Below are 72089 nucleotides of genomic sequence, written 5' to 3'. Positions count from 1 at the left end.
TTGATTCTGATCAGCCAGTTGCCGCCATGCATCTAGCCATTATTGGCTCTTGATCGTTCTAGTAGATAGTGGTGATGTGGCATGATCAGACGATGGGTCATCGAAAGGTCCGATCGATAGTCGGTCTGGATGTCGCCATGTGTCAAAATTTGGAAGAATCTCAATTTGATTGAATTCATCTCGATCGTTGGGAGGTCCTATATATATATTGGGTTCTTTTTATCCTGCCAATTCCTTTTGGTGCTATTCTGAGAGTTTGAGAACTCTTGCAACTGAAAGCTTTCCTATGGGTGTCGAAGACTATAGGCACTTTTCTTCCCATTTTCGTGGTCCCTCAGGCATTCTTAGCTTCGAGGTTAGGCTTCCCCTTCTTCTCTTTTATTCCTTTGCCTTCCTTTGGATACCAGTGCCAATGGCTACTAGTAGTAGGAAAGGGAAGGGTAAGGTCAGAGTTAGGAAGGAAGGTGACTAACCCATAGATAGAGCCTCTGGTCCCTCTCAGGATAGTTGGTCGGTTGATCTGGCTAGCGACTCTATGTCGAATCCAGCAGTGAAAGTTTTCTCTCTGTCGGAGTCCACCATTGCTTGGCTTCGAGAGCAGTATCGCATCCCGAATCAGTTTCGGCTGTTTGCATTTGGTCCAGACAGTTGGGTGATATCCCCACCTCCAGATCAAGTTGCTTTCTATCTGGAGCACCTTTGAGCTGGGCTTCGATTTCTATCTGGAGCACCTTTGAGCTGGGCTTCGATTTTCAATTTCGAAGTTTGCTCGAAATATTTTAGACTACTATCGACTCTGTCTAACCCAGCTTGCATCGAATTTCATTCAATTTTTTATTACATTTGCCCTTCTCTGTCATATGATCCGACCATTCCTTGGGTATCTCTTTTTTGGCCCTTTTTCATCCTCCGACCCCACCCTAAGGCCGAGGGTTGGTGGTTCTTTTCTTCGAGGAAGAGTCTTTTTTCATCACCGGTCTTCTGTCTTCTATTCATGATTGAAAGACACAGTTCTTTTTCATTTTTTCTTCTGTGCCGTGGGGCTTCTCTTTTATCTGAAAAATTTTGAATGTTAGCCCGAATGGAAACAGCTGAGTCGATGTTGCTGATAGAGAAGACTTCCTTCATCTGAAGGACATGAAAGTTCCTCCATAGAAGGAACTATTGATGGAGCAGGCTCTCTATGACGCTGGATTTTGTTCGGCACCTGTCGTAGGTATAGCTTAGTCTGTCTTTCATTTTCATTTTTATCTGGCTTCAAACTTGTAACTAAGTTGCTTTGTCTTTTGTTTGTAGCTATGCGGCCAGTGGTGTGAGTTTCATCAGCTGACATCCGACAGCACACCATCAAAAAGAGAGCCACGATTGGTGCGGGGCCATCTTGAGCACCAAAGACAGTTGGTCTGATACATCATCAGCAGCAGTGACTCAGATTGACATTCCGTCTGTCACAGTTCTTGAGATTGTCACTAAGGTGGTCGTTGCATTATCGGCTCTAATGACCCTTCTGCTAGTCGAAGCTCCTCCGACAGTTGAGGAGCCAGGCGATCGTGGCAATATCATAGTCATCGAAGTGCCAACCGCCAATGTAGAGCCGATGGTGTGTTGGGCTTCTCCAATGCCTGAATTGTTAAGATTTGACGCCTCGAGATTCAGCCCACATTGAGCCTACAGCAAGGTTTGCGGTGAAAAATAGAGTCCAACGAGACCAAGATCACCTGAAATGGAGCTCGGATGGAGGAGATACGAGCTTTTGAAGTGGGCACGAGATTCGAGGCGACGGAGGACAGTCGGCGACCGGCGGCGGGCGGCAGCGGCACGGGGGACGCGTGACCTAGGCCCGTGCGGGACGCGCGACCCACGCGGGCGGGCGGCCCAGGAGGGCACGCGGCTCAGCCTGGTGCACGACCCAGGCGGGCGCGCGGCCCAGCTGGGTGCGCGGCCCAGGCGCGCGCAGGCCCGCGTGCGGGAGCGGGCCGGCCCAGCCGGCCCTGCTGGCCCTTTGCACCGGTCCACTGTGGATCGGGCGGTCCACGGCTGGGCCTGTGGACCGCATGGGCATTTCTCATGCGTTTCTCGTTGTCCACGGCACTATTTCATGTACCGGAACACGATCTGAGGGCATGGGTGGCTCCCGATCTTGATCCAACGGTCCATGGGTTATCTGGCTTTGTTTAGGACTCCTAATCCATCTCTAATTAGGTTTTAAACCTGCTTAAGCCTTTAAAAAGGGCCTGTGACAACAGAGAGGAAGAGGTGGTTGGATTTGCACCGTACGAAACCCGTACGGAACCCAAGAGAAGAGAGAGGCGGAAGCGCTGAGAGAGAAGGAGCAGGAGGCTCCTGGACAGCGGTCGCCAGGCACTTCAGGGGTTCAGGGGATCTTCCAAGAGAAAGAGAGCTTTTGGAGGGGAACTTCTAGTGAGAGAGAATTGGGTGTACAAGGGTTGAGGGTGAGGTCTCCTCTTGTAAAATTTTCTTTTTCATAATGAAGTTTGCATGCCCCGTGGAGGCAAGCCCTTTTGTGGCTGATCCACGTATTTTGATTGTTTTTCTTTTTTTTGTTTCTTCTTTCTTCCTGCTGCATCGCGTGGTACTGAAAAGATCTTGGGAGGTGATGTCCTGGCCAGACATCCACCCAACAAGTGGTATCAGAGCAAGGCGGTACAAGGACGCAGATTGCAGTGGTGGTGAGCAAGACTGAAAATGGAGAAGATAGGAACAATCAAGATAGAGATCAACAAGTTCGATGGTAAGAGCAATTTCTCCTTATGGCAGGCAAGGGTGAAGGACGTGCTCATCCAACAGGGGTTGATCGATGCTCTCTTGTGCGATGAGAAGCCGACCACTATGGAGGTGCGGGATTGAAAATGGCTACAGATGCAGGCGGTGAGTACCATCTGCATGTACCTGGCGGATAAGGTGGTGATCTATGTGCTGAGCGAGATTTTTTCGATGGTGCTGTGGTCAAAGCTCGAGGAGTTGTACATGACGAAGTCTCTCACCAACACACTTTTTCTCTGGAGGTAGTTTTACCAACTGCGGATGACTGAGGGACAGAGCGTGCAGGAGCATTTGAGCCACTTTCAGAAGATCCTCACCGACCTCCTCAGCATTGGTAAAAATGTTGAGGAGAAGACCAGGGCGCTGGTTTTGCTGGCGTCGCTTCCCCCTTCGTACGAGTCCTTGATGACTGCTCTTCTAGTGGGGAAGAGCACTATCAAGATAGACAAGGTCACCGTGGCGATACTCCAGAATGAGGTTCTCAGGAGGGAGAACCCAGCTTCGAGCTCAGGTGACGGTAGCTCAGCTTTGGTGGCTTCTGGAAAAGCAGGAGGCGGTAGACGGAGCGATAAGAGATCGCAATGAGGGCGGTCTAAGTCTGGAGGGACCTGAGCAAAATCAGGTGTTATCGGTGTGAGGAGTTGGGGCATCTAGCCAGAGATTGCCCTCAACTTAAAAATCGGACGGTGGCTGCTGTAGCGACGGCCGGCAGTGATTTAGATGGAGATGTCCTGGAGATATCTGGTGAGGTATCTACTTCTTCCCAGTAGTGGATATTAGATTCTGCATGCCCCTATCATGTATGTTGCAGAGAGGAGCAGTTTGACTCCCTGGAGAACAGTGAGGGCACTGTATATCTGCCGGATGGATCGAGCTGTGCGATCAGAGGTATTGGGACGGTCAGCTGGAGGACACATAACGGTGCAGTGAAGAGATTGGGGGAGGTCCGATACATACCCGATTTCAGGTAGAATCTTATCTCACTTAGCAGACTGGATTCGAGAGACTACAGGACGGTACCTGGTGGAGGAATCCTGAAGGTGCTACGCGGTGATAGGATTGTGCTGGAGGGGAAGAAGAAGAGCAGAGGACATTATTACCTGGCAGGGAGTCCAATGCGAGGTGGAGCTTTGGGAGCCAGGTGGAGCTCAGAGTGAGGTGGAGCTCCAGGAGGCGGATCGGGCATGAGACAGGAGACTCAGGAGGATGAGAGGCGACGTCACAAGGTGAGATTCCTATTGCCGCAGGACGATGCCCCGAGCAGGTCTCAGGTCAGGAGGAGCACAGCATACGACGGAGATGAGATCGAGCAGCCTGGCTCGACTCCTATGTTTGCCCATCCATGATCAGTAGGCGATTGCCCCAGGGCATGGGGGCGAGGAGATCCAGAAGCTCTCGGAGTTTGGAGGAGGTCGAATATCGAGTCGAGATGAAGATTGTTAGGATTTGACGCCTCGATATTCAGCCCACAGCAAGGTTCACGATGAAAAATGGAGTTCAACGAGATCAAGATCACTTGAAACGGAGCTCGGATGGAGGAGATACGAGCTTTTGAAGTTGGCACGAGATTCGAGGTGGCGGAGGACCACCGGTGACCGGCGGCGGGCGGTAGCGGCGCGGCCGCAGGCGGCGACGCGTGGGATGCACGACCCACGCGGGCGGGCGGCCCAGGCGAGCGTGCAGCCCAGCCTGGCGTGCGGCCCAAGCGGGCGCGCGGCCCAGGCGCGCGCGGGAGTGGGCCGACCCAGCCGGCCCTGCTGGCCCTTTGCACCGGTCCACCGTGGACCGGGCGGTCCACGGCTGGGCCTGTGGACCGCGTGGGCATTTCTCACATGTTTCTCACGGTCCACGGTACTATTTCGTGGATCGGAGCGCGATTTGAGGGCGTGGGTGGCTCTCGATCTTGATCTGACGGTCCAGGAGTTATCTGGCTTTGTTTAGGACTCCTAATCCATCTCTAATTAGGTTTTAAACCTGCTTAAGCCTTTAAAAAGGGCCTGTGACAACAGAGAGGAAGAGGTGGTTCGGATTTGCGCCGTACGAAGCCCGTACGGAACCCAAGAGAAGAGAGAGGCGGAAGCGCTGAGAGAGAAGGAGCAGGAGGCTCCTGGACAGCGGTCGCTAGGCACTTCAGGGGTTCAGTGGGTCTTCCAAGGGAAAGAGAGCTTTTGGAGGAGAACTTCTAGTGAGAGAGAATTGGGTGTACAAGGGTTGAGGGTGAGGTCTCCTCTTGTAAAATTTTTTTTTCATAGTGAAGTTTGCATACCCCGTGGAGGCGAGCCCTTTTGTGGCTGATCCACGTATTTTGATTGTTTTTCTTTTGTTTTGTTTCTTTTTTCTTCCTGCTGCATCGCGTGGTACTGAAAAGATCTTGGGAGGTGGTGTCCTGGCCAGACATCCACCCAACATGAATTACGGTCGGCCAACTGTATCTCGGACACCTCCCATGCCCGAATGGATGTCGGCTCTAGTTGAGCAACCATTGACCCAGAGATGAGGGAATGCACCCATGACCTCTACCAGTATTGAAGCTCTGATCGACTCCATGGAGCTTTTTGACATTCGTATTCTTGTTAGTGAGTTGGCCCTGGCAAACCCAAGGTTGGCCAAATGGCTCATCGAAGTCGTACTTCTTCCAACTGATAAAAAAATAGGAAGAGTCGACAGTGTCCGAGATATTTTCTTCCTTCTACCTGATGATCCTCAGCATAAGTCGGTCGATACACATATTTTAGTTTTTTTTTTTACCTATTTTCCTAACTTGTTTTCTTCTTCTTTTCAGCTGGCGCACGATATATTGGTGCTAGAGAAGGGATATCGATCGATCGTAGACTTCCATTAGGCTTGGGCCGACAAGGTTTCGACTGCAAATGCTGAGAAGGCCACTGCTCTTGAGCATCTCCAAGTGACGACCGAGCGAGAGAAAGCGATGGTAGAGTGGGAGAAAAAAATAAGAAGAAGAGATTTCCTGCATGAAGGCCAAGTTAGAGTCGGCTCACGTCGAATTAGAATCGGTGCAGTAGACCATCAACTCCCAGGAGTCTCGGATCAAAAAGAAAAAATATGAGGTCAATCGACTCCAGAAGAAAGAATGGAGGAAGCATCGGGCCACCGAAGCAAGATTGGTACTGATCGATGCTGAGCCGGTTTCCACCAAGGAGGAAGTGAAGTCGGCTCAGGATGCTCTCAGTCGGGTGTAGGAGCAGACCGTTGAAGATTATAAAAACTTAGAGGATTTCAAGAATGAGATCCTCGAGGGTCGCAGTGCATCGTATTGGGTCGGCTATGAGGACGGTAGGGATGCGGTCGGGAAGCTTTACCCGAATTTAGACCTGAGCCACATCACTGTCCCAGTTGGAGTGCTAGAAGAGGAGCCAGCCGATGATGCAACAGCCCCGACTGAACAAGAAGTCGTTGGAGGGGCTGCCCTGATTGAGGAAGCTGCACCGACTATGATAGAGTCTGCCCTAACTGCAAAAAAAATCATACTAGAGTCGATCAGAATAGAATCGACTGCTGTCGAAGGCCACGAAATCGGAGTTGTGGTGTCTACTGACATAGCTGAGGAGGGGGCCGATTGGTGATTGGTGTAGATTTTTTTTTTCTTTCTTATAATCGGACAATAGTCTAACTTACCTTTTGTAATCAGACTTGGGGTCCAATTTTGTAATCATTTGCTCGTGAATGAAAAGAAAAATTTTTGAAGTGTTGAAAATTTTTTAAGTATTGAACTTCTTGCATGTGTTGTTCATTATCATTGTTAGTGCAGTCGAATGTTAGTAGGACAATCGATCGTCAATAGGTAAGCTAACTTAGAATTGATAGTTGAAGTTGTAGAAGTTGTAGGATTCATCTATTAGTCAAAATATCAGCCAATTAAACTTTAGGCATAAATTTTTTTAAATATTTGATATATGGGGGCAAGTTGAATATCTTTTGACTGATCGAAGTCGAGTCGGCATATGTTCCGCTTGATCGAAGTCAAGTCGGCTTATTATTCCGCCCAGCCATGGTTGAGTCAGCATGTCGTTCTGCTCAATCGGAGCTGAGTCAGCATATTGTAGTTGTTCGACTTGAGTGGGCATATATAGTCATCCGATCAAAATTGAGCCGGTGTGCTTTGACCGATTAGTCGTCGGTCAGATATCATTTTGTATATAGTTGAATATCCAAAAAAAGTTAAAATCTGATCATTTCATTTCAGATATGTCGTATATATGGACAACTTCAGTGATAATACATTTTCAGATTATCAACATTTCATGTCCGAGGAATAGTCATTCTATCGAGAGTCTCTAGTTGGTATGCACCCAGCCAAAGGATTTTGGTCACCCTGTAGGATCTTTCCTAGTTTAGAGATAATTTTTTTTGATCTAAAGATTTTGAAATTTTTGCCTTCCTCAAGATCAAGTCTCCTAGTCGGAAGACCTTCGGTTTGACCTTTGCATTATAATGCTGGGCTACTCTCTATCGGTATGTTGTCATTCTTATTTATGCTTGTTGTCGAACCTTTAGGAGCAAGTCTAAGTCAGCTCTTCGACATTCGGAGCTATTTGGCTCTGCATACCGTTCGACCCTCGTTGATGGCAGTCCGATCTCCACTGGAATCACTGCTTCTATTTCATAGGCTAAGTTGAACGGCGGTTCTTTCATTGGAATGCGAAGAGTCATCCGATATGTCCACAAGATTGGATATAATTCTTTCATCCAGAGATCTTTGGCTTCATTCAGTCAGATCTTGAGACCATATAAAATTATCTAGTTTATCAGCTCTATCTCACCGTTAGACTGTGGATAGCCGACTGAAGTGAGTTTGTACGTAATATAAAGCTTCATACAAAATTTTTTAAAATTCTGATTGTCAAATTATCGATCATTATCGGTGATGATGGTTGGGGCAAATCGAATCTGCAAATGATAGACTTCTGAATGAAGTCTTCCATCTTGCCTTCAATGATGTATATCAGAGATTTAGCTTCTATCCATTTGGTGAAGAAGTCTATGACGACCATCAAAAATTTTTCTGATCAGATGTAGGAGGAAAGGGACCGAATATGTCGATTCTCCATCACATGAATGACCATGGTGCAACAATCAATGTCAATTGACTGGCCGGTTGGTACTGTATATTAGCATATTTCTGATATGGTTTGCATCTCCAAACTAGCTCGACAGCATCTTTTTTTATTGTGGGCTAGTAGTATCTCTATCGCAGGATTTTATAAGCTAATGACTTGCCCCCTAAGTGATTTTCATAAATCTTTTCATGAACTTCTTGGAGAGCATGGTCAGCATCAGTTGATCTCAAGCACTTAAGTAGCGGAAAGGAGAATGATCTTTTATAAAGTTGTCCGTTTATCAGGAGTATTATGAGGCTATCCACCTCAGTCGTTTGACTTACAAAAGATCTATAAGTAAAGTCCCATCGGTCAAGTATTGGATGATCAGATCCATCCAATTTAGTTTATCATTTATTTATAGCACTTCATCAACCTTGTCGATACTCGATTGTTCGAGATATTCAATGAATGTTCAGTCGAGTAAGTTGGATGAGTGGTTGTGAGTCGAGACAGTACGTCGACTCGAACGTTCTCTATTCTCGAAATATGCGAGATCTCAAAATCTCTGAAAGTTTGTGTGAGATCTTTCACCTTCTGAAGGTACTTTATCATAGTCTGATTTCGAACTTCAAACTCACCCTTGATTTGTCAGTGATCAATTGTGAGTCAGTGAAGACCTTCAGGCTATCTATGTCGAGTTTTTTAGTAATTTTCAAGCCGACTAGTAAGGCTTCATATTCAGCTTAGTTATTTGATGCTTTAAAGTCGAATTGAAGGGTGTATTCAGTTACAGTCCATTCAGAATTGATGAGGATGAGGCTGGCTTCACTCCCTTAGACGTTGGATGCCCCATCAACATGTAACATCCATACCGATATAGGTTCGACCTCAGGATTCTTAACTTGTTCTGGCTTATTATCGAATTTATTATTAGATCTATCGTCAAGTACAGTGTACTCGACGATAAAGTTGGCTAAAACTTGGGTCTTCATTGATGGTAATGGACGATACTGGATATCAAACTCATTGAGTTTGATTGCTCATTTTGCCATCCAACCGGAGGTATCTAATCGATACAAAATTGCCTTCAATGGTTGGTCTGTTAAGATCGCAATTGAATGCACTTAAAAGTACGATCAAAGTTGTTGCACCAATATGATTAGAGCGTAGATTATCTTCTCCACTCTTGAATATCACATTTTAGCATTATGGAGTACTTTGCTGGTGTAGTAAATTGACCGTTGAATTTAATTTTTATCCTCTCGGATAAGCACCAAACTGATCGTTTCTGCGGAAGTCGCCAAGTAGAGATATAATGTTTCTCCCATCTTTGATTTTGTGAGTAGTGGGAGAGATGTCAGATATTTTTTTAGATTTTCAAAGGACTGTCGGTATTCATCCGATCATGAAAAGTCTATCATTTATCACAAGGTCTTGAAGAAGGATATACATCTTTTTACCAACTTTGAGATGAATCGGCTAAGTGCAGCGATCCTTCCATTGAGTTCTTATATCTCTTTCATGGAGCTGGGATACTTCATGTTGATGATGGTCTTTCTTCTCTAGTTTAGCCTCGATTCCTTGTTGTGATACAAGAAATCTAAAATTTTTTTTGGTAGTCACTCTGAATGCACATTTGATCAGATTTAGCCTTATCTGATGTCGTCGAAGTGTCTCAAAGATTTTTTTTTAATTTCGAATATGATCAAAAGTTGCGGCATTTTTTACCAGCATATCATCAACATAGACTTCTATATTTCGATTAATTTATGATTTGAATACCTTATTGACTAGTCGTTGGTAGGTTGCTCCAGTATTCTGTTGGAAAATATGTCCCAAAAAGTCAATCGTCAAGCTGTTGACGGTTGAGCAACCAAGTATTGTAATTGATTTGTTAATAAATAAAATATATTTGGCATCTTCATCATAAGCTTTCATCTTCTAATGAACTCCATTGTTATGATGAAGTCCTTAGGATTATTTAGGTTTGATAAAGAGAGGATTTATCGATTAGTCCTTAAAACTGTTCACGACCAAATGATAGGCTGTTAATAAGGACGACAGCTTCTATCGAGCATAGGTCGCTGTAGGCCATATGGGTTGGTTGTCCTCTTAACCAAGGAGTGTGGAGACACTGGTATGGCATACAGGTGAGATGTAAGGGTACATCATCATTGAACGTGACCAACTCCAGAGCATTCTGCTGTCGAGAATGTCTCTGATGGGATATAGGTATAAGTGTCCCTTAGACTTGAGATCGCCTCAGTGACTTGCAAGCAACTCACTGTGCTTTGATACTGGACTAACTGAATTTCTAATTCAGGGACGGAAGGCTTCTGGGCACAGTCAAGTACTTGCGAAGTCAGAGTATAATCGAGATGGGATTGACCACTCCAAGAGTTGGAGAAGAATAAGTCGCTGTATTTCAATTTAGCAAAATCTTGGCCAGGATAATCCATCAGATGGATTTGATATTTTGAAATACAATGTGGACAACCTGATCAGAGTTGACAGTTGAGCTCTGGGGTGTCCTATGATCATTTTGGTCAAGGAGATGAATTATATGAAAACTATATCCGCATGGGTTCTAAGGATGTTGTTCTACACATTCGACCTATCCGGTCGTCGGGTACCATTGCTAGATGGTCACTTCGATTGGTATAGAAATTCGTTCCTATGCTACCGGCTTAGGTTCGGACCTATGAGGTCACACACATTAGAGTTCATGATCCGATCAGATGGTTGATCAACGATTAAGAATCGTTCTAGGGTTAAATGATCAATACGATTGACATTTAACCCAGTGCAAGTGTTGCAGGAGGATCGATTAGGATTTGATTGCTAATTGGCTTAATTTAATTAAGCCAATGGGATGAGATTAAGTATAATTAAATATAATTTAATTAGATTTGATTTGGACTTGATTGGATCAAGTCCAATTGGTTTATTGGATAAGCCAAGTGCAAGGAAAAACTAGTCCTAGTTCAACTAGGACTTGGGTCAATCTAATTTCTAATTTGATTAGAAAATTAAATCAGATTTAAATATAATTTAATCTGATTAAATTAGGTTCTTAATTGGGTTAAGATCTATTTTAATTAGGTTGATCTAATTTTGATTTGATTTGGTTTGGGAAACCAAATTAAAACAAGTTATGAGACAGAATCCTAGTAGGACTAGGATTCCACCTTGCACCACATAAACCTTCTCCACGCCCTCTCTCTTATTCAACGCCAATCTCCACTTATTTTGTGCGACAAAACCCTCTCCCAGATCTCTCCCACGTTCACAAAAGGTCTCCTCTCTTCTTTCTTACATGGAAGGTGGTTTGGATCAAATCTAAAAGGAATAAGTTTGGATTTCGAATTCTATGAGATAGAGTTTTAGAAATCCAAACTCTTTCAATTTTGCATCGAATTTATCCAAATTTTTTTTGAAATTTTCATGGCTTTTAGGGTATACATTATGCACCCTTTTCTTATGATCCATGCATGAAAATATGGAGGAGGTGCTCAAGAGTTGGGCGTCCCTTAACTTGCCATGTTTGGATAAGCCTTGACTAGGTGTTTGACCTAGACAAGGACTCTATCATATCTCTCTATATAAGAAGAGTTTCTTTGTAAAATTTTAGGAATAGATAGATATTTGAGAGACCTTTCTGTCATCCAAAAATCAGAGAGAAATACCTTTGGGTCGTGGAGATATAAAAGATGCAAGTTTAGATGTCTAGAGAAAAAAATGTGAAGAAGAAGAGGGTCTTCTTCTAGGGTTTTTATTTTCATATCTTTCCTCCTTCCATCTTGAGTTTTCTGAGAGCGTCTCAGATCTGAAACTTCTCCTTCTATTTTTCATCTTTGGAAGAGTCCAAATCAAGAAGAAGGAGGCACCTGATCAACCATCAAAGAAGGATCAGCGCAGTACTAGCATACTGTGCTGATTTCCTGAAGCAGGACTTCTGATCGAGATTCGTGGGCTCGTGTGGACGACTCCTAGAGGCCGGGCGTGTGTGCGGCTTGCAACATCATCCTTAAGCCCGGATCAGCGAGGTTAGAACGTCTAACTTGCAAGGTAATAGATCTGATCTATTGTTTAATACATACATTAGATGTGGTATAAAAACATGTTGATATGATCAACATGTAGTTCATGCTATATTTATATATTTTAATTTTGATTTAATTTCATGTAATAATCATGTAATAGGATCTTAGATCTAGGGATTTTCTAGTTTTAGAAAATAAATTTTGATTTATTTTAGTCTTCCGCTGTATGATCTTGAAAAAGTTTCAAGATCTAACCCTGAAATCCTAGATCCGGTGGTTTTTAATTAGTATCAGAGCCCAGTTCTTTATTACATGATTATTTATACATGCTTAGATTATTTTTAGATTAGATCTAATTTATAATCTGATTATTAAATCTAAAATTAAAATTTTAGATCAATCACAAACTGCAAGGTTGTCCTGCTGTAAGGTTTACCCCTTACAGTGCAAAGGTTGTCCTAGTTTGTGTAGATCTATCTTTAATCATAAATTTATTAGATATGATCTAGATTAAATTTATGATTTATTAGATTTAAAAGATGTTTAAATCTGAAATAAAATCTCTTTGTTAATAATTTTTGTGCAAAGAAATTGTTTAAAGTTGAAATTATTTCAATTACATGAACCTGTTTAGATTAGATCTAAAGTAGTTTCATGTTTATTTTACTTGCATCTTGATTATGAATCAAACATGCAGTATGGTTGGTAGAATCATATTGTAAAATTATTTTACAAATATGAAAATTATTTTTTAAAAAGCCGAACCCAACCCTCAGCCCAAAACTTAATTAAGAATTAAGAAGTTGTTTGATTAGGTTCTAGGATTGTGAATTGAAGAACCTAAGACACAAATCATAACACATTGGGTTAATGGGTTAGTGGGAATTAGGTCCATTAATTGGGTTAGACCTATGGTTAGATTAAAGATGGACTTAATTAGAGAATTGACTAAATCTAATCAATTGTTGTCTTAGATTAGGTCAAGGATTCTTTAGATCAATTACAATAGTTGTAGTTGGTCAAGTCCATGTCTTTAACGAGAACCAAATGGACTTGATTCTTGGCTAAGCGGTCTAGCACGAACTGTTAGGTTGATCTAATCAAAACTAATTAAACCAGTTGATGTCTAAGGTAAATCAGATCGGTGGTTTTTAATTGGAAGCCCGCTTACCTGGCCATTTCTGATGGTGTCTAAGGCAAGCTTTGGCAGACCCTCCCACTGATCGAACTTATCTGGCCTCTTGGTGAAATTATTTTTGATCGGATCACTTGACTATTCGAGCTGACCCATGTCAGCTAGGTAAATCAGTGTGACTGATTTAGGTGCTCCTAGACCAGCCCCTTTAATGGTCTCCCTTAAGCTGACTTGGTGAAGCCAGTGGGAGGATCATGATAAGCTGGTTCATCTGACCTCATCCTCTAAATTATTTAAATCCTCTAAAATTATTAGGTCCTTAAAATGATAAAGTTATGGAGATAACTGAGTCATAGCCTCCCATTAAGGTGTTTGATAATGAGTCCATTAACTCAATAATCATTGCAGACCCAAAGGCCTGGTGCTTGTTGACTAATGGAATTATCACTCATCATATGATGACTTGGAAGTGTCTCTCTAATGGTGGTTAGGTGAGCCAACCAAAGTTGGGCTTAATCATTCGTTGGTTAGATACACCAAGTATGATCATGTTAATGGTTGGACCTAACTGGATCCTTACAGTGGAGGCCAAAGCCTACTGATTAGGTTTCTGGGAAAAATTAAAATTACTAGAAATTATTTAGAGAAACAATTGGTTATGAACCTACCCTTAGATGTACATGGGTTGACCAACCAAAGTTGGGCTTGTGTGCAGTCTAAGTGGATTCTAGTACCCGCTAAGGAATTAGGGTAATTCCTCGAGTTGGAGGTAGAGGCTACCAATTCGAATAAAATAGTGGGAGAAACCTTTTGATTAAAGTCCAAATCTTTAGGTTTAATGAATCAATTACTAATTAGGTTATGGTTCTCCTTTGTGCAAATATGGCCACTTTCTATCGCTCCGATCATTGTTGGACAATGATAAGTTGGTGGGACCCAACTTCGGTAGCTGGTACCGAAAGTTGAAGATAGTCCTGGAGCATGAACGGATCCTATATGTGATAATGGATCCTGCACCTGAGGAGCCAGCTGCCAATGCACGTGGAACAGTCAGAGACACTTACCAGAAGTGGCTCAGTGACCGGACCATGGTGCGCTGTATCATGCTGGCTGTCATGAGCGACGAGTTCAGTCGCAGATTCGAGACGGCTCAGCCAAAGGACATGCTTCAAGTGTTGGAGGATGCCTTTGGCACACCCGATGACGTAGAGAGGCACAAGACTAGTTGTGCCATCTTCAACGCCAAAATACGGGATGGTGTCTCAGTCACTGATCATGTATTGTACATGATCGAGCTGATGGAACGATTGAGCAAGCTCGATTTTTCCTTGCATGAGCAGCTTGGGAAAGATGCAATACTGAACTCGTTGCCCAAGTCTTATCTCCCATTCCTCACTCATTATAGAATGACAAAGCCTGAAGAGAACTACCACGGGTTACTGGGGTTGCTTCAGAACTTTGAGAAGGATCACCAACTCCTCAAGGAGTCGGTGAACTCAGTGGGAGGTTCGTCTTCTGGTTCTCGACCTTTTAAGAAAGGGAAGAAGAACAAGAAGAAGAAAGTAAAGAAGGTGCAAGTTCAGGCTAGGACATCAGTGCAGAGCCAGACCAAAAAGGTCAAGCCTGATAAGAGTCTATTCTACTGGCAAGCACCCTAGATTAGATAGTGTGTCAGATATCTACTTATGGCACTGTAGGCTAGGTCATATAAACAAGAACAGAATAAACAGGTTGACTCAAGAGGGAATCCTCGAAGTTAGTGATTATGAATCACTTCCAACCTGTGAGTCCTGTCTTCTTGGTAAAATGACCAAGTCACCTTTTACTGGAAAAGGTGAGAGAGCTACTGAGCTCTTGGGCCTAGTACATACTGATGTATGCGGGCCCATGAGCACCAGTGCTAGAGGTGGATATTTCTACTTCATAACTTTCACGGATGACTATCCCGATATGGATATGTCTATCTGATGAAACATAAGTCGGATTCATTTGAAATGTTCAAACGATTCCGAAGTGAAGTAGAAAAACAATCTGGGAAGAGCATTAAAACTCTTCGATCTGATCGAGGAGGAGAATACCTTTCTAGTGAGTTTTCACATATCTAGGAGAGAATGGGATTCTCTCCCAATGGACTCCTCCAGGAACATCACAGCATAATGGTGTGTTTGAAAGGAGGAATCGACTTTGTTAGACATGGTCCGATCCATGATGGGTTTTTACTAGCTTGCTGATATTCTTCTGGAGATATGCACTCGAATCGACCTGTTATCTGTTAAATAGGATTCCAAGTAAGTCTGTAATTAAGACTCCATATGAGATATGGACAGGACGTAAGCCAGTACTTTCACACCTTAGGGTCTGGGGGTGCCCGCCTATGTCAAACGATTAGTCACAGACAAACTTGGACCTAGGTCTGACAAATGCTCATTCATAGGGTACCCCAAAGAGATAAAAAGATATTTTTTCTACCATGCTGATGAACAAAAGGTGTTCGTCAGCCTTAAGGCAATCTTTTTAGAAAAGGAGTTCCTTGGTGAAGGAACCGTTGCCTCTAAGGTTGAACTTGATGAAGTTCAACAGGTAGAAGGACTGACACCAATAGCTGAACCTGAGTCGGATATGATTAGATCAGATCCGGAGCCCAATATACCTGTACCATTAAGGCGATCTGGTAGAGTACCGCGTCAGCCGGACAGATACTACGATTTCTTGATCCAGGACGGTGATCCCATTGAACTTGATGAGAATAATGAGGATCCGATCACCTATATGGATGCTATGCAGAGACCTGATTCCGAGAAATGGCTTGAAGCCATGAAATCCGAAATGGAGTCCATGAAGGTCAACGATGTATGGACATTGGTTGACCCACCTGAAGGGGTTAAACCCATTGGGTGTAAATGGGTCTTCAAAAGGAAGAGGGGCGCAGACGGAAAGGTGGAGACCTATAAAGCCCGTCTGGTTGCCAAGGGGTATCGTCAACGTTATGGTATTGACTATGACGAGACGTTTTCCCTGTGGCAATGCTCAAATCTATTCGGATAATGCTTGCAATAGCTGCCCATCTGGATTATGAGATCTGGCAGATGGATGTAAAGACAGCTTTCCTGAATGGAGAGCTGACTGAAGAGGTATATATGATACAACCTGAAGGGTTTACATCCACAGATGAGTCCAAGGTGTGCAAGCTTCAGAGATCCATTTATGGATTGAAGCAAGCTTCTCGGAGTTGGAACATGCATTTTGATAAGGTGATCAAAACGTATGGCTTCATTAAGAATGGAGAAGAGCCCTGCATCTATAAATGGGCAAATGGTCCAGTTGTGGTATTCCTTGTCTTGTACGTGGATGACATTCTCTTAATCGAGAATAACATCCCCGCACTACAGGGAATAAAAGTTTGGTTGTCATCACAGTTCTCCATGAAGGACTTGGGTGAAGCATCCTACATCCTAGGGATGAAGATCTATAGGGATAGATCTAAAAGGATGCTTGGGTTATCCCAGTCCATGTATATAGACACTGTGCTGAAGAGGTTCAGCATGGAGAATTCCAAGAAGGGCTATCTACTGATAGGCCATGGAATTTCTCTCTCTAAGAAGGATTGTCCGATAACTCCTGAAGAGAGAGAGCGTATGAGAAGAGTCCCATATGCTTCAGCCGTGGGATCTATCATGTACGCCATGATATGTACAAGACTAGATGTGGTATACTCACTAGGAGTAGTGAGTAGATACCAATCTGATCCTGGAGAAGATCACTGGAAAGTGGTTAAAGCCATCCTTAAGTATTTGAGAAATACTAAGGACCAATGGTTGGTTTATGGCGAGTCAGATCTGAAACTTGTGGGGTTCACAGACTCCAGCTTCCAATCTGACCATGATGACAGCAGGAGCGTGTCGGGTTATATCTTTACTCTGAATGGTGGAGCCATCTGCTGGAAGAGTTTCAAGCAGCATACTGTGGCAGACTCTGTTTGTGAAGCGGAGTATATCGCAGCATCAGATGCCGCGAAGGAAGCTGTGTGGCTGAGGAAATTCATCAACGAGCTCGGAGTAGCACCCTCCCTCGATGGTCCAGTCCTGCTCTACTGCGACAGCACTGGTGCCATAGCTCAGGTGAAGGAACCCAAGGCACATTAGCGGACGAAGCACATCTTGCACCGCTTCCACTTGATCTGAGAGATCGTGGATCGAGGTGACGTCGACCTTCAGAAGATCGACGGAAAGGAGAACCTAGCCGACCCCTTCACTAAAGCCCTGGCGATAAAGGAGTTCGACAACCACAAGTTGAAGATGGGTATTAGATACTGTGCCGAGTGGCTTTAGGACAAGTGGGAGTTGTTGGGAAATGTGTCCCAAAAAGTCAATCGTCAAGCTGTTGACGGTTGAGCAACCAAGTATTGTAATTGATTTGTTAATAAATAAAATATATTTGGCATCTTCATCATAAGCTTTCATCTTCTAATGAACTCCGTTGTTATGATGAAGTCCTTAGGACTATTTAGGTTCGATAAAGAGAGGATTTATCGATTAGTCCTTAAAACTGTTCACGACCAAATGATAGGCTGTTAATAAGGACGACAGCTTCTATCGAGCATAGGTCGCTGTAGGCCATATGGGTTGGTTGTCCTCTTAACCAAGGAGTGTGGAGACACTGGTATGGCATACAGGTGAGATGTAAGGGTACATCATCATTGAACGTGACCAACTCCAGAGCATTCTGCTGTCGAGAATGTCTCTGATGGGATATAGGTATAAGTGTCCCTTAGACTTGAGATCGCCTCAGTGACTTGCAAGCAACTCACTGTGCTTTGGTACTGGACTAACTGAATTTCTAATTCAGGGATGGAAGGCTTCTGGGCACAGTCAAGTACTTGCGAAGTCAGAGTGTGATCGAGATGGGATTGACCACTCCAAGAGTTGGAGAAGAATGAGTCGCTGTATTTCAATTTAGCAAAACCTTGGCCAGAGTAATCCATCAGATGGATTTGATATTTTGAAATACAATGTGGACAACCTGATCAGAGTTGACAGTTGAGCTCTGGGGTATCCTATGATCATTTTGGTCAAGGGGATGAATTATATGAAAACTATATCCGCATGGGTTCTAAGGATGTTGTTCTACACATTCGACCTATCCGGTCGTCGGGTACCATTGCTAAATGGTCACTTCGATTGGTATAAAATTTATTCTATGCTACCGATTTAGGTTCGGACCTATGAGGTCACACACATTAGAGTTCATGATCCGATCAGATGGTTGATCAACGATTAAGAATCGTTCTAGGGTTAAATGATCAATACGATTGACATTTAACCCAGTGCAAGTGTTGCAGGAGGATCGATTAGCAATTTGATTGCTAATTGGCTTAATTTGATTAAGTCAATGGGATGAGATTAAGTCTAATTAAATATAATTTAATTAGATTTAGTTTGGGCATGATTGGATCAAGTCCAATTGATTTATTGGATAAGCCAAGTGCAAGAAAAAACTAGTCCTAGTTCAACTAGGACTTGGGTCAATCTAATTTCTAATTTGATTAAAAAATTAAATCAGATTTAAATATAATTTAATCTGATTAAATTAGGTTCTTAATTGGGTTAAGATCTATTTTAATTAGGTTGATCTAATTTTGATTTGATTTGATTTGGGAAACCAAATTAAAACAAGTTATGAGACAGAATCCTAGTAGGACTAGGATTCCACCTTGCGCCACATAAACCTTCTCCATGCCCTCTCTCTTATTCAACGCCAATCTCCACTTATTTTGTGCGACAAAAGCCCTCTTTCAGATCTCTCCCATGTTCACAAAAGGTCTCCTCTCTTCTTTCTTACATGGAAGGTGGTTTGGATCAAATCTAAAAGGAATAAGTTTGGATTTCGAATTCTATGAGATAGAGTTTTAGAAATCCAAAACTCTTTCAATTTTGCACTGAATTTATCCAATTTTTTTTTAGAATTTTATGGCTTTTAGGGTATACATTATGCACCCTTTTCTTGTGATCCTGCACGAAAATATGGAGGAGGTGCTCAAGAGTTGGGCGTCCCTTAACTTGCCATGTTTGGATAAGCCTTGACTAGGTGTTTGACCTAGACAAGGACTCTATCATATCTCTCTATATAAGATGAGTTTCTTTATGAAATTTTAGGGGAGATAGATATTTGAGAGACCTTTCTGTCACCCAAAAATCAAGAGAAATACCTTTGGGTCGTGGAGATATAAAAGATGCAAGTTTGGGTGTCTAGAGAGAAAAACGTGAAGAAGAAGAGGGTCTTCTTCTAGGGTTTTTATTTTCATATCTTTCCTCCTTCCATCTTGAGTTTTCTGAGAGCGTCTCAGATCTGAAACTTCTCCTTCTATTTTTCATCTTTGGAAGAGTCCAAATCAAGAAGAAGGAGGCACCTGATCAACCATCAAAGAAGGATCAGCGCAGTACTAGCATACTGTGCTGATTTCCTGAAGCAGGACTTCTGATCGAGATTCGTGGGCTCGTGTGGATGACTCCTAGAGGCCAGATGCGTGTGCGGCTTGCAACATCATCCTTAAGTCCGGATCAGCGAGGTTAGAGCGTCTAACTTGCAAGGTAATAGATCTGATCTATTGTTTAATACATACATTAGATGTGGTATAAAAACATGTTGATATGATCAACATGTAGTTCATGCTATATTTATATATTTTAATTTTTGATTTAATTCTATGTAATAATCATGTAATAGGATCTTAGATCTAGAGATTCTCTGGTTTTAGAAAATAAATTTTGATTTATTTTAGTCTTCCGCTGTATGATCTTGAAAAAGTTTCAAGATCTAACCCTGAAATCCTAGATCTGGTTCCTTCATATTCTTCAAACCGAACGACATCAGTTTATAACAGTAGATACCTTTGTCAGTTGTGAAGGCAGTATACGTCTCACTTTTGTACACCATTTAAATTTGATTGTAGCCTATGAAGGCATCTATGAAGCTCAGAAGTCGATGTTCCAATATCGCATTGACTAATTGATCAATTTTCGATAAGAAAAAGCTATCTTTCAGACAAGCTTCATTTAGATTGGTGTAGTTGATGCAGATTCATCATTTTTTGTTAGTTTTTCTCACCATTACCACATTGGCAAGTCAATCGGGATAGTTGGCCTCTCTTATGAAGCCAGCTGCAAAAGATCTTTGTCGATGATCTTCTGCCTTTCAGGAGTAAAAGATCTTTTATCTGTCTCATCGGTTTAACTTTGGAATTGATGTTTAACCGATGAATTATTACTTCCAAAGAAATTTCTGGCATATCGATCGTCGATCAAGCAAAAACATCGATATTTACTCTTAGTAAGTCCATCAGTTGTTTTTGCTTCGCATCAGGTAATTGCGATCCAATTTGAATTGTCTTTGTAGGATCATCTTCTCTTAGTGGGATCGAAACCAGTTGCTTAGCTGGCTCACCTCTTTTTCATTTTTTTCTCTGATCCAGTTTGTCAAGCGACAGATGGTCTTCAGGCTTATTGCTTTTGGTAGAAACTATAAACAGCATCGTGCTAGTTGTTAATCCCCACGTATTTCTCCGACTCTGCTTTTTGTTAACAATTGGACAAGTAGATGATATGTCGACGCCACCACTCTCAACGCATTAAATCCTGATCATCCAAATATGGCATCATAAGCTGAAGAAACTTGAACAATCGTGAATATCAAGAGGACGGTACCTTATCATGGATCTATTTTCATAGTTAGTGGGAGAGTAATTTCTCCTTCCATATTGACTGCATCTCCAGTAAAGCCGACTAAGGACATAGAGACTCTTCTGAGTCGATCAGTCGATAGTCACATTCGAAAAAAGATCGAGTAAAATAAAACATCAGTTGAACTTTCATTATCTACTAGGATTTTTTTACATCAAAATTTGCTATCGTTGCTGAGACAATGATAGCATCATCATGAGTCTGTATTCTCCGAACATCATCCTCCGAAAAAGAGATTACATTATCATCAAGTCGTTGCTTCTTTACAGACTTTTCTTCAAAAATTGCCCTCTAGTCTCTCGATCATCGAAAAATCATATTGATTACCCCCGTCGTTGGTCCATTATCGATCGCTTCCTTAGATTGTGATTGAGATTATCGGTCGGTAGGAGGTTGAGTCGAGCGGTCTCATCAAAACTTTTCGAGGTGGTCTTGTTAAAATTTTTTGAAGTAGCCTTATCAAATTAGGGCTTATATCTCATTTCTCAGTTGAATGCACTGTTCGATTTCATGACCATGGTCACGATGGAACCAATAGTACTTCTTCTTGTTGCAGCTCTTCGATGGTGCCTTCATCGATGAGGGGTTCTCTATCAAAATCTACATATGGGGAGCAGGAAGAGAAGTGTAAGAATCATATCTGCTGTCATAATTATTCGGCCTTGGACTCCATCGGTGGGGTGATGCTCCCTTGTTGGTTGTCGGCCGACTCGATTTGGTGGAGCCCCATTTTTTTTTATTTTTTTAACCTTTTTTTTCTATTTGATGTCAGTTAGTAGTGCTCTCATTCGTGCAAATGTACTTGTACGAACACTCCAGAAGTTCTGCATAAGTCCGAGAAAGAGTCTTATGCAGAGAGTAAGTGAACTTGGATTTTCTCAGACCTCTCTTCATGGTTGAAATGGTCATATCTTCGTTGAGGTCCCAAACCTCTAGCATGGTGATGTTGAAATGCACTACGAAGTCTCTCAGTGTCTCTCCTTCATCCTGCTTGATGAGAAGAGACTGTCGGATGTTCGCGGCATCTTTCGGTTGGTGCTGAAGTGGGCCATGAACGATTGTTCTAGCTGCTGAAAAGAGTAGATGCTTTCCGACTGGAGCCCAAGTACCAGGCTTGAGCAGTTTTCAAATGATAGTCGGAAAGCCAATACATAAGAGAGCGTTGGTTGTCCCCTAGATCATCACGAGAGCCTTGTAGCTCTTCAGATGGTCAATCAAGTTGGTAGAGCCATCATATGGCTCCATCTGCGGTATCTTGAACCTTGATGGAATCGGCTCATTCAAGATGCACTGGGAGAAAGGCGGAGTAGTTGGATGCTAAGATCATTGGAGGACCCTCAGCCATCCACTCAAAGTCAGATGAGTTGATGGTCAATTTCTTTAAAATTGTGCTCGTAATCATCGAGCTGTTGTTGCTGTGAGAATCTAGGAGTAGAGTCCCCTGAAGAATTCGAGGATTAAGAAGTTGAAGGTGTGCGTGGCCTCTTCCCTTTCTTCATGCTATGAAGTCAATAATGAGAAGGAGACCACTGTGAATGATGGGCGACACGGTGAGAGTGTTAGGAAGGTGCTGGCTTGATATGGTGAGAGGGTCGAGATGGTCATCGTTCCGACGATGAAGAAAGGGATAGTAGTGGAGCATGGCGATTGTGCCTGGATGGTACTATACGTATCGCCGGCTCCTCCGCCACCAGTTGCTACTGCTGCTATTGTGGTTTGTTGCTATTGAAGGCTGTGCACTGTCTTCGACAGTTTTTTTATTTACTGTATTAAAGCAGCGAATTGGATGTTCATAGTCATAACGGGACGCAAAGAACTGGGCTCTGCCATTGAAGGTGGAGAAGGGAGGTCTTTTCGATGGAAAGATTGCTTGGTGGAGTCAGTGGAGTTGTTTTGAGCTGTTATTTTTACCATAATCAATTTTTTTTATTTCTCTCCTATCTGACGTGCCAATCTATTACGGCCAATCTCCTGTTGTGCCTAGCTCCAGCGAAGAGCAACCTACAAAAAAAAAATTCACTGACTGAAATCATGTCCGACGGAGACCCTTCCATACTTAAGTCAGTGGGAAGTGATAAACAGTAAATAGAATATTCAAAGTGGTAGAGTATTAGCCCAAAAGTATCTTACCAATATTGTTCATTTATCTCTCTTTTATCGACGAGTTGTTGGTAACCGTTTGTAATGGTTTGACATGTAAGTCCCGTTTATTTTGGTACTATATGATCGTGAGATGGGCAGTTAATGCCCATTGATAGTCGCAGTATATGGCCGTTATGCACTTTTTGCACTGGTGGTTCCTGATATACTGACTTTATGTTGGTAGTCTGAATGTGCCGACTATACGTTGGTGCTTATAGGGTTCCAGATGACTATCGATTGGAGACTCTGGCATATTGATTGACCATAGATTTTAAAGTCGGTTGAGTCGTTATAGTTGAACTATATCTGCTAAGAAAGTTGGTTGAGAGTTGCTAACTATCAGTCGGCTTACCGATTGATAGTCGGTGGTCTGTGCCTATCAGACTGATTGAAAGTCGGATGATATATTGTAATTGAGCCAAAACTCATCCTGCAGTATAGCTTTGATGGTCCATCATCCGTAACTGATAGGTAGTCGGTAGGCCTACTCTGAATCGAGAGAGCAGATGCAATTGCCCCAACAACTACCAACTAAATACACGCTTGACGGAAGATTGGAGACATACAATAGTGGTGGCAATACCTCTAGCATTTGGATGGCAATTTGTGACAATGTTTGTGTGGTTCGTGATGCTTTTCAGTGGCAGGTTGGCAATGGAAGAAGCATCAAACCCTACCAATATGGATGTTGTATCTCCAATTTCATCAAAATAATGCTTGGTGCATTCAACTATTATAGAAGTTCCTGCCATTGGAATAGATCAGCTCTCCCACATTTTCCAATCGATGACAAGTTGGCCTGAAGCAGGACAACGTTAAATGATATACAAGTTAAAGATGTTTAAAAGGCCATTTGTAAGAACATTAATGCAACCTCTGCAACTAATTTCAAATGTATATGGAACATTACTGCTCTGCCAAGGGTTTAAATTACTTCTGTGGAAAATTATCTGGTGCTGTCTACCTTACAAGACTATTCTAGCTTCAAGAGGTGTGTTACAGCAACAACTTGCCAACTGCAATATGTTGAACATATTTTGGTAAATCCTCATTTCATAAGGGCCGCTTGGAATTGTATAGCTGCCAAATGATTAACAACAGTAATTTCAATTCCACTCAGTCCTTAGGGCCAGTTTGGATATTTCTATGGGTTTGGGCTGCAAATCCTATAGAAATCAAGCCTGTTAGCCCATCTAGCATGTACTTTATAAGAGTTTGTCTAAACCCAGCCCAAATTCTAGACTTTGGCCTTCAAGAACCAGGAGGAAAAAAAAAACTATCGAAGTCTTTTTCTTCTCCCATATGATTTCAGCTAAATGGAGTTTGGTTGATACAAGGTTATACTTAAATGGATTATTCAATCCACGAATCTTATGGGCTTTTAGTCCAATTGTATAGAAATAGCCAAACAAGCCCTTATTGGCATGTATTTCTAACCATGATTCTGACCAGGCTTTGTTCTACCATTGGGGTTGGTGACTATGGTATTCTGGAAATGAAAGATTGTTTCAAGGTAAAGCTTCTGAGACTGCATATTGGGAACTTGGCTTTGCACCTTATCCATGATTTCGTGAAGCTTCATCTATGTTTCTCCTACTCTTGATTCATGGCAATGGGATATCATTAGCTTTGTGTGCTCTCATATTCATTCTCCTAAGAGGGAACTTGGATCAAATGATATTCATCCAAATCTATTTTTATATCTGAATTTATCCGAATATAGATAGAAATTTTAGCATTTGATTAATATCCATATCTATTATAGAAAATAGATATGAATATGGATAGAAAATTATCAATCTGCCTTGATCATATTTAAATATTTATTTTATTTAATTTTATATAGTATTTATGGACTTTTAAGTAATATAAATGATCATATTAACATACTAATAACTTGATTTATCATCTACTTAATAATATTTTTAATTTTAGATTTATAAAATTTATTTATTTAACTTATATCTATATTTATATCCATATCTTCGATATTCGATCTGTATCTATATAAGTTTAAAATAAATATGGATATAAATTTTTGTATCTGACAAACATCTATAACCATATCTGTAGTCATTAAATAAAATTAATATAGATATGGATATATCAATATTCTATCCAATTTCAGCTCTACTTCCTCTTCACTTGGTTTAGTGGATAACCTCACCCCATGATGCAGTAAAACTATATTCCAATAGTTCCTTTAAAGATAATAACGATGGAGTAGATTTATTATTATTATTAAATCATCATCATCGTGGTTTCATATATGTTTAATATTTCATATATGTTATTTATATTATAAAAGAAAGACATTTTTTCATACCATTCCGCCTTTACTTGAACAAACTGCAAACTAATCAGTACATGGTCCACCTTCTGGAGCAATCCTAGTTTCCACAACAATTTGGACCCGTTTGGACCTGAAAGAGATAGGGACCAGGTGAGCCAGAGTTCCTATTTAAAGAAGTGTGAAAAAATTATAAATCATCTAAGATTTTTTTTTTTTTTAAATGTAATCCGTGAGAGTTACTTCGATAATCTCCAACACTTGCATGTTACTTAGTCCTGGTCTATTGACCAGAGCATCAGATTAATTGTTTCTTGTTCAATTGGCTTCAAAGTTTGCTAATGGATGTATTCCTCGCTTGGGTTTTCTTCCTGCGCCTTTGGAGCTCCGATCGTTACATCTCACCTAGAAAATACAGTGGTGGTGATGCTGGTGCCCCTTTTTCGGGGAAATCGAAAGAATTTAAGTTTGGTCGCATCATGATAGCTTTCAGTAAGGCTAAAATTTGTGGTCCACGTTATTATGGGCAAGACATGTTCCACGTTAAATATTCAGTTTATCTCTCACTACTTTAGCCAAAGGAAAGCGACACTTGGAGCAGGCCTTTGGATGGGACCGCGTAACAAAAAAATATTTGCCATGGAGAACTATTATTCGATGGACCTCATCGTTGATGTAGACTTTCGTTTCGAGATCCGATTAATTAGAGATGGATGACGATGGTAAATTGATGACTATCAAAAGATGATGATAAAATTTATAAAAAAAAAAATTTAACTAAAAATAATTTTAAAAAGACTTTCAATGTTCAGATCAGAAATTCGACAATAAAAAGAGAAAAATGAACGTGTTGGAGAAGATGAAATTTCATATTTAAAAGATCAGACGGTTAGCCTAATCTTTTTAGATGAGATATGATTGTTATCTTTCTCTTATTTTATCTGAAGAGATTTTATTTATTATTTTTCTGCTGTACTACCGGTGATTGTTTGAATTTTTGAAAGAAATTTAAAAAAATCCGTTGACGTAGATTTTTGTCTCAAGATAACAGCGGTAGCAGCATATGTAAGAAAAGTCCTTAATTAGAGATGACTTCGACGAAATCCTTTGATGCTCAAGTCAGAAATCCGATAACAGAAAAAATTTATAAACGGAGGTTGAAGAGTTGTGAGAGGAAGAAGATCGGACGATTAGCCTTATTTTGATTTTATTGGACGAGAGATATGATCGTTATCCTTTTCTCACCAGAAAGATTTTATTTATTATTTACTACTAATTATTTAAATTTTTTAAAAAAATTTGTGATTTGAAAATCTACGAATTTTTTTTTTTTTTGTAAGCTTCACATTTTCTATCGTATCCACAAGGATAATCTTTCTTTGTAAGCTTCACATCTTCCAGCAGAATGAAATTATCCCTAACACCAACCAACATTAATGATAAAACTAAGTCAAAGTCATTATTGTATGGTTTTTATCTGTATTTAGGCGCCCTCGGACATCCACACCCGCGAAAGAGCTCCATAAATGACACCTTGCTCGGGTGGATGGTCTGATACGTAGGTACAACACGATGCTTTTAATACCGTGATAACCGCAAGACACCCCAGTCATTGAAGAGGTCCGAGTACAGCGCGATGTCTTTGACACCCAAAGGAGAGTCGCATTAAATACACCTTCACTGAAATTTACCAAAAAAAGAGAAAAAAAAAAAATCCCACTGAAAGAGAACCAAAATACAATGTCCTACATCTGCTGATTGTTCTCGGACAACTATAAAGTTCAGCTGTGGCTGGGAACATGTATAACTTCGTTTTGGCATATAATAAATTTGGAGTAACCAGCTCAATGACATCAACTTGCATCATATATCTCTGTATTATATTTTATTAAAATATATAGGGTTTGATTTGACTACACTTAAATGAAGCTTTACAAAGATTTAATTAGATTAAGATTAGATGATGAAGACTCTTTATCCATGATCTGAACTATTAAATATAATTTATTATTTTAAATTATTTATATATAATAAATCTTTAAAAAGACTTCAAATCTATATTAATCATCTAATTTAAATTACTCAAAAAAATATATAATATTTTATATTATTTAAAATATTTATTTTTTTATTACTGATACATAAGTCAAAAGTCTCCGAATTATATGATTTATGATATATAAATAATTTAGAGATGATAGGTTGTATCCAATAATTTGAATCATCGATACAATATTCTTATCATACAATATAAATCTAATCGAATCTGAATAAAGATCTACTCAAATGGAGCCAAATAAAACTAATATAAACTTAGCTGGGTGCCTAGATATAATTTAAACCTAGCTAGGTGCATCATATGATCAGAATATTATTATTTACTATTATAGTTAAATCCTTTCATATTTTTAAATGCATATGACTTGGATATTATTAATTATTATTATAGTTTCTTTTATATATTTAAATTATTATTTTATATTACAGCTTGCTGATTCTCTGTTGTTGAATGCGGTTCATGCCGTACTAGCCAAATTCTCAATATTCTATTGCTGCATCGAGGCTCTTACTCCATGTATGCTTTAGGTGGAGGATCAAGAAGGAAAAATGGTTTAGACTGTGGTACAAACAATGCAATATATGAGCTTTGCACCAACCCCCAAACCAAATCAAAAAAAAAAAAAAAAAAAAAAAAAAAAAGAAAAAAAAGCAATGCACATATGAGAGATTTAGACTCCTCATCTGTTCTGCCATCACTGCTAATAATGACCTCAACCGTTTCTCTTTTGCCACATTATTTGGAGACACTCACCAGGATAAGGATAACAGTGGGACATGTGCCCCCTAGTTTCTTATAGAACAGTTTGGAAGGGGTTTGAGTTGTCTTTTACGTACAAGAATGATTGATCTTGTTTTACAATATCAACCGTCGGATCATATCTCATACAAATCTCAAAAAATACTTCACATAACTTCATCATCCATCCATGCGGCTATTGTGGGATCCAACGGTTGATGCCATGAACGGAGATAAATCGTTCTTTCACGTAAAACATACAACTCCAACTCATTCCGGGTTGGGTCAAGTGAGGCCACATGTTTCTTTTTGATACTTTAGTGAAATGGGCCCACATTAACTCAAATCGTCCTAAGCAATCAAAAACTCGTCTCGCCCTAGTTTGGAACATTCCAAAGAGTTCGTGCTACCCGTGACGCGTCTTGTCGTCAATTTCACTTTACTCTTGCTAACCTGCGCTTCTTGTTTTCGTTCTTCCACCTGTCCACTCGAAATTCGTATCATAGTGCAGGTTTCCCGTCCGTGCCTCTCACCTCATCATCTTTCCCCACCCTTTCCTTTTTGTTTCCCATTCTTTATCACCTCCGGTCCTTTCTGGACTCGTTAGATAGCGTCAGGGTTTGTGGTTTCGAAGTTCTAAAATAATAGAAGGAGGAGGAAGAGAAGGCGCGATGAGATGGGAGGGAGTGGACGAGGAGCTCGCCAAGATGGTCTGTGAGGCGAACCTCGATCAGGCCTCGGAACGGCGGAGGATCCGCGAGGCCTTCAAGGATGTGCAGCTCGGCATCGATCATTGCTTGTTTAAGGTATTGCATGCTCTGTTCCTTTCTGCTTCAAAGCCAGTCTTTTTTTTTTTTTTGTTTTTCTTCTTCCTTTTTTGAGATTTCATTCATATTTCGTTTATTGCGTGCCTGCCGATTTGTGTTTTATACCAATATACATGTAGTCAAGGTTTTAAGTCGTAGCAGGATGGGGGGCGTCCTGGCCGTCCTGCCCGTTCATGTGAGAAAATTGGACCGAGAGGAGGTTGGGACTCCAAAACCTATCCATGTGGAGAAAGAAGAAGTAAAATAAATGAAGGAAAAATGAAGAAAGGATGAGGAACAAAGAAGAAAAAGAAAACAAAGAAAGGAAGGGAGAAGAAAAAAATGAAAGGAAAGAAAGAAGGAAGAAAGAGAAAGAAGAAGAAAAAGAAAAAAGAAGCAAAAGAAGTGATAAGAAAAGCAAAGGAGAGGAAAAACGAAAAAAAAAGAAGGTAATGAAAAAGGGAGGAAAAAAAAAAAAAAAAAAAGGAAGAAATGAAAGAAAGAAGAAAAAAGAAAAAAAGAAAGACAAACATGAAAGGAAAGGAAAGAAGAAGAGAAGGAAGATGAAGGGTACCCATGGGACTGCCGACTGAAACCACCATTGGCACAAAGCAAGATAGTGGGGTGTTGTAGTGTAGAAGGGAGGGCATTATTAGTCCCATATTGATTGTAAGTCAAGGAAGACTCTGACTTGTATAGGAAGAAACTATTTTTTTCACATGAGATACTTTTTGAAAGATAAAACTATAAGGTCCATAAGCTAGAACGGACAATACCTCACATGCTGAGCCATAAGCCCTTGGCCGCAATATGGGGCATCTCGTTTTATAGAGAAACCAGGACATCCGTGTCCCATAGGACTTAAAACCTTGCTTGTAGTCATTTGATATTATCAATTTTGTTTTATGGATTGATGTTGAATCATTCAAAGCTAGCAATAGTATTAATGTATTGGGTGAAGGTTTTATTTGTTGATGATGCTTCAGCTGTTAGACCAGGATCCAATGACTAAGAATATACAAATATCAGCTCATGAAGGACATCAGGTTCTTAACAAATCTCTTAAACAGATCTCTAGTGAACAACTCTCACTTATAATGTGTGGTCCAAGATTATTTGAATCAAAATTTGATTTTGAAAGAGGTTACAACTATAATTGAGCTGAGTTTGATTATTCCTATTTTGCTCAAGCTCAGCTCAGATACACCAATTACTTACGTGCTTCGGGGCAACGTCATTTACTTGCATAACTTCGCTGATGCACCTTTTTTTTTCCTTCATGGCTTTAAGGTTTTATTGCTTATATGAAAGATAGCAATTTTTTTATAAAAAGAACATTGATTTTACCAATACTGCCTAATCTGAAATTTTCATGGGGTTATTTTACTGGTTCATTAATGAAACTAACAATATTTCTTCGTGTTATTTTTCATAGGCACAATATTCTGGAATAAAATCGAAGGAGGTAACAACTTTTGAGCATGATGCCATTTCTTCTATCATTTTCTTTCACTGGTTCAATATTATTGGTCATAAATGCTAGTGACAACTCCATTTCCTTACTGTTGTCATTTTCTGAGATATGAATATATGCAATCCATCATCTATTTAATGCACAGGTAATGATTACTCTACAGCATTTTTTTTTGAAGGAAGAACTTGAACACATTCATTAATTAGGAATAGAACTATGCTACTATGCTAAAAGCATGCTGACCATGCTCTTTGGATAGTTTATGGGTAAATGCTAATGTAGTTAAAAGGAATGCATGCTTTTTTGAAGAGAGGCCACTTCACCCTTTTTCCTAGTTTCTTTTCAAGAGTTCATCCTTTGTTTTACTATATAAGAAGTTTCATGTGGCAATATTACTTTCATCATGGGTGTTTGACATTATGACTAATGGTTGCATTCTTTGCAGTATACAGAATAGGATGCTTTATATTTTTATTTTGAAGGTGGATCGTGATTTAGTATCTTATACACAGGTGTATGAGGTGAATTCTAGAGGTGTTGAAATTTTCACGAAAAGTTGGCTTCCAGAGAATTTGCCAATAAAGGCATTGGTTTGTTTTTGTCATGGCTACGCAGATACTTGTACATTTTTCTTTGAGGGTATTTAGTGCTCCGTACAAACTCGTGGTCATGAATTTGTTTCAATTTTCGAAGTACTCGATGAAGACTTTCAGACTTGTGACTTATGAAGATAATGTACTTGCTTTGCATAGGTATAGCCAGGAAATTAGCATCATCTGGATATGGTATTTTTGCATTGGACTACCCTGGATTTGGTCTTTCAGAAGGACTTCATGGATATATTCCCAGCTTTGATACTCTTGTTGATGATGTAGTTGAGCATTTCTCCAAAATCAAAGGTAGGATACTGTCTTTATGATTTTCTTCATAGACCGAAATGTCTGGTAATGAATGAACTAGTTGACTAAAAAATATTAAGTTAATTTCAAAACAATAGATGTTAAAAGAAATAATGTCATCTCAAAAGCTATGAGTATGAAGATTTGTGGACTATATCACATGCAATAGTAATTGAATAGTAGTTGGTGATGATTGTATATTATCTAATCTACATATAATGAATTTTACAAGAGAAACAATTTTATGCTTAAGGATTTAGATACATTCTCTTAAGAGGTCATTTATATGGCATATGCTAGAATTTCAAACAATACTAAGTCAGTTGATCATGTTTTATTCAATTTTTTCGTTGATGTGAATAAAGAAGTTGACCAGTTGATAACTTTATACCAATCGTGTATTCATAGATTTTTTTTTTAAAAAAAAAACCTCTATATAGGTATATTTGTATTATTAAATCAAACCATTCTAGACAAAATAAATAGATTAGATAACTTAAACGTAAACAGGGAAAGAAATTAGGTCCTACTGATCACAAGCATGAAAAACAAGACAACTTCCTTAACTTACATCAAGTTGACAATTTTTTTATGGTTATAGACAGATTTGTTTTGGAGATGAGAGGAATAACTTTTGTGCCATTTGGATCTAAAAATGGTTATATTCGTGTGTTCTTTGATCTATGTTCAGCTGTGTCATATGGCTCCACTAGAAATTGATATGCAACATGACATGGTGGTAGTTATGAAATTGATACCTTATGATATAAGATATATTTGATATTGATGAATGATTCATATTAAGTGACACATTATGTTAGGCACCAGTACTTATGAATGTATATTTTTATATCAAACATAAGATTTAAGCAAGGTTCATAAAACCAGTATTGGTGACCATACCACTCAGGGACCGTGTCGATGCAGCACTATACTGTGCCATACTGACACATGGTGTGCAGCGCCATGCCTGCACCTCCAGGCTTCATCCGAAGGGGAGACCTGGGGGAGGGAGGGAGGGGAGAGAAGGGCAAACATACTTCCAACCTCTGATCTGCAATCTTTGGCTCCTTATTCATGACCTTCGGCCCGCAATCTGCAACCTTTATCCCCTGATCTGTGACTTCTGGCTTCTGATCAATGTGATATGCGATCTTTTAGTGTCCTGTGATATGTGAGTTGCAAGAGGCAAGGAGGATCAGTGATAGGGGAGGACATTAAAAGAACTGGTTCAATTAGGCTTTGGAACTGCCTATGATAGATTGAAACTAGGAAGAACCTAAAGATTCAGCTCTGTTTGTGGTAGTTTTGAGCTAGGACTGAATTGGGAGGCCAAACCATCCTGGTTCCTGGCTGGTTTGTTTCAGTACACTTTGCACCTCTCGATTCAAGATAGTTCAACAGACCTTGTTTCAAGCATTGGAATGAATGTAGTTCATATTGAAAATCAGCTCAATATGTAGACTAATGTAAGGTTAACTTCTCAGATACAACAAATTCTGATGCTGAAAAGAGTTAATTGCTTCATATTCATCATACATACTATGATACCAATATCTCTTACACCCTTAATGACTTAAATTATTAACTAAGATTTGGCCCAGTCGAGATTGTGTGCACAAATAATTGATATAGAATTTTTTTAGTCCCTAGATAGGAAGTATTAGAAGACTCATGATGGTAAAAAATCAATTGATAGACAAAACAATTACATCCAAATGAGAGTATGTGGTTTCTTAGCCAATTTAAACAAACTCCTCATCTAGGTGGATTTAACATATCATACTCTGAGAATTGCTAGAGTTCTATAAAGAAAAGATACATGAGCTGCTATCTTATACCTTTTTCACCTAAGAGGTTCCAAAAGGAAGTGACCATACATTTACTGCTATAGGCTTCTAAGACAAAATATTTTATGTTTAAGATAGATTACCACTGAGCTTGCTTAGATTACAAGTGATTGTGAGGAGCTTATTTCTATTCATATTACTATTTACTGAGGGTCTCACATGATGGATATCATCCTTCTAATCCAAGAAATTTCCTGAAGATCTCACTTGAATAGAGAACCAAGAAACCTATATATATTGGTCTATGGAATGCAGAAATCTTGCTTGTGATGATGGGTGATTGAAGTGAATTGGCAAAAACACCTTTTGCCTTTTCCGTCCATGTCTCACATGTTTAATAGAAAAGATGGCAAGGAGACATCCTATCTATATTTTCACACCAAAAACAGAGTACCTTATATGACCACTGGAGATGGTGATTGGCTGGGTGTCGGTGAAGTCAACATTTTCCAGATCTGGTAGTCCATGACATATGTTATTGCGTCATGTCATATTTGTACAGGATATGTTTGTCTCTACCAAAAAGATTCTTCAATTTTTTGAGGAAAAAAGGTGCTTCAATTATAAGAGGAATCTAACAAGATCTAATATTTCTGCTATAGCTCAATTAGAGATGCATAGGGAAAAATGAGATATACAACTCCTTTCTGTACTCAATGGTTCAGTACCAATTAAATTCTTTCCATATGATTGGACTCTAGGAGATCTCACCAGCAGACATGGCCACCTTGTGTAAAAATGTTAGGATTAAAAGAAGAACATGAAGTTGCTTTTCCTCAGGTAAAGTGGGGATAATTATGACCGTGATTATAAACATTTAAATGCAATCCTTTTCTAACTTTGCATGTTGTTGGTTGGCGAGAGATATATGGGCCAAATTGAAGAGTGACTGGATTTCATAGCTTGATAGAATTGAATGGTTTTGTATTGCAGAACCATCCTGAACTGTCCAATTCGGAGCATACCAAACTATGTCGGGCAATCTAAACAAGAAATTGGCAGAGGGGGAGAGGGAGAAGGAAAGAGGAAAAGAGGGGGGGGGGGGCGAAGGGGAGAGAGAGAGGGCCTTTGGAGGCCGTCGGGATGTCATGCTGCTATTGAGCTTGCTAGAAAGTTAGAGGGGCTCCACCCTCCTCCCGATTGAAATAGGGACTTTGGCTCTTATTTTGTTTTATTTTTTTTAATATTTTATGATTTTCAGGTGAAGTCAACAATGTTGTTGCTGACTTCACTTAAGTGAAGTTGGCATAAGAGCCAAAATTCCTACTTTGATCGAAAGAAGGGAGCCTCTCCAGCTTTTTAGCAGGCTCAACAGTGGCGCGATGGCCTCAACGGCCCTCTGGCAGCCTCTGGAGGCCCTCTCTCCCTCTACCTCTCCTGCCCTCCTCCTTTCTCTTTTCTCCTTTCTTCTAGTCTCCCTCCACCCTCTCTGCTATATTGGTTTGGATTTGATACAGAACGGCACGGGAGCATACCGAACCGTGCCATCAGCCAAATGGTCTAGGCCCTAGTACCGGTATAGTGAACCTTGATTGGGAGAGTATCATGTAATTATCCTAAAAGTGAAGGCCCTTTGGAAAAGGTGGATTAATTATTGTTTCTTGGGATGTGGATAGAGATTCTTAGCCCTTGCATGTTATTTTTGATATTGGAGAATTTGCAGAATTCGAAATGGCAATGGCACTAGCCTATATTTTGATCCTAGGCTCAAAAACTTGGTTTTGGCATTGTCCATACCAAATGAATTTCTTTAGTAGTTTCAGTGATTTCAATGGTTTTCGGCAGTTAGAAAACCATACAAACATCCTGAAAAATCATTTAAAATTAGGGAAAAAAAGAGAAAATAAAATAAGCCAAGAAAATAAACTAGAGAACATTTTCTTTAAGCATGTTCTAGTCTTGGACCCCTGGAGGTTCATTTCAGCAGTTCAGTTTGCAGCAGTGACAAAGAAAAAATAAATTCTTTTAACAATGGAATATTAACATAAAAAGAATCATGCTTATATGTAATATATTGTTTTTCTTAGGATGGCAATATTACATATGCAGTTTAAATGTATATGAGATTTGAGCTCTGTATTAGCTGAGGTTTGGTAGAAGAACAACTTTTCCTAGAACCTAACTTTATTATATCTGCATATCTACTTAAAATTTGTAAAATCCAAGGTCAATATAGAGGAAATGATCCCAACAAATTTAGATATGAAGAAGAATGAAAGATTACCATAAATAGCCATATACACAATAAGTTTGGCTCCCTATATTAGTTTAAGTTCAATCTCTAAAGTATATCTGTTCTGGACAAAACCAGAACATTTCAGTCAAGCTTTCCTAGTTTTGGGTGAAACTGTACTTCGATTTATGCCCATCTAGGTGTGAATGGTGGACAATGGAGTTGGTTAGCTATGCGGAGGGATGTGGTTTCTCTTAAGTTTCTTTTTACATAAATGATGGAAAAAGAATTTGCTTTTCCATCTCTATCTACCTTGATGCAGAACTTGGAATGGTGTTAGAATGATTACTCACAAGAAAAGTTAATCATGGTTTCAGTCTTTGGATTCCAAGAGCTGATGACTTATTTACCATTTACTTGGTTTGCTAATTAGTATTCTACTTGAGCACTTAAGAACAGTTACTATTGAACTTGGGATGGTTTTTCAGTTCATGGGCATATCTTCCACAATGGATTCTAGAGAACATGCATGATTCCTAGCCAAATTTCCAGTTACTGTAAACATGATAATCATACAAAATTGTGATGTTTGACAGCTTGAAGGAGCTGATTGTTAGGTATCACTGCTCTATAGCAATGTAACCCACTTTAACACATATCCATGTCTTGTAGGGTCACCTAGGAATAAAATGGAGCTCTCTTCAAAATATTTTTAAGATAGGATGCACAAGCTATACACCTCTTAGGATATTTTAGCATTCTAGATTAATCAGGTCTTGTGACACCTCTAAATAACAAGTCAAGACAGCAAAGCTTGGCACATTTTGAGTTCTACAAAGTGCAAATGGGAGCAAAAGCAATTCTTATTATCAAATAAGAAAGCAGGTACTCTAGAAAGTTTAAGAACCAGGAACTTCTGAAAAACATTCATGCAAATTACTTAGCCCAAAAAGCTCATCTCATTGGCTTTCAGGGAACTATGATTCTTTTCCCAACTTATATTTTACCTAAATAATCGCATTAAAGCTTACATAATGGTTTCAAACACGTTAAATAAAATATCCATATCACACCCATGCCAGTTAAGTACGAGATTGTTCAGGATCCTCATTCTTCGTGCTGTGCCATTTTTGAGATGCTCTTTTGGGATTGGCTGTTTCGTTTTGGATGCCCTCACTTGTACTTAAATAGTTGTTAGTATTACGTTCCATGGCTGTCAGTTGTCTGACATGTAAATAAGTAGTTATCAATATTAATATTGTATAAGTTTACCTAGTGTGCTGACTATCGCATGCAGAAAATCCCGAGTACCGTGGCCTTCCGAGCTTCCTGTTTGGGGAATCCATGGGTGGAGCAGTTGCTTTGAAGGTGCATTTCAAACAGCCACATGTGTGGGATGGTGCAATTTTAGTTGCACCCATGTGTAAGGTGATTATTATGTCTAAGCATTGCGTGGATCTTTAACTATTATAATCTATGCATTATAGTAACTGAAGTTAGTTTTAGTAGATAGCAGATGATATGGTTCCACCTTGGCCTGTGGTGCAATTCCTGATTGGCATGTCTAAATTTCTTCCAAAAGAGAAGCTGGTTCCTCAAAAAGATTTAGCAGAATTGGCATTCAAAGATCCCAAGAAAAGGGAGCAGGTTTGTTTGATTGTCTTGCATTTCCACATATGAGCTTGGATTTCATAAGATAGAACTGGATCTAGGCCACCTTGTTGTAAAGTAGAAGCAGTGTTTCATTCTGCAGCATTCTATTGGTGAATGTGCTGATGAAACATGTGACTGGAACATTCCTGTTATTATATGCACACTGCTAATGCTGTTTTGAGAAGATGTTTGCTTCACTTATGTTTCCTACAAATTTAACTAATCAACAATGCATGGATTTTTTTGTTAATGTTGGATGCAGACTCGTTACAATGTTATTTCTTACAAAGACAAACCACGCTTGAGGACAGCAGTCGAATTGCTGAGAACCAGCCAAGAGATAGAACGCCGATTGAAAGAAGTACAAAATAAACCCATTATTTCCAGTTTAGTTATCAAATTTAGTAGTTAATGTACTTTTTCTGATTAATTTTTTAATTAATAATGAGAACATGATTTTTTCCAGGCATTGGAACTATGACATACATATTAGACTTATGAGGAGAAATGCATGGTTGTTTGTTATGTTTTAACAGTTTCTAACAAAGATGTATCGTTAGAAAATGATGAAATTGTCGAGCATTATGATGCTTGTGTTTGTATCTTTAAAGATATTATTGAACACTAGTTCTTCCTTCATTTTTTCCCCAGGTTTCTCTACCACTACTAATTCTACATGGTGAAGCTGATATCGTAACAGATCCTTCTGTCAGTAAGGCTTTGTATGAGAATGCATGTAGCTCAGACAAGAAGCTACACCTTTACAAAGATGCATGCCATTCCCTTCTTGAAGGCGAGATGGATGAGATGATATTTCAAGTCTTTGATGACATCATTCTTTGGCTAGATGAACACAGTGTTAGACAAGCATCTTGATGATTAACTTTCCTATTATTTGTCCTCTATAATAACCACCAATTATCTGTCTATTGAATAAGGTGTACTAATTCTTCAGAAGAATAAAATGCCTATGCTAAAGTTGCAGTCTATTTTTTTGTCAAAGCGGTTATCTGAACCACAATTGTTGTTGAACTCATGCAAAAAATTGAACTAATGAGCTTTTCTGAGCAAAGCTTCTGGACAAAATCATAGTGACTCCTCTTAGCTCAGCACCTGGACTTGATTGTTGGCTAACTCATCTCCAGAAGCCCTAAACCTGAGTAGTTATAGTGTGGGGTGGTTTCTATGAAAAAGGGAAAAAGAACCCATGTTAGACTCAACAAGCTCCTCAAACTTCAACTGTTTGATGCTATGTTTAAGCAATATATTAATTCCAACACAAACATAATTCTTGGGTAATTCATCTCCATCTCCCCTTAAAAGACGGATCAAATTATGTTGCACCATATAATGGGATTTATATTATTGAGTTACACATATCCTGAAATAATTGTGAATCGAAATTCTAAACGTCTTACAAGGGTCTAATGTTCGAAGGACTCTTCCAAGTTTAAATTTGAGATATTAAAATATATTTTACTTACAATAATAACTGGGTTCTAATTTTTGAGAATTTGCAACTGTGAATATGCTGCCTACCGGTAACCACTGGAGACCGTCTTGTACCAGCTGGCGAGGCTCAACTGAACTAAAAAAGCCTCTTGTTAGTTTTGCCAGGTTATCTAACAGCTGATTTTCTTCTCTAAGCACACTCTGGTAACAACACACGTGTGCTTCTCCAAGCATTGCGTTTGAAGGGCCAAGAACATTTTTTCAAGGCCAGAAATTTTTTTGGATGATTTTAAAGTGCTTAATTAAAATTTTGAAACAACCTTTTGGTTTCTCCAAAAGCTGAAAAAGGTTTGTCAGGATATGGAGCTTGTATGCATTGAAAAACTGCAAACCTAAGTTCAAGTCTCGACAATGAAAACTTTTTAAAATATAATTTCAAATACTTTTTATTAGTATAAGCATTTAAGTTGATGTATCTTATGCTGTATTCATACATTTGAGAATTTTGAATTTATCTATTACATCATTAAGATTAAGATATAAAAATACTTTATAAATTAACAATTTTTATGATAACAGTTTTGTTAGGACGATATAACAATAGTATAACATAATAAAATAATATTTTATTATACTTATTATATAATATTATTTTGTATTACATCATAATTATATTATACCATTATTAGTAAAATTCCATTAATAACAATATCATATTATTATATTATAATAATATTATCATAATATAATAATATTACAAAATAGTATTCTATTTTATATTACCTATAAAACTTCATTACTTATTACATCATCTAGATTAAAATATTAAATAAATAATTTATAAATTATGAATACTTTATATTAGCTTTTTTTAAATAGTACTGATGGTTAGATAAGTGAAAGCACAATGCAACACCTATCATTGCTACCAAACAACTGATAGCTTTTTATTAAATGCTTTACCAGTAAACACTCTACAAACAAAAGCCCTACCATACATAGCAACATTTAACATGATCAAGTCCCTTCACGGACAACAAGCATTAGGATATCTTGACAGTGTATTTTTCAAAAGCAAACCACCATGAATCCCTCTGGAGCGGCCCACTGTTCTGCTCTGTTCTTACATCTAAGGTCACAGCTGATGAGCATCCCCTCTCCCAAGGTCGGCATCCAGACAATACCAATACATCAAAAGTTAGTTTAACACATTTGCAGAGCAATGTTTTCCCTCTGCACCATAGTTTCAATTAACTCTTTCCGCATGCGTGAGCCATGTACATGACAAATGAAAATGCAAACTGATAACTTAAAAGCCTGAATCTAAGGATGCAAATGGGCCAACCTAAGGCAAAGTTTTGCATTGCTCGGGCCAGGTCTATGGGCCACGTCCATGGGCCAGCCCATTGTAAAAGTTTTTCAACCTAGCCCATTCACATTTCTACATGAATAGTTAAAATCGTAAATATCATTAGGCTATTCATGTGAGAATGATGCATGTATTAGTAATTTCAGCACATTTGATCTTAGATATCATATTACAAAAAATAACTTAGAAATTAATCACTCTTAATTTCTTGAGATTTACTGATCTAGGATCACTACTCTCCCACAACTTCACATGCTACAGTTTAGCTCAGAGTTCATGATGATATGACAGGCATTAATGCATGGGTATCAAAAGGGATTGGCAGAAGAAAAAACCTTGAGCCAAAATCGTAACAGCAGTTGAAGGAATGAAAAGAATAAGGGAAGTCTATAAGATCTAACAAGAGGTAAAACTGGGCACCGGGCTTCAACCTGCAACGGCAAAAACAACATAGTGGAAGGAGACTCAACCTGCATCTCAATTCTCAAATGCCAAATTAATCAAAGGGTGCAATGAGAATCTAGCCAGGATATGATATCATTAATGACACTTTCAATCCTATCACCAGGTTCCCCCTCCAGAATCGAATGATAGCCTCCTTCGTACAGCTTGAGGGTTTTGTCTTCGGTACTAGCCTTATCATAGAGGAATTTGCTCACATTTGGGTCTGTCACCTTGTCTGCAGCTCCATGGAGAATCAGCAATGGAGAGGAAACCTGAAGATTTTATAATAGGTGAAAACGTAGAATTTTTTTGCATTTTGAGTAAGGGAATAAGTGTAATGATGCATCTGATAGTTACCAATTGTAGCATCTATTGTAGAATGTGTAGAACTGGGAAGGTATCATAAAATCTTTCAGGAATAAGAATTTCTTGTAATTAAAGCAGGGCTCATATACATTCTGATTTGGTAACAATATTCTCAAATAGAATTCTATTCTGGTTTTGTGGCTGGTTAGGTTGAGAAACATTTCATGAAATATTTAATACTCTAGTATCCCTAGAAAAGGAAAAGGATTTTTCAGAAAATCTTATTTTAAATCTATTATAAAACTAGACCAGTAAACTAATATTTATAGAATAAGAGATGAATGGTGCCACATCTGCACTAATTTTAGGATGCCGGTCTGACTATGCAATGGATACAAGCACCCGTTAGTGGTAAGAAAAAGAAAACAAAATGGGAAAAGGAAAAGCAAGCATGTCTTATTCCTCTCTATCTTTCTACGTACACATGTGCGCAAGCACACGCACACATGTGCGTGGGTATGTGTGTTCAACTATAGGAGTTGTGTTTTGATATGATATTTTGGCTAATTTGATTGGCCCAAGAGACTAATGAAGTTTCTTATACCATACCTTGCCTTCTCTCCTCTTTGTCTAGACTCTTCAAGTTAAGAAAATCTTCAAGGGCTGCTCCCTAGTTGCATGAGCTTAAATTGCATAACCAATAAGGTCAGTCACTAATCTCAACTGATCTTCTAGGTCTGATGGATAGCCCCTTTCTGGACAAGTTGCGCAGGTTAGGAATTCGATGCCAACTCAAAGGATTCACATTAGTTTGAGAGCTAGTAATGAATTGTTTCACAATTTATTATGTCAAATCCATAAAATTGATTTCTATAAATATTGTCAGATTTGTTGGTTAAGATTCATGATGCTTATTAATCTTTAAATATTGCTCCCATAAGTTGATTTACAATTCCTGCAATTCTATCTGCATGAATTCGAAGATTTAACCTACAAGGCTCCCATAACTATCATGGACTTTTGTAAATAATATATAGCTAATATGACGGAAAATTTAGTGGTAGCAGTTTTATTGGCATTGCAAGCATGCATTTCTTTGCATTCTTCTTATCATAATAATGCTAACACTTGTGTACCTTCTTTACCATTTTCAAACACTGTAACTTAACATTTCCTGATGCAACGATGACTTTGTGACCAAATGATGCAGTAAAAGAAGAGGAAATATCAGATAAGATCTTTAATGAAAGTAACTAACCTTCTCGAGTTGTGATTCAATATCTTGTGTAGCCTTTATAAGTTCAACAGCTGTCCTCAATCGCATTTGATCTGAGTATGATATTACATTGAACTCGGCCTAAAAGTGAAAAACAGTTTTTGACTAAATGCATTTCTTTCAAGAAGAAAAAGGTTGAAGGAAAAAAAGCATAAAATCATATTCCACCATGTGCTTAAGCAATACTGTAGCAAGAATAAATACACAGGACAATATGGGACAACCAGATAAGTCAATAGATGAATCAAAGTATGGTAAATAAGAAAGAAAGAAATTCCATATGTTTTAAGTTTTTGTCCATTACTCGATATAACTATAGATGTCTGGTCAATAATGATTACAAGCAAAACTAAAAAATGTGAAAAAATTGGAATAAATATCAATGATTATAAGATAATTTTGATGAATCTTACATAATGAATGTTTCAGTAAATCCAACATAATAGTGAAGCATCACAATATTTCTAAATAAAACATGGTTGAATGGGCCAATGACAAAAAATGCTGAAGTGCAAGGCAAGAAGCTCAGGCTCTTAATGAAGCTAGGTTCAAGCCTCATGAGTGTCCTAAAATGCTTGATCTTACTTCCAAAATAATGTAAAAAATAAGCAAGGTAATTGATGTGGTGGTTGTGTTTGATCTTGATGATTGTAAAATTTGTTAACTATCACAATTCCACATACCAGATATGCACAAATGCTACAAATCTACTTTAAGAATCACCAGATCTGGATGTCTATAGATTTGAGATGACATGTCACAAACGGTTAAATCAAGCCCAAGGTGCATGTTTTCCAATTATCGTGTTGTATAGGGGAACATAAAGGAATGTAGAGTCAAGTACGGCAGATTCCAATACAAGGTTAAAGAAAACTAACCACTTTTCTTTTCATGGGGTCTCTGAATGCCAGATCTCCTAAATCTTTCTGTGGGAACAATTTTGCTTCAGGTAAAACATAAGACATCAAGGTTAATGCCTTCAAAACAGGTCCTGGTGGTGTTACATCTGCTGCAATCTTGCAAGTTCAGAAACATCAGCACCATCAATGCACTAGTTTTTGATGTCTTTATATTATTTAATTCATGTAAGGAGCAAAGAAACCATGGATAAAGAGACCTTGATGAAGTAACTGACAGTAGGCAAATAATCATTAATACAATTCATCATAGACAAATTGCAATTTACTGTAATAGATATAAGTTTGTGTTATGAATAGAAATTGACTGAACAAGAAAGAATTATAGGTTTGTTATCTAAACAAAAGTAACAACGACAGGCTACCAAAAGCATAGGTATGTGTGCTTGGAGTCTTGGACACTCTTTGAAATTACTCCTGCATGCTTCTTTAAAAAGAAATTTATGCTTTTATAATTGCATGAATGTACCATGAGAATCTTAAAATCATAAAACCATTAAGCTGAATAGATTTATTATGAACAGAATTTTTGAAATAGATGATTCTCAACACCACCGAACCTTATGGCTTCCATTTGAATTCCCTTATAGCAACTGACCATTTCATTCGAAAAAATCTCATTCTAGAATTTCAGGACTTTGATTTAGAAAAGCAAGAAATCATGATTTGGCAGTTAAATATTTCAAGGACAGCCTAAATCCATACTAACACTGGGTATCGGTATAGCTACAATACCAATTCTAGCCTTGGATTTCCTGTAGCAAGAAAGGGATAGATCGGCGGGACAATTCATCCAGTGGAAGGAAGCGCAGGAAAGCCAGAGACAAACAAGAAGTCATGTTCCTATAAAGTAGATGATTTCCCCATATGGCAAGCTTCTCTTTTTCATCAGGCTTGAGGTTTGTACCAAGTAGGGTACAGATAACATCATGTGCCTACACATCCTGTTGTTCTTTATAAATATGACACAAATCATGATCCTTGAGATTCAAGCTTACAAATTTGACCTTTCAATCTTCAAATTCTCTCCAGTCAAAGGATTGCTCCATCCTATAAACGCAATCAAAACACTCCACAAGCTGAAAATGGTTCGACTTTCTCTTTCAGGCTCTCAGCAGATAAGTAGCAAGACTGAAATTTAAATTTGTTTAAAGGGTCCAAATAACTCCAATTTTTTTTTTTTTTTTTACACAATGGACATCACGGATTTTGTGTCTCACTACCATTGATCTGGAATTTCAACAAAACGATAAGGTTGTGAGGACAGGTACCAATGTAAAATATGGACTTCGGGTAATGATCATTCTGATGGTTCTTTTGTGCCTACAGTATTTATCTATCTATGGGCTGTCATGTCTTAAGGCTGTCAATAATCCTTCACAACTTGATCTCAGCATGTTTAGATACCAGATCTACAGACTGGTTACAGGAAAGATGTAAAATCATAGTTCTATAACAAGTCAAAGGCTGACAATTGAGATCATTTACTTTTTATTTTTTGACTTAACAATTCTCTTTGACATAATCATCATGTATTTTTCTTTCTCAATCTTGGCATTTTTTTCCAAAAATATTAGTGTGCACACAGGAAATGGTTAAAATCAGATCATTTGGGGAAAATAATGTACTAAAACTTACCATGTCAGCTGCTTATCCTATAACGTTATCTATATTGCTGTGATTTATTGACAGTGCATCCGGAGGGGCAACAATGTTAAGTAGGATGTATGCTCCTCAATCACGAATCATATCATGACTTCCTGACCATGTTAAATAAATTTTCAATCACTCTGTACATTATGACTCTCACATTACTATTATCTGAACTTAAACATCTGCATTCCTAGCCATGCAATGACGAAAACCTCCAAGAGAAACGTTTGTACACCACTCAGCAAAGAAACACTCCATATAATAAATGACTCTACTATATTTTTAATTATGATCATTGACTTGATAAAAATGAATTTATGATTTTCTTTTACACAAAATATTTGATGGTTAACTTAAATAGCGATATGATGAGCACATGTTCCTATTTGTGTGCTAGGTGGGGCTATGACATATGCCAAGTTGTCAAGCATTACATGTCATTATTGTATCAATGGTAAAGTTTTTATACAAGAGTATGTATTGGGTTTGCTATTTGTGGCTTATTTTCTTCAATGCTGGTGCCATGATTTGATCCTCAAGATTCACAAAGTCAAAGCTAAGGAACAAATCTGGAGCCTTGATGAGAAACGTCCAGATCTTATCAACCTAGAGCATTTCTCTTTGAAATTGAATATTTCCACTACACAATAATGGTATTGTGGTCTCCCCATGCACAAAGTACTGCTTAGCCCTTTAAGACCCTTGACAATCACTTATATTTTGTGGGTTTTTTTTAAAAAAATAATTAACTCTTTAACGGAAGACAAATTTCCATTCCCTATTGGTCCATTAAACATGTGAAGGTAAATATCTTCCCTTTTGCTTCCCTTTGATGCATGATCTTAAACCTAATCTCTGTCCATGAATGGTGTGCAGTTTAATTAGCATATAATGCACAAAAGTTTGACGTAGGGATGGCAATCGGGTCGGGTCTGTAATAAATGGGTCGGATCAGATACAGGTTGAGTCAGAAAATATTAAATCTAAACCCGACCTATTTATTAAACAGGTTAGAATTTACAATCCGAACCTACCATATTTAATGGACGGATAACCCGATCCGATCTATTTAACCTATTTAACAAACGAATAATTTATTAAACCGATCTGACCGACCTGACTGTTTAACTGGTCTGTTTGCCTCCTCTCTTGTCGCTTCTAAAAACCCTTTCGATAGGTGTTTGGTGTTGCCCGATGAAGCCAGCCATCGAGGAAGTAGAGTGGGCCAGAGTTGGCCGAGGATGCTGGAGACAAGGACGGTGATGGCCTTGAGGATGTCAGTGGAAGGGATGGTGGTGGGGTAGGAGGAAAATGACAACATTCTTGCCATGACAGGTTCCCCAGCAAGAAGAACTGCAGTGCTGCATCCCACTTCACCACCATCTGCCGCACCATCTCATCGTCGGTGTAGTGCCTCGCCGCCCCCGCATCTCGCTTGCTGCCACCTCCCCCCTTTATTGTGATGCCAGCAATTCACCACCATTCGGAATGTCGTCGCCTCCGAACTCCAGTAGGTCCTTCCGCCCCTGCATCATCGATCACCACGGAACGTCATCGCCGTGTCCATCCTCTCTCCTTTTTTCTCAGTTGTTCTGGACCTTTTCTCTCGTTCTCAAACTCTCTCTACTCTGTTTCTAAAGCAATGGGAAAGAAAAGGATAAAGAAACTTTTTTTTTATCCCGTGAACTCTCATTTCTCTCTTTTCTGATGGGAAAGTAAAGAATAAAGAATGATTTTTTTCCCATTATCCGGACTCTCTCTTCTCTCTTCTGATATGATATGATATGTTAGGAGACTAAAGAATAAAAAAAAACTTTTTTGAAATTTGAAGGACTTGGAATGAGTCCCAAGTTAATGCATCACACCGGTAGAGAGATTAGTTGGCCGCATAGGCTTTGTTTTGATTTTAATTTTTTTGATTCTACGTGTGGGCGGTGGTGGTTGATTTCAAATTTTAAAATAACAACCAATCATCTCAGGCCATCATCTCAGAATGAAGATTATTTTAAATAAAACATATATTGATGGATATCCAACTCGATCCGATCCATTTAATAAACGGGTTAAATGGGTTAAACAGATCAAAAGGTCAGAATCCAAATCTGATCCAAATATCTAAATGGGTTAAACAGGTTGACCGTTTACAACCCAAACGCATTTAGTCCAAACCCAAACCTATTTCAGATAGATCGAATATGGATTGGATTGATGGATCATATCATATTTTGCCGCCCTTAATTTGACACCATAGTCCTAGCTACAATGGTAGTTCCAATTCTCCATCTTATTCATTGCAATTGACATTGGATTACATGAGCATCTAGTCATATAGCATGTGTTGTGGCTTGTTTCTGGTTGACGTCGGAAAATGAGGAAATACTGCGCTAGAGTAACCTGCAAAAAATTCGGGCCGGAGGATTGTGCTCCGACGAGGATCCTCTGACACTCAAGTCAGAATATGTAAACAGAGAAGCAAAGTTTTGAGCTTGATGAAAATGGATTACTCATCTAGATCCTCGGAGTTTGAGTATTATAGAAGAGATGGCTATGTAACCATTTTTGAAAGACAGGCTGGCCGAATCTGACGCGGTTATTTGGTTACGATTCTTCGAATCAGACGGTTATACCGACATGATTCTCCGAATCAGGTGGTTGCATCCAGATAGGAATGATAGCTGTTGCCAGTTGGTGCCTGCCTTTTTAATCCTAAGCCTGGTCGGTCTGCTTTCAAGAAATGATCAGAAAGTGTGGTGTGCGACTAGGAGTGGGAACTGATAATTTTTCGACCAAGACTTGGTTAGATGGATTGATCCGAAAGTTTAGCCGATCTGTAGTTGTTATGCTGATCAGAGATTGTCCTGATGTGCAAGTCGAATGAGGATTGGATGCGACGGAAGATCGACCAGCCCTTTTAGATCAGAAGTTGGATCAAGAACATACCGATGAGAGGTCGGAGAGAATAACCTCCGACCAAGGGTCGTGACAGACATTTGCCCTGACTAAAGGTCAGGTAAACCTCAACAATTAGGCTACTGGAGAGGTGCTGATATGGATATGATGGGTTGTAATGGGCTTAAGTCTCCATACATCACTGGTCCATTCCAAATTACTCCTAATAGATACTCCCTACTCCCTAATCCGAGCTTTGGTCGGGCTATGGGAGTATTTACTTTGACATTCTGAATGGTCGGGGATGTGAAGAGTCTTTTTAAATCAAATATCTGCGCATGATTTTCTAGACGAAAAATTATCGAATTAATGATGAAATTTTCGAAATCTGCACAGATGCCACTCCAGACGCCGCTTTTTCTGCTGGGATGCATTGAATGTGGAGATTGTCATCCAGTTGTTGAGCTAATGAAGGCTTGACGCGTGGTCTATTTTAGAAATTCGTACTGACTTGACGTCCTCAAGAGACGTGCGTCCTTCTATTTAAAGGGACGGCTTTTTTTGCTTTATTTTCTCTTACTCTGCTAACTCCTGTGAATCCTTCTCCTTTGCCATTTTTCTTACTTTGAAGCTCCTGCAGACAGATTTCCTTCTTTCTCTACCGTGTGAAGAGATCTCGAAGATACTTTCTTTTAATTTCTTACTCGAAAGTAAGTTCCTTTTACCTTCTTGGCTTTTTCTTCCTTTCGTTCTCCTCTTAGGTTTCTATTCCCATGGCAGGTTCTAAAAATTCTGTGAGTGAGAATCCCATGTGAAAGAAAATGAAGGATCCAAAAAACCCTAGGTCCAAAACCAATCCTTTCACCGGGTTTGGAGAGATCCAATCCAAGTTGACCTTGAGTGACATAGAGTTGTTCCGAGCCCAATACTCCATTCCGGACGAATTCCATCTCGAGCTTCCTGATTCACTGCTCGAGTCCACGATCAACCTCCAGACCGATTAGCGGTGTACGAGAAAATCTTCGAGCAGATCTTAGATTTTTCATCTTTTTCTTCATTTTTGAGCTTTTTAGATTCTATAGATTGCTTTCTGTTATGTGTCTCCAAATTCCTTTAGATATATCATAGGATTTCTTGTTCTCTGCTCTCGAACGGGAGTCCAACCTTCGATTCTCCTCTTTCGAGCTCTCTTCATATTAAAGAAACACCCATACGTTGACTGGCTGTATGTTTTCTGCCAGAGGGGTGCCACTTTCTTAGTCTTTGGCGCTCCCTCATCTGTTCACGGTTGGAAGAGCCGTTTCTTTTTTGTTTTTTGTGCTTCGATAGATGACTGGGGGCTTTCGAACTGGGATTGGATTGAAGCCTCATCCTTAAAGCCCATAGAGTTAAGCGTCGAGGAAAAGAGAAGACATAGGGATCTCCTGGATTACAACGCTCCTCATCTGGATGAGCTTTTATCCGATGAATCCCTCTTCTTGATAGGACTTTCCTCTAGCAAACCTAGGAGTGAGTGGGATCGTTTATGCTCTCTCTCCTTTTTTTTATCTATATGTATAGCTCTTTAACTTGACGTTTGTTGAACAATTGTAGAAATAGAACCCTCAACAAAGGATATTGCAAAATTGAAGGCCTCTCTTCTACAGAAGAGAAAGACTCAGTCTGTGGGGACGAGAGAAAGAAAAGATTGAAGTCTGTCGAGCTCGGTCAAGAGCCTGTCTCTGTCGACCAAGCACTTTCTTCCGAGGTCGGAAAAGTTTTGGCGACACCTGCATCTACTCCAACCTTGATCGCCGACCCCCGAGAAGAGGTCGTTGAGCGACCCTAGTCTTCCAAGACTTTTGCTCGGGATGGATCTTCTAAGGAGGCCGATGATGACGAGGCCCTTCCTAACGATATTTCTGAGGCTTATTTTTTCAAGACTGGAAGACAGTTCGAGAAACCATCGAAAACTCCGTTATTTCGACGAAGTTAGAGCAATAGACAAGATAAGCGTTTCTAGTTTGAGGAAGCTGTCTTTGACTGTTGGCTACCAGGCATAATATTTATCCTGTCACACTCTTTTTTTTTTTTTAATCATCGTATTTCCTCTGACTTAGTCGATTTGAAATGCAGCTACTCCATGTTCTCGTCAACTTGTTGGATCGCTCAGCCAGGGAGGCTTAGGCGCGAGAGGCCAAGAAGAAGGTTGAGACAGATGCCCAAAAAGTCCGGGGGAAAATTAAGGAAATAAAGGCTGAGGCCAAGCATCTCCAGGGGGCCCTCGGCCAGATGGAGTCCGATCTGACCCTCGCCCTAAAGAGAGAGGAAGAGGTGGAGAAAAAGATTGAGGAGCGCATTCAAGATGCCAAGCGCTCCTCCATCGAGGAATTCAAGGTGTTACCTGCCTTCAATGAGGAGATGGCTCGAGCGGTCGAGGCATTTAGAGCGTCTAAAGAATACCACAACAGCCACATGGCCTTCAGTGAAAAGATTTTTCATCAGGCTCACAAAGAAGGTTGGGTTGACTGCTGGAAGTTGATAAAGGAGGAGCATCCGAAGCTTGATCTCGCCTTCTTGGACTATGAAGATGAAGATGGCGAGGAAGTTCACACTGCCTCCGAGCTCTCTGTTTTCGAGAAAGAGAACGTTGCCGAGCCATCCTCCTTTTCAATTGCTGACGCAGGTCCCTCTGAGTCTCCTTCGGATACAACTCCCCAAGAGAAGGTCGGAGATTAAATATTTGTACTTTTTATCCCTCTTTTTTCTTTGTTTGTTTTTTGTTTATCTTTGTAAGAAACTTTCATTTAATGAACTGAAATCATGAACTTTTTGAATTTACCGCTTTCATTGTTTATATAATTGATGGATGACGTTTGTGACATCGGCCCGACAGCCGCTGCTCCTTTACCGGCTACTCCTCTTCCCCCGGTGACGGCGGTCAAGATTAAAACTCACATTAAGACTTGGAGAAGAAACTTAAATTTTTCGAGAGAAAAGCTGCCAATCAAGGGAAGGGATTGCAAAAGATTCAAAAGAAACTTGGCAAGGTCGAGAAAGAAGTCAGCAGACTTCAACAAAAAGTTCGACGAGTTGTAGCACATAGTGCTGAGAAGGCACAATGAACCGAAGAGATATAGAGGATATCCGATGCAGTGGAAAAGAAGTCCTGGGATGTGGTGATGAAACTGACTATATATTGTCGTCATCTTGACTCTGCTCGCGAAAAATTCGTGCCTTAGAGTCCCTGATTAAGTGCAGGAGTTTGGATGGGCGAGGTCTGAGCATACATTACAAATTGAGGACGAACTCTACACTGCCAGAGAAGAAATTTCAAAGCTGAAAAAAGGGTTGGATAGCAAGAAGATTGTCGCTGCTCCTAAGGACGTAAAAGCAAGATATCTAAGTGACTACTCCAATCACCGTCGTCAGTCCAAAAGAGTCTCTTCCGATCATCCATGGGACAGATCCCGATCGAAAGAGGGGAACCAATAGGTCGATCCCTGGTAGGAGGAGAAAGAGTTGCTTCTTCCTGATCTAATGAGCAGCTAATGGACAGTTCTCGATTGACGATCCATATGGCCTTTACTGGCGGACGTCATTCTGGTTACAGATTTTGTCAGAATGCAATTCGAGTTTTGTACCCATAACTTGATCTATCCGAGCTTCTTGATCCCGATATGGACATGGACGACGCTTTAATGAGGCTAAACGAGAAGCGAGGGAATGCTTACGTATTTTCGAATTTGTAATTCCCTCAGAGCGGGTGCATCAAAGATCTTGACGGTGGGGTACTTTCCAAGGTTGACGAAGTGCAACCAATGACGACGCCCACCAACCGAGTAGTCAATTCTCTCTCTTCTTTTTGTAATGTCAGACAAAGAGCTGACTAGACTCTTGTAAACATTTTTCGTTGAATAAAGCAACAACTTTTTCAACCATGCATTCATATTTTTCTTCTTTTATGTTGCTATTTTCGATTCATGCTGACTTCATATGGTTGCCATAAAACTAAGTTTAAATATAAGCCAATCAAAGGCTTTTAAAATCTCAGGGCTGATCAGAAGCCGAGTTTAAACATCTCAAGGCCGATCAGGGCCGAGTTTAAACATCTCAAGGCCGATCAAGGCCAAGTTTAAACATCTCAAGGCCGATTAGAGGCCAAGTTTAAGCATCTCAAGCCGATCAGAGATCGAGTTTAAGCATCTCAAGGTTGATCTGATCGGCCGAGTTTAAATATTTCAAGACCGATCAAAGGCCGAGTTTAAACATCTCAATATCGATCAGAGGCCGAGTTTAAACATCTCAAGATCGATCAGAAGTCGAGTTTAAGTATCTCAAGGCCGATCAGAGGCCGAGTTTAAGGATCTCAAGACCGATCAGAGATCGAGTTTAAACATCTTAAGACCAATCAGAGATCGAGTTTAAGCATCTCAAGACGATCAGAGGCCGAGTTTAAATATAAGCCCCTCATTGATATTACTTTTACTTATATATGGAAGTACCGATGTTGATAAATTGGAGCGTTCATTCATGCATATGCCTCAGCAAAATTATAATATCATTGATAATACATGCAGAGATTGGCTGAGTTTCACGATCTTTGGAGTGGAGTCGCATCAAGCTGCTTCAGTTTATAAGTCCCGGGACGTACCACTTCATCTACTCGGTAAGGACCTTCCCAATTGGACAATAGCTTCTCCTGCTCGGTAGGTTGTGAGACTTCGGCGCGCCGCAACACCAGATCGCCGACCCAAAATTCCTTGGACTTGACTCAGGAATTGTAGTATTTGGCTACCCTTTGTCGGTGGAAGCCATTCGCACGGCAGCTCGTCCCCTACTCTTCTCAACCAGGTCAAGGTTGGTTCGCAACCATTCCGAGTTGGTGTCCTCATTGTATTCTTCGACCCTGAGGAAGGAAGCCTAATCTCAACTGGTATAACGGCTTTGGTTTCGAATGCAAGATTGAATGGAGTTCCACTGATCGAATTCTGAGTTGTTCAGTATGCCCACAGCACGTGATATAACTCGTCCGCCCAAAACCCCCCAATCTGATTGAGTCTAACCTTCAAACCTTGCAAGAGAGTCCTGTTCGTCACTTTGACTTCCCCATTAGCTTGTAGGTATTCAACTGAAGTGAAGTGCTGTTCGATTCCAAGGTCTTCACAGAATTTTCAAAGTCGGGAGCCGCTGAACTATCTGCCATTGTCAGTCACCAGCGCCTTTAAGAAACCGTAGCGGCAAATAATAGATTTTTAGATGAAGTCTTTAACCTTAGCCTCTGTAATACGGGCTAGGGGCTCGGTCTCCATCCACTTCGTGAAGTAATCAATGGCCATCAGGAGGAATTTGCGCTGGCCTAAGGCATGAGGAAAGGGATCCAAAATGTCCATTCTCCACTGAGCGAAAGGCCATGGAGTGGCAATAGGAGCAAGGGGCACCACTGGTTAATGTTGAACATTAGAAATTCTTTGATAGTGATCATACCTTCTAACAAAATCAGAGACGTCCTTTTGCATCGAAGGCCAATAATAGCCTTACCAAAGGATTTTGTAAGAAAGATTCTTTGCGCCCAAATGATTTCCATAAATTCTCTTGTGGACCTCTCTTAAAGCATAATCTGCTTTGGACGGTAGCAGACACCTCAGAAGTGGAAGAGAGAAGGACCACTTGTACAGCTTGTCGTCATGAAGTACATAGCGGGCAGTCTGATTACGGATTTTTCGAGCTTCCGACTGTCAGGTGGTAATTCACCCAACCTGAGATACTTTAGTAAGGGGTCAATCCAGCAAGACTCTTCGTTAATCTGCTGGACAGCGAGAGGTTCTTCCAGACTTGAGGTCCCCAATATTTCGATATAAGTTTCTTTTTGGAATTCAAACGGTAAAGAGGCTGCTAGCTTAGACAGTGCATCCATCCGGATATTGTGTCCGAAGTACCTGCTGGATATCAAAGCTTAGAAAGGATGTGGTCAGTTTTTTTACCTTTTCGAGGTACCTCTTCATGTTTTCCTTTCGAGCCTCATATTCACCCTTGACTTATCCCGTCACCAGTTGAGAATCACCGAAGACTTTCAAGTGTTTGGCTCTCACATCCTTTGCCAGTCTGAGCCCGACAATTAAGCCCTCATACTCTGCTTCGTTGTTGATGGTTGAAAATTCAAACTGCAGAGCATACTCCACCACATTACCTTCCGGTCTGGTTAAAATGATCCCCACTCCTGATCCCGATGAATTGGAAGACCCATCCACATGAAGAATCCACTAATCCTCAAGATCAGATCTAGCGCCATTGAGCTACTTTCTGAAGCCTCCAATCTTTCCTCATCAGGGATGGTGCATTCAAGGACGAAGTCCGCCAAGACTTGAGCTTTAATTGAAGGCCTCGGATGGAACTTAATGTCAAACTCGGAGAGCTGCAAGACCTATTTTGCAACCCATCCCGACGTATCTGGACGGTGGACTGCTTTGATCGATTGATCTGTGAGCAATACTATTGTATGAGCTTGAAAATAGGATCGGAGGTACTTTGCCATAATGATCAAAGCAAATATCAACTTCTCCAACTTTTTGTATCTGATTTTTGCATCTTGAAGGACCTTACTAGAGTAATATACTGATTTTTGAATGTCCTTCTCGGATAAGAACCGAACTAATTACTGTCGGAGATACGACAAGATAAAGTAACAATTCTTCTCTTGGTTGAGGCTTTGTAAGCAAGGATGCCGAGCTGAGATATTGCTTCAGCTCCTCGAATACTTTCTGACACTCAATCATCCATTGAAAATCCCTCAGTTGTTTGAGGGTTTGGAAAAAAAAACAAACATCTTTCAGCCGATCTAAAGACGAAACGATTGAGTGAAGCAATCCTTCCAATGAGGCGCTGGACTTTTTTTACATTTCTTGGTGGGGACATTTCTAGGATCGCCTTAATCTTCTCCAGATTTGCCTCAATTCCTCATCGGGGGACTATAAATCCGAGGAATTTTTTAGAGCTAACTCCAAAGGCATATTTCATGGGATTCAGCCGCATCTGGAATCGACGCAGGGTGTTGAAGATTTCTTGGAGGTCGGCTATATGATCCGGGATAGTTCGGCTTTTTACCAATATATCATCCACATAAACCTCCATGTTGTGATCAATTTGATCTTTGAATATCTTATTCATCAGTCGTTGATATGTTGCTCCGATATTCTTGAGCCCAAAGGGCATCAACCTGTAACAGTAGAGCCTAGAGTCAGTAATAAAGACCATTTTCTCCTCGTCCTCAGGTACCATCCGGATTTGATTATAGCCAAAGAAGGCATCCATGAAGTTGAGGAGCTTGTGCCCAGAAGTAGCATCAATCAATTGATCTATCTGAGGAAGAGGGTAGCTGTCCTTGGGGCAGGCTTTGTTCAGATCAGTGAAGTCGATGCACATGTGCCATTTTCCGTTCGCCTTCTTGACTAGCACCATGTTGGCGAGCCAATCGAGGTACATTGCTTCTCGGATGAAGCCGGCCTTGACCCGCTTGTCTACTTCCTCAGCAATTGCTTTCTGACGCTCTGGGGCAAAGCTTCTCTTCTTCTGCTTTATAAGACGGAAGGTCGGATCCACCCCCAGATGGTGGGTCATCACCTCCGGATCAATACCAGACATATCTGCCGCCATCCAAGCAAACAGGTCCGCACTTTTTTACAAAAGAGCAATTAGACGAGCTTTGGTTATTTGATCTATAGACGACCCGATCTTTATAGTTTGATGGGAATTTTCTTTCCTCAGAGGGACCTCTATTAGATCCTCGGACGGTCAAGCATGTTCACCAGCCAGATCATCTCGGGCATCCAAATCTATTGGGAGTTCAAGTTGGGGCACCGCCAGCAGTTCCTCCGCTTGTAGTTTAGCAGCAAAGCACTGTCGGGGCACGGCTTGATTGCCTCGGACTTGCCCCACTCTAGCCTCCATCGAAAACTTCATTATCAAGTGGTAACTCGATACAACTGCCTTCAGTGTTCCTAGACTTGGTCGGCCAAGTATTACATTGTAGGCTGACGGTAGGTTGAGCATAAGGAAATCGACATGGATGGTCACTTGCTTGGGTCTGGTTCCCACCGTAAGAGGCAGTCTTATAGTTCCCTCCGAAATTACCGAACTTTCGGAGAAACCTTGAATAAGAATATTGAATTTATTTAGTTGTTTTGGGATAAGCCCCATTGCAGTGAAAGCAGCAAAGTACAAAATGTCAACTGAATTTTCATTATCAATAAAAACGCAGTGTACATTGTAGTCAGCGATATTTGCAATAATAACCACCGCATCATTATGCGAGGTTTGTACACCTTCAGCATCTTGTTCAATGAAGATTATTGGCTCCTCGAGCTGAGGCCTCTTCGCTGCATGCGGCTCCATCGAACCAGATGACCTCTTAGTTATGTGAATTTCACCTCGCAGGGGTCGATCTTCTGCTTCCGCCTGCCCCTCCATCTGCGGTTGTGTTGGAGCTGGTTGAGGTTGAGGAGGCTGGCGCTGTTGCTGCTGAGGGGGACGTCTCTGCTGCTGCTACCCAGCCCTTGGAGGATATCAGTGTGGAGGATCTTGTCGTCGGATGAACCAATCCAGCCTCTCTTTTCGAATCAAACGCTCAATTTCTTCTTTGAGCTGGTTATAATCTTCAATATTGTGATCGTGGTCACGATGATAGAGACAATACTTGTCCGGATCACGACGTCCCAGATTTGTCCGCATCTTTGGAGGCGGAGGCAGCTCAGCTCGCACCTCCATCAGAATCTCTCTGCTTGAAGTATTCAAAGGAATGAGATCGCTAAATCGCCTCGAAAGTGAATGATTCCTCTTCGATGAAATATTCCTTCTCCTCGGCGGAGACCTCGAATGGTGGTGATTTTCGCTATTCCGCTTAGGCGAGCGAGCCCCGCTTTGCTCTTGACTCCCCATTATTAAGGCTACTCAGGTGGTTTCTTTCGCTAGAGAATCTTCCAATCGGGCGTATTTCTCCGCCTGAGCCAACATCTTGGAAAAATTTCGAAGAAATGTCTTCAACAGCGACTTTTTAAAGTCACCCATTAATAACCCATCTTTCAGGACAGACGTTGCGATCGAATGATCCGAGTCATGGACTTCCAATATAGCTTTGTTGAACCGAGCTACGTAAGACTGGATGGACTCGCCCTCCTTTTGCTTGATGGTCTGGAGGTAGTCCGAGTGCTTCTGCTGTAGCTGGTTGGTGATGAAATCGGCAGCGAAGGCCTGGCTCAATTGTCGAAAAGAGTAAATAGAGGCCGACTTCAGACTGGAATATCAATATCGAGCCGCTCCCTTCAAAGTGGAGGGAAAGGCTTGGCACAGAATAGTGTCAAAGGCATCCTAGAGAAGCATGACTACTCAGAAGCAGTTGACATGATCGACGGGGTCTGTGGTGCTGTCGTAGCTCTCCAGCTGTGGAACCTTAAAGTTTGGTGGGATTGGCTCCTGGAGAATACTCGCCACAAAAGGCGGTTCAGAATCAAATCCGTCAGATGGTGTTAATGGATTGTTGCAAATCTGTTGGATCCTTCGATCCATCTCTTGAAGTCTTCACTCGACTTCCACATCTCGATTGGTATGCACTTCAGAGCATGAAGGTCTCCGATCGGGGGTTAAATCATGCCCCAACTGAGGACTCGAAGACCGCCGTCTCCTTGATTCTTGGGTCCGATATGCCGCCAGCCGCTGGGCCGGAGGGATTTGAGCTTGACTCACTGACTGGGATACCGATGGAGGTTGAATCGCTGTCTGAATAATAGCTGTGAGTTGCTGTATCTACTGAAAAAGTTGAACTGCTCCACGGTCACCGCCGTGGGTTGCTGTACCAACGCGAAAACTTCTGTCACCGTCGGAGGTACAGGGGCAGGATGATTTATTTCATTCTACACCTGCTGGGAAGCGAAGGCGCCGACTCACCAGGAAGTCCTGCGCGGAGCCATCATCAAGAATTTCTAACTTATCTGCTTCTTTTACAAGACCAAAGATTCGGCCCTTCCTATATCTATTACGGCTTGTTTCTGGTTGACGCCAAAAAATGAAGAAACACTATACTGGAGTAACCTGCAAAAAAGTCCGAGCCAAAGGATTGTGCTCCGACGAGGACCTTCCGATACTCAAGTCAGAATGCGCAAACAGAGAAGCAGAATTTTGAGCTTGATGAAAATGGATTACTTATCTGAATTTTCGGAGTTTGAGTATTTATAGAGAAGATGGCTGTGTAATCGTTTTTGAAAGACAGACTGGCCAAATCTGGCATGCTTATTTGGTTGCGATTTTTCGGATCAGACGGTTATACCGGCATGATTCTCCGAATCAGACGATTGCATCCAAATAAGAATGACAGCTGTTGTCAGTTGGTGCCTGTCTTTTTAATCCTGAGCTTGGTCGGTCTGCTTTCAAAGAAAGATCAGAAAGTATGGTGTGCCGACTAAGAGTTGGAATTGATAGTTTTTCGACCAAGACTCGATTAAATGGGTTGATCCAGAAGTTTAGCTGACCTGTAGTTGTTATGCTGATCAGAGATTGTCCCGATATGCAAGTCGAATGAGGATCGGATGCGACAGGAGATTGACCAATCCTTTTAGATCAGAAGTCAGATCAAGAACATGCAGACGAGGGGTCAGAGAGAATAGCCTCCAACGAAGGGTCGGGACATACATTTGTCCTGACTAAAGGTCGGGCAAACATCAACAATTAGGCCATCGAAGAGGTGCCGATATGGATCTGATGGGTCGTAATGGGCTTAAGTCTCCATACATCACCAACCCATTCCAAATTACTCTGAACAGTATGATACGCTTGCAACTTCTGAAATCGAAATTCTCCTTGAAATCTTCATGTAGTTAGGTATATCAATCAGTATTTAACTCTTTAACTCTTTAACATAAGACAAATTTCCATTCCCTATTGGTCCATTAAACATATGAAGGTAAATATCTTCCCTTTTGCTTCCCTTTAATGCATGATCTAAAACCTAATCTCTGCCCATCAATGGTGTGTAGTTTAATTAGCATATAATGCACAAAAATTTGATATAGGGATGGCAATCGGGTCGGGTCGGGTCAGATACAGGTTGGGTCAGAAAACATTAAATCCGAATCCGACCTATTTATTAAATAGGTTAGAATCTACAACCTGAACCTGCTATATTTAATAGAGAGATAATCTGATCCAACCTATTTAACCTATTTAATAAATGAATAATTTATTAAACCGATCTGATCCAGTCTGATCCGTTTCACTGACCTGTTTGCCTCCTCTTTTGTTGCTTCCAAAAACCCTTTTCGATGGTGATCCGGTGTTGCACGATGAAGCTGAGCCGTCGGAGGAAGTAGAGAGTGGGCCGGAGTTGGCTGGGGATGCTGGAGACAAGAAGGGTAATGGCACCGCGGATGTCGGTGGAAGGGATGGTGGTGGGGCCAAGAAGGAAGATGACAATGTTCTTGCCATGATGAGTTCCCCAGCAAAAAGCACTGCAGTGCTGCATCCCACTTCGCCACCATCTGTCGCACCATCTCATCATCAGCGCAATGCCTCGCCACCCACCGTATCTCGCTTGCCACCACCCCCTCATTATGATGCCAGAAATTCACCACCATTTGGAATGTCGTCGTCGCCTCCGAGCTCTAGTAGGTGCTTCCGCCCCTACATCACTAATCGCCACGGAACGTCATCGCCGCATCCATCCTCTCTCCATTTGTCTTAGTTATTCTTGGACTTTTTCTCTCGTTCTCGAACTCTTTCTACTCTCTATTCTCAAGCAATGGGAAAGAAAAGGATAAAAAAACTTTTTTTTATCTCGTGAACTCTCTTTTCTCTTTCTTCCGATGGGAAAGTAAAGAATAAAAAGTAATTTTTTTCTTCCATTATCCGAACTCTTGTCTCTTCTGATATGATATGATATAATAAAAGAGTAAAGAATAAAAAAAATACTTTTTTGAAATTTGAAGGACTTGGAAGAGTCCCAAGTTAATGCATCACGCAGGTAGAGGGATTAGTTGGCCGTGTGGGCTTTGTTTTGATTTTAATTTTTTTGATTCTACATATGGACGATGGTGGTTGATTTCAAATTTAAAATAACAACCCATCATCTCAGGCCATCATCTCAGAATGAGGATTATTTTAAATAAAATATATATTGATGGATATCCAACTCGATCCGACCCATTTAATAAACGGGTTAAATGAGTTAAACAGGTCAGAAGGTCAGAACCCAAATCTGACCCAAATATCTAAATGGGTTAAATAGGTCGATCCGTTTACAATCCAAAGTCATTTAATCCAAATCCAAATCTGTTTAAGACGGATTGAATATGGATCGGATTGACGGATTGGGTCGTATTTTGCCACTCCTAATTTGATACCATAGTCATAGCTACAACGGTAGTTCCAATTCTCCATCATCTTATTCATTGCAGTCGACAATGGATTACATGAGCATCTGGTCATACAGTATGATAGGCTTGCAACTTTTGAAATCAAAATTCTCCTTGAAATCTTCATGTAGTTAGGTATATCAATCAATATTTATGGTGCTATAAATATCATTAACAAGGAAGTGGAGCACTCAACTGTTGAGAACACTATGTCCAGCTACTCTAAGGATTAGATTAGGTACAAATGTCTCTACCATTATTTGCATTTATATGGTAGGATTCAAGGATCATCTATGATTACATAGATGACTCTAGAAACACATTAATCCCCTCTTGAAGCCTCAAGATCAACTTCATTTTTATAACCACCCTCCTTGCCTCAGACTATCTCATTCGAGATAATAACTATGAAGATCAATCACCATCCATTAACCATTTATCATGCCCCTGTCCATCCATTAACCATTACTGATTTGCACTTCCACATTGACCCCAACCCAACCCTACATGGAATGATAAGCTCGCATTCTTTAAGCACATAACAAAAGACACACTCTCCAATTGCCTAAAATCTCCAATTTTGGTAGTTACATTATACATACAAAAGCAGATGAATGATGTACATTGTTGCTGCAAGACTCTGGTTTGAGGCAGATGTGGCTGAAGTTGGACTCCTTCTAGCCTGAAAACTTGACACCAACCCGGGGGATGGGACGTCACAGCGAACCTGCAAGAGACTCTTGCTAAGGTTTCTTCAATGGGGGACCCTCCGATGCTTAAGTTAGCCGAAGCTTGAGTACAAAATGAAAAAATGAGTGCAAAAGGTCCAAGTGAGAGCACGAGGATGTTCTCTGAAATTGAGCTTATTTGAGGGCCTCCTTGTTATCTCTTTATAAAGGTGGCAAAGTACAATCCGACCTACCAATCCGATCCGTGTTCGACTTATCTTAAATAGGTTTGGATTTGGACTAAACAAATTCAGATCATAAATAGATCAATCTGTTTAACCCATTTAGATATTTGGATCAGATTTGGATTCCGACCTTCTGACCTGTTTAACCTATTTAACCCATTTATTAAATAGGTCAGATCGGATTGGATATTATCAATATATGTTTCATTTAAAATAATCCACATTTTGAGATAATGGATTAAGATGATGAGCTGTTATTTTAAAATTTGAAACCAAACGCCACCGCCCACATGCGAAATCAAAAAAAATAAAACCAAAATAAAGCCTGTGTGGCCAACTAATCCTCTGCCTACATGATGCATTGATTTGGGACTCGTTCCAAGTCAATCAAATTACAAAAAAATATTTTTTTTATTCTTTACTCTTCCATCATATCATATCATATCATATTAGAAGAGAGAAGAGAGATTCGAACAACAGGAGAAAAAAATTATTTTTTTTTCTTTACTTTTTCATCAGAAGAGAGAGAAAAGAAAGTTCATGAGATAAAAAAAAATTCTTTATCCTTTTTTTCCCATTGCTTTAGAAGAGAGAGAAAAGAAAGAGTTCGAGAACGAGAGAAAAAGTCCGAGAATGGCTGAGAGAAGAGAGAGGATGGACACAGCAACGATGTTCCATCGCGATTGGTGATGCAGGCGTGGAAGCACCTATTGGAGTCTGAAGGCGATGACAACATTCCAGATGGTGGTGACTACAGGCATCACGATGAGGGAGGTGGCGGCGAGCGAGATGTGGGGGGCGATATGGCTGTTGCACCGACAACGAGATGGTGCAATGGATGGTGGAGTGGGATGCAGCACTATGGTGCTTCTTGCTGGGGAACCCATCATGGCAAGGACACCGTCATCTTCCTTCTTGACCCCACCATCGTCCCTTCCACCGACATCCATAAGGCTATCACCCTCACTGTCCCAGCATCCCCAGCCAACTCTAGCCCACTCTCTACTTCTTTCGGCAGCTCAGCTTCATCAGGCAACATCAGATCACCTGTCGAAAGAAATTTTTACAAGCGATAAGAGAGGAGGCAAACAGGTCAATGAAATGGGTCGAATCGAGTCAGATCGATTTAATAAATTATTCGTTTGTTAAATAGATTAAACAAGTCAGATCAGATTATCTGTCTGTTAAATATAGTAGATTTAAGTTATAGATTCTGACCTATTTAATAAACAGATTGGATTTAGGTTTAATATTTTCTGACTCAATTAGTATCTGATCCGACTCATTTATTACAGACCCAACCCTATTGCCATCCCTATCTCTTTATATAGAGATGGTATGATAGGTTGTCATGTTGGAATCTAGTAGGTTATTTGGTCCTAATCTCTTAGGTTGTTAGGCCACAATTTGACAAACCGTTAAAATGAGGAATCAGCCCACTAACCCGATGGTCAAGATTGTTAGTCATGGGTGTCAAATGCGGATTGTGTTCATGTTTCACTAGGAGATTCCACAGATCTCCCACGTGGACGAATACTCCGACGTCCCGAGGTCAGTGCTGAGCTGAGATTCTTTCTTGAGTTAGCACCTGTATAGGTTGTCGGGCTATGTTCATCATCATTGGTAGGATCCCGATCTCGAGGTTGGTAAATGTCCGCTTAGGAGGTCGGATAGAAGCTGATAACGTACAGTTGCTTCACTGTGATTCTTTGGATTTTCCTTCGGTCTTTGAGGCTGCCCCATCAGCGAGTGCTTGGTTGTAATCTGAGGAATGGATGTCGGATTGGGCAGTAGATAAACTCCACAATATACGCCATCTGAGGCTGGCCAAGATGATGTTAGAAGTTCTGCCCCACAAAGTATGTTAAACTTTAAACCATACATGAATCTCTCCTCCTTTTTTTTCCCTTTTTTTTGATGAAAATAACCATACATGAATCTCAACCTCTGCACTAAGGGGAAGCACAAGGTTTGTAATATTGTAAGACAAACTGACATTTGGCAGCCTTGACAAGGCACAAAATGCAAACAGAATTCTCCATTTAACATATTCAACTCTCCTTCATCTTACCCTAATAGAGGAAAACCCTTCTCTTTTTTCTTGTACCACGCTCTTTCTTCCTATGCCCACACAAATCCTAGCCTTGACTTCCCAAATTATGTGCAGGGTGATCCGATTGCTATATGCACTACAAAAACCTTACCGAAGCCATGGGTAACAACATGTTGTTTACCAAAAAAGACCTATGAAAATTTATACAAACTCAGGAAAACAATTACACACAAGTTATGAATATCCATAAGATTATCAAGTTTTGAGCAATAAAATTCGATAAAGGGCTTGACTATCATCATCAGAAAGCAAGAAAGCAATAACTGTAAGAGGCAATTCATTCTGTGATCCTAAAGAAAACAAACTATTCTTTTTACTTAACTAAGAACCAAAGAGATGTGGCTGAAGGCTTACCTTACACATCGGCGCAACAAGAATCACTCCATCCCATTCTTTCGGTTGCTTCAAGTGAACCTTAAGAGCTACGGCCCCTCCCATCGACTGTCCCAGCAGAAAATGCGGCAGTTCCCTCGCCTCCTTCATCGCTGAACATTTACCAAACCATCATCACCGCAATATAACATTTTTGCCAGCAGCAACCCCGAATCGATTGCACTACATTTGCTCGCAAAACGACCAAATTCTAACCAATACTCATCCAAAACCAAACGATCATAAAATTGAGCCTGACAAGCAAATTAAATCAAAACAATCAAAAAAACCACCTCTGATGTGTGTGTACTGCTCGATGACATGGTCCACCATTCCGTCAAAGCTGGGGATGTAGCCGTGCAAACCTTGGGAGAGTCCGAAGCCCGGGTAGTCCATGGCGTAGACCGCATACCCGGAAGCGGCTATCATCTTGGCAATGCCTGTAATTGTATAATTGATCTTAAGTCAAAGGAGTTAGAGAGAGATTAAAGTGTTGGAGATTTATGTGGAGTGAGACCTGCCTTCGAAGAAGAAGGTACAGGTGTCGCCGTAGCCGTGGCAGAAGAAGAGGGCGGCCTTGGTGGACACGCCGGGGCTTGGCAACCATCTCTTCCAGAAGACCTCCACCCCCTTGGAGTTAACCTGGTACCTCTGTGGAGGAATCGAGTCGAGCACGTGTCAGCTACGGATTCGACCAAAAAGCTGAAACCTATTAATTGCTTTGCAGTGAGTTGCAGGAGGCCGCTCCCGGAAAGGGGGCTAGTGTAATAAATAATAAAAAGAAATTGCACTGAAAAGCCAGTGGACTGGTGGAGAAACGCAGTTCCGTTAAAGTTAAAGCCTGCTCACCTCCTCCGTTTGGATTCCCTTCGGAGCTATCTGCAGTTATATAATTTAAGAAAAACGAAAAAAAAAAAGGAAACAAATGAGAAGAGGAGAAATTTTTTATTCAGACAAAAAAAAAATCAATGATATCTAAGTAACAAACAATAGTGTTTATGGATCAACTTTTGGCAGATTCGAGCTCAATGGAAGCACTCCTGCGACCGGATCGTACTCCGGCCATCAAGACGTACCATAAGAACGGTTGCAAGATCTATGAATGAATCGGACGGTGGGGAAGGGGGGTACGGGAGCTACCAACCTTGAAGAGGAAGTGGTCGAGGCGCTGCTGGACATCGAGGAAGGCGGCGCGGAGTTGCCTCCGGGCGGGGGCGAAGTCCTTGTTCTGAGCCGCTAGCGAGTTCAGCTCCTCGCCCACCCCTTCGATCGCCTTCCGCGCGGCCACGGGCATCAGAGCCCTCCTCGCCGTCCCTCCTTTGGCCCCGCCCAGATCCGGCATCCGGAGCCGTTGGATCGGAGACCTTTGGGGCTTCTCCGAGGGTTGTCGTCTCTGGACGAATCGGTGGTGCAGTCTAAGAGAGAGCGCCATATGATGAGTGAGCTCCAACGGAAGAGGGATTGGTTTTCCTTCAGATCGGAGCTCTTAGAGACTACTACGGCTCCACTTCCACGGAATATAAACTAGTTTCTCGCTCCGTCCGAGATCGTGCAGCGCGAGGGAAGCGGGTCAACCGTTCAGTAGGCGACGGAAATCTTTTAGTCGTCCCCAATTTAATTGGGACCCACAATGCCCTGTTACTTCACATGAGTTACAGAGGTGGGGTGCGGAGGGTCTAATTATTACTCGTCCAGGTCCCATGGACCGCACCAAATCCCACGGTGCATAACACGCCACAGTTTTCTCCAATTCGCCTGGAAGAAATTTTTGGTTCAGTAAAAATACGCCGTCCAGTCTCGGACCAAATAACCTTCGCTTCTCAATATATATTTAATATTTATAATTTTATTTTTTTATTTAAAATTTTAAAAAAATTTTTTTAAAAAAATTATGATATCCCACGACTATAATATGATATCCTACAATAAAATGGAGGCTTTTTTTTGCAATAAAAAATCATAATTTTTCTTCAAAAATTATAAAGAAAAAAAAATTATCATTAAAAATTTATAAAATTTTTAAATGATAAAACTGTCCCTCTCTTACGATATTCTGTAGTCAAATTATGATTTACTATTGTACAAGAAGTTATAATTTGACCATAGAATGATATACTATAGTCACTGGATATCATAGTTTCTTCGTAATGAGAAAGATATTTTTATCATTCAAAATTTTAAACGAAAAAGTAAAACTGCAGGCATTAAATGTGCATTGAAAAATAGGAGTTACATGGCCCAATAAAATGGGACAGTGCATTTTTACTGCACCGCATGCGGTGCACAAAGAATTATTCATGCTGCTAGGTCTGCTCGGATCACTTGGGCTTGGTCCATGCAATAATTTCTTGTATGAAGGCGGACAGTCTTAGGGTGCAATCAAGCCGAGTCAAGTAGTTAGAATCTCGAACTTAACTCGACTCAAAATACTCAGGTTCGAAATTTGGTTTGAGTTCAACTGAGCCTCAATATCCCAAGCTCGAACTCGATTCAATAAAAAATAGATAAAACTCAAGATCAACTCGATTCGATTCGAATATGAACTGAGCCATACTTGAGCTAGAGTTCAAACTCAAAATTAAATTTAATCTACTAATAATATATATTATAAATAAAAATAATATTATTAAATATATATATATATATATATATATATATATATAATTTGAGTAGGCTTGCGAGCTTTCTAGTCGAGTATCTTGCTACTCAAGCTCGACTCTACTACTCGAGTTCGATAATAATCGAGTCAAATTAAGCTCAGGCTCGAGTCGAGCTCGAGTAACTCACGAGCAGTTCGACTTGTTTGCAACCTTAGTAGGCACTAATAGTGTATGAACTAAGCAATATTCCATTCCCATCTAGCATCGAGGAAGAGGTTTTGCGGGCACCAAACAACAAAATGTAGGCTTGCTTCCCTCCTAGTCCTCCTCCTCCCTCTTCTTCTTTTCTTTTTCTTCTTTTATTTTCCATGACGTTTCTTTGGCTTCCACATTTTCTCAAAAATCAAACATATTTGAGTCATCAATCCATGATTAAAAAAAAAATTGTATTCTTTTTCTTTCTTATGTTTAGAATATATTGTTGGGAAATATATCTCAAAAAACCAATCGTCAAGCTGTTGACGGTTGAGCAACCAAGTATTGTAATTGATTTGTTAATAAATAAAATATATTTGGCATTTTCATCATAAGCTTTCATCTTCTAATGAACTCCATTGTTATGATGAAGTCCTTAGGACTATTTAGGTTCGATAAAGAGAAGATTTATCGATTAGTCCTTAAAACTGTTCACGACCAAATGATAGGCTGTTAATAAGGACGACATCTTCTATCGAGCATAGGTCGCTGTAGGCCATATGGGTTGGTTGTCCTCTTAACCAAAGAGTGTGGGGACACTGGTATGGCATACAGGTGAGATGTAAGGGTACATCGTCATTGAACGTGACCAACTCCAGAGCATTCTGCTGTCGAGAATGTCTCTGATGGGATATAGGTATAAGTGTCCCTTAGACTTGAGATCGCCTCAGTGACTTGCAAGCAACTCACTGTGCTTTGGTACTGGACTAACTGAATTTCTAATTCAGGGACGGAAGGCTTCTGGGCACAGTCAAGTACTTGCGAAGTCAGAGTGTGATCGAGATGGGATTGACCACTCCAAGAGTTGGAGAAGAATGAGTCACTGTATTTCAATTTAGCAAAACCTTGGTCAGGGTAATCCATCAGATGGATTTGATATTTTGAAATACAATATGGACAACCTGATCAGAGTTGACAGTTGAGCTCTGGGGTGTCCTATGATCATTTTGGTCAAGGAGATGAATTATATGAAAACTATATCCGCATGGGTTCTAAGGATGTTGTTCTACACATTCGACCTATCCGGTCGTCGGGTATCATTGCTAGATGGTCACTTCGATTGGTATAGGAATTTGTTCCTATGCTACCGGCTTAGGTTCGGACCTATGAGGTCACACACATTAGAGTTCATGATCCGATCGGATGGTTGATCAACGATTAAGAATCGTTCTAGGGTTAGATGATCAATACGATTGATATTTAACCCAGTGCAAGTGTTGCAGGAGGATCGATTAGCAATTCGATTGCTAATTGGCTTAATTTGATTAAGCCAATGGGCTGAGATTAAGTCTAATTAAATATGATTTAATTAGATTTAGTTTGGACTTGATTGGATCAAGTCCAATTGGTTTATTGGATAAGCCAAGTGCAAGGAAAGACTAGTCCTAGTTCAACTAGGACTTGGGTCAATCTAATTTTTAATTTGATTAGAAAATTAAATCAGATTTAAATCTAATTTAATCTGATTAAATTAGGTTCTTAATTAGGTTAAGACCTATTTTAATTAGGTTGAACTAATTTTGATTTGATTTGGTTTGGAAAACCAAATTAAAATAAGTCATGAGACAGAATCCTAGTAGGACTAGGATTCCACCTTGCGCCACATAAGCCTTCTCCACGCCCTCTCTCTTATTCAACGCCAATCTCCACTTATTTTGTGTGACAAAAGCCCTCTCCCAGATCTCTCTCACGTTCACAAAAGGTCTCTTCTCTTCTTTCTTACATGGAAGGTGGTTTGGATCAAATCTAAAAGGAATAAGTTTGGATTTTGAATTCTATGAGATAGAATTTTAGAAATCCAAAACTCTTTCAATTTTGCACCGAATTTATCCAAATTTTTTTTGAAATTTTTGTGGCCTTTAGGGTTTATATTGTGAATCCTTTTCTGGTGATCCATGCACGAAAATATGGAGAAGGTGCTCAAGAGTTGGACGTCCCTTAACTTGCCATGTTTGGATAAGCCTTGACTAGGTGTTTGACCTAGACAAGGACTCTATCATATCTCTCTATATAAGATGAGTTTCTTTGTGAAATTTAAAGAGGAGATAGATATTTGAGAGACCTTTCTGCCATCCAAAAATCAGAGAGAAATACCTTTGGGTCGTGGAGATATAAAAGATGCAAGTTTGGGTGTCTAGAGAGAAAAACGTGAAGAAGAAGAGGGTCTTCTTCTAGGGTTTTTATTTTCATATCTTTCCTCCTTCCATCTTGAGTTTCCTGAGAGTGTCTCAGATCTGAAACTCCTCTTTCTACTTTTCATCTTTGGAAGAGTCCAAATCAAGAAGAAGGAGGCACCTGATCAACCATCAAAGAAGGATCAGCGCAGTACTAGCATACTGTGCTGATTTCCTGAAGCAGGACTTCTGATCGAGATTCGTGGGCTCGTGTGGATGACTCCTAGAGGCCGGACGCGTGTGCGGCTTGCAACATCATCCTCAAGCCCAGATCAGCAAGGTTAGAATGTCTAACTTGCAAGGTAACAGATCTGATCTATTGTTTAATACATACATTAGATGTAGCTAGTATAGAAACATGTTGATATGATCAACATGTAGTTCATTCTATATTTAAATATATTTTAATTTTTGATTTAATGCCATGTAATAATCATATAATAGGATCTTAGATCTAGAGATTTTCTGATCTTAGAAAATAAATTTTGATTTATTTTAGTCTTTCACTGTATGATCTTGAAAAAGTTTCAAGATCTAACCCTCTTTTTTAAGATCGAACCCTGAAACCCTAGATCTGGTTCCTACAATTGGTATCAGAGCCTAGGTTCTTTATTACATGATTATTTATACATGCTTAGATTATTTCTTAGATTAGATCTAATTTATAATCTGATTATTAAATCTGAAATTAAAATTTTAGATCAATCACAAACTGCAAGGTTGTCCTGCTGTAAGGTTTACCTCTTACAGTGCAAAGGTTGTCCTAGTTTGTGTAGATCTATCTTTAATCATAAATTTGTTAGATATGATCTAGATTAAATTTATGATTTATTAGATTTAAAAGATGTTTAAATCTGAAATAAAATCTCTTTGTTAATAATTTTTGTGCAAAGAAATTATTTAAAATTGAAATTGTTTCAATTACATGAACCTGTTTAGATTAGATCTAAAGTAGTTTCATGTTTATTTCACTTGCATCTTGATTCGGAATCAAACATGCAATATGGTTAATAGAATCATATTGTAAAATTGTTTTGCAAATATGAAAATGATTTTTTGAAAAGCCAAACCCAACCCTCAGCCCAAAACTTAATTAAGAATTAAGAAGTTGTTTGATTAGGTTCTAGGATTGTGAATTGAAGAACCTAAGACACAAATCATAACACATTGGGTTAATGGGTTAGTGGGAACTAGGTCCATTAATTGGGTTAGACCTATGGTTAGATTAAAGATGGACTTAATTAGAGAATTGACTAAATCTAATCAATTGTTGTCTTAGATTAGGTCAAGGATTCTCTAGATCAATTACAATAGTTGTAGTTGGTCAAGTCCATGTCTTTAACGAGAACCAAATGGACTTGATTCTTGGCTAAGCGGTCTAGCACGAACTGTTAGGTTGATCTAATCGAAACTAATTAAACCAGTTGGTGTCTAAGGTAAACCAGACCGGTGGTTTTTAATTGGGAGCCCGCTTACCTGGCCATTCATGATGGTGTCTAAGGCAAGCTTTGGCAGACCCTCCCACTGATCGAACTTACCTGGCCTCTTGGTGAAATTATGTTTTGATCGGATCACTTGACTATTCGAGCTGACCCATGTCAGCTAGGTAAATCAGTGTGACTGATTTAGGTGCTCCTAGACCAGCCCTTTTAATGGTCTCCCTTAAGCTGACTTGGTGAAGTCAGTGGGAGGATCATGATAAGCTGGTTCATCTGACCTCATCCTCTATATTATTTAATCTTCTAAAATTATTAGGTCCTTAAAATGATAAAGTTATGGAGATAACTGAGTCATAGCCTCCCATTAAGGTGTTTGATAATGAGTCCATGAACTCAATAATCATTGCAGATCCAAAAGCCTGGTGCTTGTTGACTAATGGAATTATCACTCATCATATGACGACTTGGAAGTGTCTCTCTAATGGTGGTTAGGTGAGCCAACCAAAGTTGGGCTTAATCATTCGTTGGTTAGATACACCAAGTATGATCATGTTAATGGTTGGACCTAACCGGATCCTTACAGTGGAGGCCAAAGCCTACTGATTAGATTTCTGGGGCAAAATTAAAATTACTAGAAATTGTTTAGAGAAACAATTGGTTATGAACCTACCCTTAGATGTACATGGGTTGGCCAACCAAAGTTGGGCTTGTGTGCAGTCTAAGTGGATTCTAGTACCCGCTAAGAAATTAGGGTAATTCCTCGAATTGGAGGTAGAGGCTACCAATTCGAATAAAATAGTGGGAGAAACCTTTTGATTAAAGTTCAAATCTTTAGGTTTAATGAATCAATTACTAATTAGGTTATGGTTCTCCTTTGTGCAAATATGACCACTTTCCTATTGCTCCGATCATTGTTGGACAATGATAAGTTGGTGGGATCCAACTTCGGTAGTTGGTACCGAAAGTTGAAGATAGTCCTGGAGCATGAACGGATCCTATATGTGATAATAGATCCTGCACCTGAGGAGCCAGCTGTCAATGCACATGGAACAATCAAAGACACTTACCAGAAGTGGCTCAGTGATCGAACCACGGTGCGCTGTATCATGCTGGCTATCATGAGCGATGAGTTTAGTTGTAGATTCGAGACGGCTCAGCCAAAGGACAAGCTTCAAGTGTTGGAGGATGCCTTTGGCACACCCGATGACGTGGAGAGGCACAAGACTAGTTGTGCCATCTTCAATGCCAAAATGCGGGATGGTGCCTCTGTCACTGATCATGTATTGTACATGATCGAGCTGATGGAACGATTGAGCAAGCTCGGCTTTTCCTTGCATGAGCAGCTTGGGAAAGATGCAATACTGAACTCGCTGCCCAAGTTTTATCTCTTATTCTTCACTCATTATAGAATGACAAAGCCTGAAGTAAACTACCACGGATTACTGGGGTTGCTTCAGAACTTTGAGAAGGATCACCAACTTCACAAGGAGTCGGTGAACTTAGTGGGAGATTCATCTTCTGGTTCTCGATCTTTTGAGAAAGGGAAGAAGAACAAGAAGAAGAAAGTGAAGAAGGTGCAAGTTCAGGCTGGGACATTAGTGCAGAGCCAGACCAAAAAGATCAAGCCTGATAAGAGTCTATTCAACTGGCAAGCACCCTAGATAGTATGTCAGATATCTACTTATGGCACTATAGGATAGGTCATATAAACAAGAACAGAATAAACAGGTTGACTCAAGAGGGAATCCTCGAAGTCAGTGATTGTGAATCACTTCCAACCTATGAGTTCTGTCTTCTTGGTAAAATGACCAAGTCACCTTTTACTAGAAAAGGTGAGAGAGCTACTAAGCTCTTGGGCCTAGTACATACTGATGTATGCGGGCCCATGAGCACCAGTGTTAGAGGTGGATATTTCTACTTCATAACTTTCACGGATGACCTATCCCAATATGGATATGTCTATCTGATGAAACATAAGTCGGATTCATTTGAAATGTTCAAACGATTCTGAAGTGAAGTAGAAAAATAAACTGGGAAGAGTATTAAAACTCTTCGATCTGATCGAGGAGGAGAATACCTTTCTAGTGAGTTTCTCACATATCTAGGAGAGAATGGGATTCTCTCCCAATGGACTCCTCCAGGAACACCACAGCATAATGGTGTGTTTGAAAGGAGGAATCGGACTTTGTTAGACATGGTCCGATCCATGATGGGTTTTTGCTAGCTTGTTGATATCCTTCTGGGGATATGCACTCGAATCGACCTGTTATCTATTAAATAAGATTCCAAGTAAGTCTGTAATTAAGACTCCATATGAGATATGGACGGGACGTAAGCCAGCACTTTCACACCTTAGGGTCTGGGGGTGCCCGGCCTATGTCAAACGATTAGTCACAGACAAACTTGGACCTAGGTCTGACAAATGCTCATTCATGGGGTACCCCAAAGAGACAAAGGGATATTTTTTCTACCATGCTGATGAACAAAAGGTGTTCGTCAGCCTTAAGGCAATCTTTTTAGAAAAGGAGTTCCTTGGTGAAGGAACCGTTGCCTCTAAGGTTGAACTTGATGAAGTTCAACAGGTAGAAGGACCGACACCAATAGCTGAACCTGAGTTGGATATGATTAGATCAGATCTGGAGCCCAATATACCTGTACCATTAAGGCGATCCGGTAGAGTACCACGTCAGCCGGACAG

The 72089-nt window shown here is 40.1% G+C and overlaps 2 protein-coding genes across 3 annotated transcripts; one reads left to right on the top strand and one right to left on the bottom strand.

Annotated features, from left to right (window-relative positions):
* The first annotated feature begins 28466 nt into the window (after positions 1–28466).
* LOC105034149 (caffeoylshikimate esterase) lies at positions 28467–37831 on the top strand. Of its 2 annotated transcripts, XM_010909196.4 has the most exons (8): positions 28472–28793; positions 30229–30258; positions 30780–30906; positions 31020–31166; positions 36487–36617; positions 36699–36836; positions 37105–37203; positions 37494–37831. In XM_010909196.4, exons 1-8 carry the CDS (start codon positions 28659–28661, stop codon positions 37716–37718), a joined length of 1032 nt encoding a protein of 343 aa, XP_010907498.2. In that variant the 5' UTR covers positions 28472–28658; the 3' UTR covers positions 37719–37831. The 2 variants fall into 2 exon arrangements, with proteins under 2 accessions (XP_010907499.2, XP_010907498.2); XM_010909197.4 differs by lacking the exon at positions 30229–30258 and having other exon boundaries at positions 28467–28793.
* Positions 37832–39832: 2001 nt separating this feature from the next.
* LOC105034148 (caffeoylshikimate esterase) lies at positions 39833–64492 on the bottom strand. Its single transcript, XM_010909195.4, has 8 exons — positions 64068–64492; positions 63773–63802; positions 63445–63574; positions 63217–63363; positions 62906–63036; positions 42568–42705; positions 41672–41770; positions 39833–40379 (listed from the first exon to the last, which is right to left on the bottom strand). The coding sequence occupies exons 1-8, from the start codon at positions 64353–64355 to the stop codon at positions 40164–40166; spliced, it is 1179 nt and encodes a 392-aa protein (XP_010907497.1). The 5' UTR covers positions 64356–64492; the 3' UTR covers positions 39833–40163.
* Positions 64493–72089: the final 7597 nt, after the last annotated feature.

The sequence above is a fragment of the Elaeis guineensis genome, chromosome 6, assembly GCF_000442705.2.
Source record: "Elaeis guineensis isolate ETL-2024a chromosome 6, EG11, whole genome shotgun sequence".
Classification (NCBI taxonomy): domain Eukaryota; kingdom Viridiplantae; phylum Streptophyta; class Magnoliopsida; order Arecales; family Arecaceae; genus Elaeis; species Elaeis guineensis.
This window is presented reverse-complemented; position numbering and strand designations above follow the sequence as displayed.

What these genes read in the sequence shown, in the direction of transcription:
- LOC105034149 (XM_010909196.4), top strand. Translation starts at nt 28,659, where the DNA reads ATGAGATGGGAGGGAGTGGACGAGGAGCTCGCCAAGATGGTCTGTGAG. An exon ending in TTGTACATTTTTCTTTGAGG is followed by an intron (nt 30,907 to 31,019) that starts GTATTTAGTGCT and finishes TGCTTTGCATAG; the next exon opens with GTATAGCCAGGAAATTAGCA. An exon ending in TAGAACGCCGATTGAAAGAA is followed by an intron (nt 37,204 to 37,493) that starts GTACAAAATAAA and finishes TTTTTTCCCCAG; the next exon opens with GTTTCTCTACCACTACTAAT.
- LOC105034148 (XM_010909195.4), bottom strand. Translation starts at nt 64,355, where the DNA reads ATGGCGCTCTCTCTTAGACTGCACCACCGATTCGTCCAGAGACGACAA. An exon ending in GCAGTACACACACATCAGAG is followed by an intron (nt 63,037 to 63,216) that starts GTGGTTTTTTTG and finishes GTAAATGTTCAG; the next exon opens with CGATGAAGGAGGCGAGGGAA. An exon ending in TTGAATCACAACTCGAGAAG is followed by an intron (nt 40,380 to 41,671) that starts GTTAGTTACTTT and finishes TAAAATCTTCAG; the next exon opens with GTTTCCTCTCCATTGCTGAT.